General features: G+C 42.4%; 1 protein-coding gene and 1 non-coding gene across 2 annotated transcripts; both read left to right on the plus strand.

Annotated features, from left to right (window-relative positions):
* The first annotated feature begins 42,164 nt into the window (after window positions 1-42,164).
* TRNAS-AGA (transfer RNA serine (anticodon AGA)) lies at window positions 42,165-42,246 on the plus strand. Its single transcript has one exon. It is a non-coding gene; the product is annotated as a tRNA-Ser (tRNA).
* Window positions 42,247-42,349: 103 nt separating this feature from the next.
* CFAP418 (cilia and flagella associated protein 418) lies at window positions 42,350-54,078 on the plus strand. Its single transcript, XM_055705784.1, has 6 exons — window positions 42,350-42,584; window positions 44,150-44,249; window positions 46,375-46,445; window positions 46,936-47,001; window positions 47,816-47,911; window positions 49,848-54,078. The coding sequence occupies exons 1-6, from the start codon at window positions 42,451-42,453 to the stop codon at window positions 50,005-50,007; spliced, it is 627 nt and encodes a 208-aa protein (XP_055561759.1). The 5' UTR covers window positions 42,350-42,450; the 3' UTR covers window positions 50,008-54,078.
* Window positions 54,079-60,948: the final 6,870 nt, after the last annotated feature.

Below are 60,948 nucleotides of genomic sequence, written 5' to 3' on the forward strand. Positions count from 1 at the left end.
CCTTGCCACAGATAGCATCAAAATGTTTTCTTCTCCTATGTAGTGTAGATACCTTCTTATTTTGCTTCAGCCTCTCCAATACTAAATGCGTGCAGGAATTCAAAACAGCTTAGCATCCTACAAAATCTCAACAATCACTCGCATGGATGGGAAACTAAGAAAGTTCTGGAAAGAGATGATGTGTCAATTATTTTTGACTACATCAGTTTGTCTTTTTGTTCCTAGGTTATTAACAGCCTCGTAACTGATGATTAAGTCACTAAACACTGCAATAACAGAAATATCTTGCAGTGGAATCAGGTTTTCTTCCAAGAAAAGGAAGGAGCACTGTTGCCTGACTGGCAATGCCAAACAACAGAAAGTGCCCATCAGCTGTTCCCAAAAAGAAGAGCTGGGACCCTTTGCTGCGTTGTCTTCTCCTTGTGCATTCTTTGCAGGCCTCAGGCTGACACGGGCACTGCTAGACTGTCCTGTCTTTGGATCCCATCGTGATGGTCAGTTATCTTCTCACTAGAGAGCCTTCTCAGAACCCTGCAGGTTGCACAGAAGTCCTGAAGGTGACCCAAGCTCAAACAGAGACAACATTGCTTCTGATGAAGCAGTACTTTTTTTTTTTTTTTTTTTCTTTACCTAAGTGGCTGAATCCTGACCACCTCATTACATAAAATAAAATGTCACATTGAAAGCTGGCACCCTGCGGGTCATCTATTCCTAGAAAACCACAACTGAAGAAAAAAAAAACCCAACAAAAGAGTCCTAAAGAAGAAAATAAAAATAGAGAAAGCTATCAAGATATCCTACACAACATTCTGAATATTTACATAACAGATTGATAAGAAAGGCAATATACAATGAACTCCCACAGGTCTCTGAAGAGCTGAACTCTCAGTGATGATGAGAAGGAGCCAGAAAGATGTTGAGATGGCTCCAATCTTTATATCCCTGGTTGGGAGAACAAGGACGTCATGAGAATGTGCCCCAACAGGGACAGCAACCCAGGAGTTGCTAGAGCAGGGGAACTGTGTGTGGCTTTGTCACTAATCAGGTAAAAAATAGTGTTCAACCAGAATAAATAAAAACATTGGGTTTCTGTTTAGCAATAGCAATTTTTCAAGCTAGGTGACTGGACAAAGATTTTTACCTCCAGTGCTGCTGTGTAGACAAGGGTCTGCTGTTCCGTGGGGCTGTGTACCAGGCAGGTCGTTCCTGGCAGCAGTAAACAGCAAGTGCCTTGGACCCATGGGTAGTTGCAACCTGCAGTGATGGCACTGGTGATACCTTTAACTGTGCAAGATGTAGGTGACAGAAACTGAGGTTGTGGTTAATGCTGTGGGATCCAAGAGACATGTCCAGCTCTCAGCATTGCCACTTAATGTGGTTTGATCTCTGCATTGCATGTTGCAACCTTTTTCCTATTCACCCACCTCGCCTATTTAGTCTATGGCAGGAACTGCTGTTGCTAGTGCCATGCCCAGTGCTATTCCACTGTTGCCTAGGGCCTCTAATAACAGAAAATAATACCAATCATAATCTTAGAAACCAGAGTTTGGAAAACAAATGGATTTCCAGAGGTGCTTTGGTCAGCTTTTTACTTTCTCTGCGCATGCAGCTCCCTCAGTGCTGGCACCAATTCCATATTTGCCCTGGTTGGTAAGAGACAGAACTTTGTGTATAAAAAAGGACTTTTTTGCGTAACTTTTTTTTTTTTCTATAAGTGAAGTTTAAAAGACTTTAAAAACCATCAGAGGGGAAAAAAATGAAAGAAAGAAGAAGAACTTAGTCACCAGGATATGAAAAACTGCTTTTTCTAGACATCCTGGTTGACTTCCAAGCTGCATCTGACAGCTGGAGAAGTGCAGACCATCATGGCTCTTTTTCCATTTCCAATCCTTTTCCTGAAGCCCTTCATTTCTGTAAAACATTCCCTCTCAGCGTCCCCCACACTTCATCCCACTCATGACTGGCTTAAGTGATGCATCCAAAAGATGTGAGCTGTGTGAAACACAGCTTTGTACAAGTCTGACGCCAGGGACAGATGGAGGGACTCAGACAGCCCTTTTTTTTCTGCAGGTGTGGTAATTTGGGAAACTCACAGATGCTGAATCTGTCACACCAGATCCATTAGTCTCTGCAAAAAGTACTGAGTATGCTCATGTGTGCACATGGTCATATAGAAACATATGCACATACAGGAGAAAAATCAGGAAAAACTGTAGAGCTTTCCTTTCCGTTAACCTGATCTTTCAGCTATACCTTAATAACCCGAGAGAAGTGGATACACTACAGCTTATAGAAAAACTAGCTTTGAGTGAGGGATTTATTTTCCTTTTCAAACCAACAAGCATATTTTTTATTAACTCATCCTGTATGTTCTAGCTTAAGCAGTAGCCTGTACCATGTCAGGCTTTACTGGAGACCTCCTCTTGGTGTAAGAATTGCTATACTCCATCAAGCCACAGTCTGCTTAGTCTAATAACTTGCTTTCGAGGCTTGCCTAGGTGTTTCAAAGGAAATTCCTGAAAATCCCAGTGGTATTCAAATTATGGAATAATCTGTTTCTAAGATGCCACTATCTTTTTAGCAGTTGGCTTATGTCCTTATTCTTTCTGTTTTCTGTTTTCAAAATTTGTGTCAGTAAACACGGTCAAATCCTCATTAGTTATCTAAAGAGAGCATTGCTCCACCAATTCAAGTTGAGATGCATCATTTCATACCACATGAAGATGTGTTTCCCTCTCCTTATTGTGCCCATCATTGCTGTGGTATCAAAGCATTCTCTTTTGGAACATTTTTTTTTTTGTTAGTTTTTGACACTGCTAGTTTAGTAAAGGACTTCATAGATCTGTCTGCTAGGGTCTAATTTATGAATTATCAAAGTTAATTTTAAAAGCATTGAAAGTCCTGTAAGTGGATCATGTACCCCTTCCCAAGAGCTGCCTTGCATGGCGCCTGGTAGGCAGCGTGACCCTGCTCACATTCGAGACCTCCCCTCACTGTTCACCTCTTTCTGCAGGATCCTCAGTGATGATATTCTACAGCATGGGTCGCACCCGTTTCTCTTTCAGCTGTCTAAAAGCAGTCATTTTTCCCGTTTTCTTCCATTTCTTTCTCTTGGCCCGTTTCTAATAATTGACAGCGCTTTTCTTCTTGTCCTGTCACTGCTTCTTTAATAGCCTCTTGTAAGGGATTTTGTAACAGACTTTTTGAAAGCTTTGGTGATCTTATGAACAGAGGGTATGACATAATTTCAGAGTCCCTGTCTCCCTGCAAAATGTGCAGAGGTAAGAAGGGTGGAGGGGACTGAACAGCCATTGTGTGCATGCTGGCTGGCATGTCCTTCTCCATCTGATGGTGCTTTCCATGGAAATTGTGGCTGCATTCACTTTGGCTAAGTTTTGAGGGCTGTTTTTGGAAGGTTTAAAAACCTCCTGGGAATGACTTTTTATTCACGTAAAAGGTCTTGACTTTAATTTATTAAAGAAATAAAAATATGTCCCCTCTGCTCAACTTTAGTGGGCTTACATAGAGTATAAAGAAGAGGAGTGGCTGGAGCGGAAGCCAGATGGGTATGCATCCTTGGTTTGGTGGCGTGAGAACAAGGACAGGATCAAACAGCCTGAGAGGAGATAAGACCTGATCCTACCTATGGCCAAAGGTTTGTCAGCCAGTGATGACAGCTTGGTGCAGTGAATAAAAGTCCTTTGGCTGTTCCATAGTACTTCCCTCCAGGTTAGGGAAGATTAGGGAAGAGGTCAGGAAAAGAGAAGGTTTGGGGGAGAGGTGGGCAGAGAACCAAAGAGGGGAGTTGTGGAGTGTTTCCAAGCACACAAATACAGTGAAGGCAAGTCTTGGGGACCTTTAGACAGTAGAGTGACTATAATCTGTCAACACTCTGTAGTACAGAACATAGACTATTCTGCTGCTACTGTGTAACTCAGGGTGGATGGGTTGTCCAGTGTTTTAAGTCTCCTCTATCCAGCCATACTAGGTTATGTGGATCCATGAACAGAGAGAGAACTAAAGGCATAATTTTGGAGAAAATCAAGCCTTGTTGGCTTTTTGCAAGTGAGCAACCTGTACATTCAAAAAGCAGGCGTTTGAGATCATGTCAAATTTTGTTTTGATTCATTGTGGGGTAAACTTGCCGCTGTTTGGGTTAGATGAAATTGATTCTAGGGGTTGCATAAATTGGAAGCTTTTAAAATTTGGGACAGATGGGCTTCCCAGAAACTAACAAATGGCTATAGAATTTGCAATATTGTTATATTTAAATGGTCTTTAGTGAACAGGCTCCAAACCCGGGCACATCTTCTCCAAACCATCCTTTCCTTTTCTTGTCTTGGAATTCACCCTCACTTGAAGGTATCTTCTGTGGACATCCAGGGACTTTCACTTACTGCTCTAGCTTCTTGCAGCAGAAGCCTTTGGTCACGGATGTTGCCATATCTTTTTCAGTACACTCAATTGTTGGCATGTAGGAACTGATGCTGCCTTAGGGGGCTTGGGAAACTTTTGAGGAATTAGAAGCCCTTTGGCCGCAGGTCAGAAGGCAGAGTGCAGTAGCTAGACAAAGTGGGATTATCTGGGTCTTATCCAAAAGGTGCGTGTCTGAGTACAGTATTAACAAGACAGTCAAGAAATGCTATTGCCACTGTTTTCCAATTTAACAGATTAGGTGGAGAAAAAACAGGATCAATGGAACTGAAGGATTCAACTGCTAAGACACATTAGCAGCAAAGTCTTTTTTCACTTACTATTTGAACAGCAGACTTCTGTCCCCAGCACTGTCAATCTGGTACTTTTCATGAATCATAAAATCCTTTTTTTTTAAAAAAAAAAAAAAACTGTACAAGAAAAAGAAATTGACATTACACTAACAACTACTCCAATAATGTCCCATAAAATGGATAGGCACCTCCTGTAATAAACCTTAATTCAGAAGTTGTTACCAAAATAGATGCAGTAAGTCATATTTGATACAAAAAAACGTGCTCTCCTTTCTATCTAAACGGCCTTTTTCTGTGTTGTGGTATTTCCTGACGACTGCACCATTTGGCTGATTGCGAGAGCAGAACAATTCAGTGTAGCTGTGAGAGCTCAGAAGTGGGCTCTCTCTTCTGTCAACAGGCCACTTGAAGGGTTTGCCAGAGAGATAAGCTGCAGGCTGCACTTTTGCCTGAGGATACCAGCACATATGCCAGCTGAGCCAACAGCAAACTTCAGGATTAAGCTAGGGAAAAAACTGAAATATAAATAGATGGGGATTTTGAACCAAATGATACATTTGTTGAATGCAACCTTTCTTTTTCCTCTTGACAGTTGCTAATTTATAGCACTCCACTAATTGGTTCCTCTTTCAGATTCCTCGTTTTCCTCCTGTTTCCCTTTCTGTCCAGCAAGTGTTGCTATCCCCAAAATTTCCAACACTGCCTTTATGGCAGTAACTCCCACCACAGGTGCAGATCTCACCTCTACCAGTGGCAGGTAGTGCAGACCTGAAAGGTATTGGTGCTGGTAGGGCAGGAAGGTATTATGAAATTATAGCTATACTAGTAACTTAAGCATGCCTAGGTTTAAATACCTAGACTGATGCACCAACTGGAACAGCACTCCCTGGCTCATGAAACCTCTTGACCAAGTCCAGGAGCTGTCTGGGACAATAGTTAAAATCATGCCTGAATTCATATAACTGTATAGGCGATCATAGTCATTGTCCAGAAGTGTTCCCACCATTTGATTTTCTAGTGCAGACTTAGCCCAGATGGCCTTTGTACTGCACAGCAGATACCAAAAGCGAATGAATTGGTGGTGCACCAGTCGTGTTGACATTGTCTGCTCTAATACTACCAGGATGATCACAGGCATATTTGAATTCTTGATGCTTTGGGGACATGGTACCAAAGTCTGTTAGCCAGAGCTCAGGTGAGCTGGATCCTACCAGCTCTTCTCCAAGGCAGGAGTGCAGCTGAGCTCTCTGAACCAGCATCACAGAAAAGAGATTAGATCGCTTTCTCCAGCTATGGAAATGGTCTCTCTTTTCCCATTATGAAAGTTATTGCCAAATCATCAGGGAGGTTATGTGACAACACCGGAACCAGAACAGTAGCTGTAGATAACTATGCCATGTTCTCATGAGGCTGAGGAAAGATGTATGGATTTTTCCAGCAAAAATGCGTTCAGGTGTACTGACCCAGAGGTTTGTGGCAGTTTTGGGAATGACACCAACTGAGCACTTTTGCAGGGCAGTGCCATTTCCTTGGATACAGGCAGCACCAGCTGCAGACAAGGCCAGTGCACAGCAAAGCAAGGCAGGGCTGTGAGGAATCAGCAGGGAGGAAAAGAGGGGAAAAAGGCAGATAAAAAATGTATCAATATTAATTTATATTTAGAGATATATAAGAGCAGCTGTTAGACATACATAGGCTGTGCAGCAGACAAGATGATTAAAAGATAACAAAAGAATGAATTGGTGTAAAATTAGCCATGAATACACAAATTAGGGTAATGACAAGGTTTTAACTGTCAGATGGCAGTGAGGTTCTGGCATGCACTTCTAAAGAGCGCAAACTGCTTTAAAATGGAGCTGATTCAGACCGAGAAAGTGATTGCCTGATAGGACTGTGAGAGCAGGAATGCTGCTGCATTCCCTTGAGGCTGCAGGCCCTGGAATGGCTCTGTTTAAACACCAGGATATATGCAGTGATGTAGCTGAGCAAGACTACCTGAAGTCTCTCAGCTGAAGAAGTTGACAGTCAACTGCTTTGCAGAGACATCCTTTTCTCACAGGCCAGTTTCTGCTGGCTCAGGACATAAGCAAACATCGTTCATCAGATTCACCTTCTAATGGACTTATCATACATTATTCCCTACATCTATATGTAAGATACTTTGCTTAAACTGAAAAAAATTAAATGTGGTAAATTAATGGTTGAAGACACCATTATAATTTTATTTGATCAGTTCTTAAGCTGAAGGCAACTGACTGCCACGCTCTATTGGCACGTGGATACTATTCCCATGTGTACAACCATGACCAGCTTAGAGCCAGCCAGCTTCATTAAGCCACTCCTTAGTAACTCTAATCCTGGTGTTATATATTCCCTCTGGGACCAGCAGACAGAACCTGTCCTTTTCCCAGAAGGCCAGTATTTTCTCTCAACTGTTTTCATTTGCATTTTTTAAAGCTCGCATGGGGAAAGGTGAGATTAATGTGGACTAATTCTGTGGCACGCAACCATAAGCAGTCTTTGCTAAAGCTAATGGAAGTTGCTTGGGGTTGCAGATGCAGCAGTGCACAAGCAAGCCTGAACGTGGGCTGAAAAACAAGTATCCTAAGCGTTCTGCACTTGCCTGATCACAGAAATTCCCTCTGATCTTAAGGCCTTACCTAAGATCGGAAATGGTCACAAGTTTGTAGAAGCAATTTTTAAAAATATCTAAAAAGCTGCATTAGTACAATTCTGCCATTCATGCAATTGATTATTTTTTCCACCTGTTACGCACCTGTTTAACCTCAGCCGTGTCGTACTGCAGGTCTGTGTGTGTAATGTGGATGTAGAGCTGGCAGAATGCATTCTGGAGCTTCTAATGACTGGAGGCCCTCAGTCTCCTGAGACAACAGAGGATGGACCAAGAGACCTTTGGTGTAACCAAAGCATGCACCAATATTCCCACCCATGTGCTCAGGACACATCCCCTCTTTCAGAAACTGCTGCTGGATCACCCACTGTCTGGATCCGAGGAAGCCACTCTACCTTAGTGAAATCTCTGTTAGTCTTCCAGAAACAAATCACACCACAAACAGTAACATCTTTTAATGATTTGGAAGTTCTCATACCCTTACAAAAAGACCTGGTGAGTTGGTGTAATGCTCTCTGGAGTGAAGGAAAGGTGTGCTTTGTGAACTGTAATAAGCTGCAAACCCATTAAGAAAATTCAACTTCAGGAATGCAATTTATTAATCTCTTTCCATATGTTTGTCTTGAAAACATTGAAATGAGACCTCAGTTGACCTAGATTTAGGCCAACAGGGAGATAACGGCTTCAAAAAATACAGGGTTGCTAGTCTTGTGGGCACAAGAGTATTTCTGAGCAGGCTGTCAACAACTGGAGAACCTTACTAGAAAGCCAAGCCTGAGTGCGTGCTGTGAACAGCAGTGCTGCAGTAAAAACATGGAGTATTTTTTTGTGCATGCAGTGAATAATGTAAATTTATGCCACACCAAAACTCCAAATTAGACTTCGCATTGTCTGCAAAAACGCCTGTGAGTATAAGTGCTGTAAGCGAAACCTGGAGAGGAGGAAGCACTGCACAAACATGCAGCAGGAGTATGGATGCCTCACAATCACCTTTCCAGGCTGGTCCACAAGTCATCCCTTGGGTGTACTGCCCTCTTCCAGCATCCCCCACCCGGCCGTGGGAAGGATGCGAACAGGTCCCAGAAAAATATAGCACAGGGATGACTTCCCAGATGACTAACAAAATTTGGAAAGGAGAAGGAGGAATTGCAGTGTTCTGCATATTTTTCTTTCAAAACATTGTAAAATTAATACAAGTCCACATGACATACATGTCTTGGTATGTGTTTGTTTTCTTAACAACATGCTCCAGATAGCTGTGGCACTCCGTGCACATGTGGGGTAGTATTGTCATGGTAAATGCTGGGGTTTGAGGGTTGAAAAACAGGGTAAATCAGTGGCAAAAGTGCCCTTCACGCTCTCTGTAGCAGTGCTACACTGCACTCCCATCTCTGAGCCAGTTTCAAAGGGCTTACGTCTCTTTGGCACAATATGCCATTACTAAGGCAAGAGTGAGCACGTGGCATTTTTAATCTTTTCTGACTGGAAGTTATACTGTGGTTTGTGACAACATAGTGCAGTTTATCTTATTAAATAAATTTACCTTTCAGCAGAGATTCCTGGGACGGAGGCTTCCTACAGGTGCTTTATTTGCTGCAAATGCCGCGCAATGTTTCATTTCCTCTGAATTTTCTGCAGTGTTTTTTTGTCTCTTTAATAACATTCTCCATAGCAGATGGGTGGGGGTCTTTTTCTTTCTTGCTGCTTTTAACCAGCAATTTCATTCTGGTTGAAACTAGTTTGAGCAGGCAGGCAGAAATCTGGATTTCGGCAGACTGGTATTTGTGTGCAAAACCCAACAGTGTTGTCTGACCCATTCTGCATCACACCTGCAGAGGATCTGGCACATTTTTTCTGCAAGAAACGTTGAATTTGCATTAGGAGAGACTAAACCATTTCACATAAGGCCCAGCATCACACACTCCATTTTACTGACAAGGAAATGGAGCACAAAAAAGAAAAAAGAAGTGATTTGTCCCCGTACAGGAAGAGAGACTCAGAAGGAAATTTTTTAAACATTTTTTTTTTATTTTTCACAAGGTGTTGTTTTATCAGCTTGACCCTCACCTAGTAATGGCAGCAAGGAAGCCATGATTTCAGGGGGATGGAAGATGGAGGATGGAGGTGAAAGCTTTGAGGACTTATCTCCTCCAAAAATGCCAAGATGGACATCCCCTGTTAGCGCAGGCCTATGTTTCCCTTTACTTGCATCTGACTGTGGTTGCTCATAAATCTCCTGATAAAATTTCAGAATTTTTGCAGAGAAATGTACAGTATTTTCCAGAGATTTAAATGACCCTCCTCATGTCTAGTGGAGTTAACTGAAACATGTAATGATGGTATTTTTTTCCCAGAAAATTCCGATTTTCCAGAAGTAGAACATTATACAGGAAAAGCTGCATTCAGAGAGATTTTTTTCAATGTTTTCAAGAGCATTTTATGAAATTTTGAAATTATTAAAATTAAAAGTCTCAGGAGTTTTGATGTTCAAAATTCTGGTTCTTGAGCTCAGTGCTGCTTTGTTTCAAATCCAAAGCCTTTACTCAGGGTGGAAAAAATACTGCCACATCTGATAACCTGTTCCACACAATTTTCATGAGCATGAATTACACCATAAAGCACAGAAAAGGCAGAGCCTGCAAGCAAAATTCATCACTTCTCTGTGTCTTGGGTAGTCAGTTAAAGTGGTGCAAAGTGGGTCTCAAGCATTATTATTTGTTTATGAGCACCATTGTTCAGCAGAACACCATTATTTAAGTAAAAGTATGTTTTAAGGAACAGCCATACAGAGCTGGTTTTCTGGCATCTGGAAAAAATAAAGGAGCCTGATTCTAAGACATGTTTGTGACATTTGTAATGTAGATATGATGCTGTATGCATGCAGAGAACGTGCAGGTAATGATTTTTCCTTGTGAGCAGCTAAGGCATTTTTTTGTGATTTATGGCATTGCTTTTCTGCAAAGGTAAGGCAAAAAAAAATTATGAGGGTCTAAGCAGAGGAGTAAATCTCCCAAAGGTGCTCTCTGCCTCTCAGTGCAGCCCAGCCTGAGTCCCACCGAGGCGGCTTTTCGGCCCGGAGCACAGTCAGATGCTGTTAATCCCCTACTCGTGGCAGTCCCGCTGCGCTGGCCACCCCGCTCCACCACCCCGAGCGGGACGGGGTTGGGGCCGCAGGAAGGGGCTGCAAGGAAAGCAGACCCATTTTCCAGCCGTGCTGTTGTCAGTCAGAGCAGGCAATTGTTAAAAACCAAAAATAAGCATTACAAGGGGCATGGAGGGTCACTGCACATGACAAGCTGAGGTAAGAACTGGACAAGTCTGGGAAGTACCCGTTTTTTTCCTGAATAACCCCACAATCATCTTGTCCACCCTGCTGGTATCTTTGCTTGCTGGGCAGCTTTAGTAGGCATTTACTGTTTCTGCCCTGAAGGCTGCTGACTAAAGTGGTGGTCCTGCTCTCCCTTCCTGCCCCACTCTCATCTCGCCTTGGCTTCTGCAACGAAACTCCTGGCTGCAAGAAGAGGCACCTGGGTGTGCATGTGTGCCTGTGTGCACACAAGTGCATGCTTTGCAGACAATGCAGCTCACATTGTTTTCCAGCACCTCCATCCAGCGCAAGCACAGCCGCAAGAACAGGCAGCCTGGGATAGAGACTGTGTCCCAAACTGACCAAATCTTGCTTTCCCTCTGGCTCTAGTCAGAACAAAGACCCAAGGAGGAAGCTCTCTCTCCTTTTCCCTCCCGCAGGCTGAGCCTGAACCAGAGCAGAGAGGAAAACCCAGGTGCAGTGCTCACCAGAGCGAGCATGCACCCAAAGGTAAAGCAGGAGTGCTGGGAAGGGGGCTTGCTGTGACTTTCACCATTGCCTCTGCCCACCCACCTCCCCACCTGCAGCACCTGTCTGAGCTCTGCCAGGCTGCCGGAGCTGCAGCCTCCCTAAAGCACCATGCTGGGCATGTGGTACCTGGCTGCTGCTGGTTGTAGGCACCCTTGGCCAAATGCACTACCTGACTTGTTCAGCACATTTAGTATAAAAACTCATTTCTGTTCCTAACTGGTAGCAAATTTGACCAACAGCATGCTCAAGTCAAGGGTCTGTCCCCTGCTGTAAGCGATGAGCATGGGCTTCATCATGCCTACACATCTGTGAACATATTTTCAAGTGCTTACACATGTAGGTGCAATACGGCATCATAAAATGAAAGGAAAACACTCACGCGTTTTGTGAGAGTAGACAGACATAGGCATTATCAAATAATCTGGTTGCAGTTATAAATATATAATAATATTTAAATTCACAAATCTGACTGCTTATATTTAAAAGCCATTATTTACTTTGTACATGAAAGTGCTTTATGTCATACACACATAATAAAGAAATGGAAAGTCTGAATTGCTTTACAAACGTGGGACCTCATCACCTTCTAAGATTTAAGAAAGAACAAGTTCACATAGAAAATTTAAACTTGGGCTACCAGGGTGGATTAACAAGAAGACCTAGTGATTTGTACAAGAAAACTGAACTCTTTTTTTTTTTTAGCAGTACTCTTGTATAATGTGCTTTAATTCAACAGAATTAAATTGTGCTTATCACTGGATTCTTTCAAGTGCAATTCAGAAGCATCTTGCAGTGGTAATTCTCAGTGTGAAAAGTTATCCTCAAGTTTACTAAAGATTCATGTTTCAAGGATACAATATACAAATGATACAAGTCAAAACATGATGCACCTAATCCATTGCTACTCCTACTGATTAATACTTTCGAGCTTCAAGCATCATCAGTTATTTTTGAAGTCAATTACTTTTAACTTTTAGTATTTGCCTTAATACTCATCTCAGCCCCAAGGTGAATTTTACTGAGATAAATTTTGTAAATGAGCAGCTATTAACGTGTAAGTATCAGCATACCCTCATGTCACAGTAACAAGTGTAGTGACACCATGAGCAAAAGAAAGGTCAGAGAAAGAAGTATTTCTGTAGAAAATGCATCCATTGATGCTTTGGCTACGTGTGGATTTCTTCCTCTTGGCCACCTCTGCTTGTGAAATGTACAGGGATGTCCAGTGCTTGAAACCTTCACCTCTGTCAGATTTGGTTGCTCTACGTTCATGAGGGCTTGCAGCTAAAGGACTATATTCCCCTCAGTACCTAAAGAAACTAGACTAAAACTGGGATGAATGGGGGAAAAAAGAAAACAAGCAAATCCTGCTTTATAGCTCTAGCTTATCACTGCTTCTGCACATAACCTCTCCTGTGTTTACTAATGACCTCTCCTTCTCCCCAGGAAAGGGTGGTCTTTTAGTTGAAGTATGTGAGCAGCAAATCAGGACAGTCATCTTCTGGTTTCATCTTTGGCATGTTTGTTCCTTGGCTTTGAGAAAATTATGTCATTCCTACCTACCATGAACTTCTCAAATGCCAAAAAGGTTAATAACCTTGGGAGGGAGTGTGAGTATTCACCTCCCCTCACCAGGTGAGCAGCCCAGGTCCTCTGCAGCCGGTCAGTCAGAGGGATGCTCCATCCTCCTTACAAGCAAACTGGGAGCAGGAGCCCATCTTCACAGCCACTAATTGCCCTCACCTCTCTCTCCCCTGTGACCACAGAGAAACTGCAATCCCTTACAAAGGGCAGCTGGCTTTGGGTGCCCAAGGAGAACAGCATGCCCATCCTTCGTGTTCACAAGCAAAGCAAGATGTTTTCGTGTGTCATTGGAAAGAGATATATGCCTTGGGATTAATCATAGAGACTCGTTTTGACTTTTTTCAGATCAATACGCTAATGCAAAGTACTGTTTATATTCTAGCAGTCAGTTGTAATCACTCTCATATTAACAATTTTTTCCCTCATGAATAAATCCGTTTTACATATTTATGGGCCTTAGCACAAAGATGTGAATAACTGAAGTGTATATTGAAATGGTTTTGTAAGAAAAGGCTTTGATTTTGATACTACATATTTTTGCATATATTTGTTGTCCATTAGTTTGCAAATTGGATGCAATTTTGTAATTGGGTGTAATCATTGTATACATGCCCAGCCCCTTTATAGAACCTCCACTCAGTACTTAGAAAATCTACTGAAGCCTTGGGGTTTTACTTCTAAAGTTGACTTTAAACTTATCCCTTGCTCAGAAAGTCCTGAATGTTTCAGCAGCACCCAGTCTTTTTGTATTTCAAATATGAAGTGAAAGATCAGCTGCGTGGCACACTGTTAGCCAAGGAAAGAGGAATGAGATATCAGCTCTTTGGACTTGATGAGGAATATTGGTCTAGTTATTTCCATTTTGCAAACTTGCATGCTCCTTGGTTGCTGATCAACAAAATATACATGCAATTTTGAAACAGTTGTAAAGGGTAAGGCATGAAAAATTGTGGGGACAAGTGAGATACTATGGATTTCAACTTGTAATTGCTTTGTTTAACCTTTTGCAGTCCTGTAACTTGTCCCCCATATTCAAAAACATGATGTATTTCCTCCTATTTATTATTTGCACTGGGCTACTGAAGAAAAAAAAACAGTGAAGTACACCTCTGAGTCAAAATGGTCTCTGCCAGAAATAACAGCAAAGCTCTTTCACCAGTGCCTCATTAGTTTATGGAAAACAGGTCCCTAAGGAAATGGTGGGGTGTAAATAAATTTAAAAGAGTTTAGCCTTGCAAGTAAGGGGGATGTCAGATTTTTAAAACAGTGGTGGCTCAATGATGTCTTAACACTGTATTGCACATATCATAAATTTCAGCTAGGTTCTCCAGGATGTTTATAAGCACCATAGAATGATACTATTACAGATGCATATATTTAACCTGTAAAGTGCGTGTGTGCTGTTTGTCATCTCTAAGTGGTATTTTTACTAGAGGCAGCAATCCCTGTTAGATATATTTGATAGAGGTGCAAAGGGATCTCTCTGCTCCTTGACACATCACCCCCACTCTGTTCTGCCAAACAAACTGGCTTGCTTTGTGTTTGTGTGACATCCGCAAAGACCACAGGGTCAGTGCAGAGTGCGCTGAATAAACATCTCTCTAGATGAGCAATGAAGTTCAAACTTCTGGACAAAGTCCTTCTGCTGGTAGAGACTCATGTGTAGGTAACTCATCGAGGTTTCTGAAGATGCCATACCTGGAATTAGGCTAGAAATAACATCCAGTTCCTCCACACCAGTTCCATGGATCTTGACTGCTGATCTAGCTCATGATGTGTTTTCCTACTTGGAAAGCTCCCCAACTTGGTTGCATCGCTTGGAAAGGGTACCAAGACGTCCTGTAGTGTCTCAGAAGGAAAGCTGCCAGCTCCAGCCTAAGCAGTGAGACTTAGTCTCATTTATCCAGGGGTCCTTACACAATTGGAGCGTGTCAACTTTCAGTCAACAGATGTCTGAAGATAGAGCAGTCTTTAACTGTCAGTCAGTCTTTAACCTGGAGCTACATAAAATATCATCTAAAATCAGGTCAGGATTGTATGAAATGTTTATATTTGTTTAGCAAAGTAATTTAACAAAAGATAAGCAGAATTAGTGCCTGGAGGTTTAGATGAGAAAATGTCCAACAGCACAAAAAGACTAAATTTATCAGCAGCACCAGATCCTTCGATGCTTTTATGTCCAGTGGCAGATAAATGTCTTCTGTGGCAAACCTCAGCCAGGTCAGAGGCAGTAAGGGGAAATACACCTTTGCTGTGTTTCAGATCACTGGAAAAAGGTGTCATGCAGCATCGCTTAAATGAGCTACCTAAGGCCAAGCCAAGCCTGTGATAAGCAAACCTCACAGGCCACGGCTGCAGTAACTGCTCCCATGTATTCTGGTGAAGCAATAACCCTGTCTTGTGTTACACAATATAGACAGGAGGCAGTACCTTATTCAAAGGTGATATTCAAGCACATTTTAAATTCTAAGCCTCAGAATACATGGCAACTGTATTTCTCTGTCCATTAATAAGATATCCCTTATTGCTTAAGGCTTTGGTGTAGCGGTCTGACAGCAATAGGCCCTGTTTCTACTTAACACGTAGGAGCAAGATTGCCTCCATCCTGAGCAGCCAAAAATTTATGAAGCAAAAATTCTCCAGGGAAAGCCATAGCTTTACGTAACATTACTGGATATTTACATTTACGGTGGGACATGAGACTCCTCCATTAGCAGATATGTGTGAGAAAATATGTGAATCCAGCCGTCCTCCTCGTGCCTGTACATCTGGGAAAGCTACTGCGTATCAGTTATTTTATCTGAAGGCTGCAATAACTGTTTTTACTAGCTCTGGTCTTAATCTAAGCCAATATCAGCATTGAAAAAAGTTGTATCTGCTCAGCTGAACCAGCCAAGCTAGAAGGAAAATCCTCCCAGGTATGTGAGTGTCCTTGTAATCCAGTTGTATCTTCTCTGCCCAGCCCCATATACAAGTCTGAGAAGCATCAACACATCCTGGGCTAAATATTTCACTAGTGCAAATGCAGTTCCCCAGAGACTGAATATTGTGTCCATTCTCTCTTATTTACTGGTTCTGGTGGCAAACTGGTTGCTACGGGCATAACAAGCATTGCCCTGGTATGCCAGAGGCCCAGAGCCTTGCTTCAGGCAGGAGAACATCCCTGCAGAGCCAGCCCAAAGATGTGAGCAGCACCAAGCACCCCTCGCACGCAGTGCCTTCAGGCTGGCTAGCCACTGCAGACATCTCCAGCACCCCAGCTAACATCTCTGAGGTCTTCACAGCTCCTCGTGGAGTGTGGGTACAACTGCAAAGCCCTCTTGGCTCGTCTGGGGCTGTTTGAGGGGACAGCAAGGCAGGGGCTGCCTGCCCTGCTTCTGGCAAGGCAGCAGCGGCAGAGCTGGGCTGTGTGGGTCAGCAGGGTGTCAGACACGTTGCACCGCTTCGCTTCCATCACTCCATCTCTCAGGTCTCGTGAAAAAGGTGCACAGTCTTGGGGGAGATAGATCTACCACACGCACGCAGAGGAATGAGCCTGCTGCTACATTCCCAGCAGGATGGCAGGAGCCTGCTTCACCCCGACCAGCAGCTTGTGCCCTAACTGATCCCTCTGACTGATCTCGCTGACTGATCCCACTGACTGATCCCACTGACTGATCCCGCTGATGGTGCCATGGCATCTCCTGTTACAGCTGAGTGTAGGCACAAAAGGACACACCACAACAGCAAGCCGTCCATCCTTTCCAGCATCCCCAGGTCTTCAGACAGACTTAAACTGGATAATTCATGTTTGAAAGGTAAGAAAACGCCTTTTTGTGGATTGATGTAACTACAGGCCCAATACAGTGCCTGGCACAGCATTATCTAGACATTAAGACTAGAAAATTGCTGGAAAACACTCCAAAGCAGGCCAGGATCCTTTTAGTGAACTCCAGGGTGGTTTTCAGCTTGCTTTGTGGACAACACTACCTTCCACCAACACAGTAAAGGATACAAGTGTGACAGTCTCTGAAGAGGCGGCGTTACTGCCATACTAGAATAAAAGTAGAACTAGGTGAAGGTTGTCCATCCGTTTTCCTTGAAACTTTTTTGCCTGTAGCTCGAGTCCCTGTTACAGTCAGTGGGAAGGTTACCATGCCTTCCTTCTGGAAATCAGCAAGCAGCCACACCTTGCCAGAGACTGAAAACCTTCCAGAGGCTGCTGGAAAGGAGTGGGCTGCTAACAACATAGCAGAAAGCAGCTGAAGGGCTAGGAAGGGCATTGCTGATGAAGAGGAGGTTCCTTAATGAGGGAAATTATATACTGCGGGTATCTTAAATAGGGTTTGTTTCCTCCACAGTAAAATGAGATTTATTTCTGACTCTGCTGAAAGACAACAGCCAAGTCTGATTCCAAACCCCAGACCCAAGAGCCTGAGATCACAGGTGATCCTTAAAATTGTAAGGAAGACTTAATTCAACTCCACGACTAAACAATAATTTGAACCTTCACTTAACAGGACTAGAATAGCCTAATGTATTCCAAGCCTCAGTGGGTTTCCAGTGACTAAACTGTACAATAACACTGAAGAGTGTTAAAGAGGTAGAACTCATGCTGTATTTGCTCCTCTACATTTGCTTTTGTGCATAACTTGGATTTAGCTGTAACAACACTACATAAAATACTGGTGCATGTTCAGCAATGCCTCTGGAACAAAGAAGGACGATGATAGGAGATCTCGCTACAGCTTCTGCTATTAAGTCTTTGGGAGAGCTGAGAAGAGATTGTTCATTAAATAACTGTTATAAAGCATTCAGCACTGAGAGACTAGTTCAGAAGTAGAAAGTGAGAGGTCAATTGTTCCCACTAGAAAAGTATCCATCGCAGCCAAGCAGTTATTATTGCCTATTGTCACAGCGCCCTTCCCAGAAATGTGGGAGAGGTCTTGGAGAAGTTACAGAAACTAAAATAGCAGTCATTAAGCAGGACAGCAGTACATCAAGGAGTCGAGATGACAAGGCAATCCAGAGAGCAGTCCTGTGCCACAGAGGGGAAAGTATCTGGAAGCTGCTTCCACTGTATCCCTATGGCATTCACTAGGGAGCATGCGTATGTGGGCTGAGGAAGAAAATGGGCTCTGGATCTGTCAGCTGATGAAATAGTTCACAGAAAAATGAGAGTAATTTTTTAATTACTTCTTGAAGGTAACAAAAACCAAGCACTTTTCCTACATTTTCGTCCATACCTAAAGAATCTAATGTGCTTTACATCAGAGCACACTGTAAATATTACTGAAAAGCAGAATCTAACTCATAAATTATTGGCATTCTGTGCCAGACAAGCTTGTACTAATGTTTAGAGAAGCAGATCACCTGGGAGAAATGTGCTTTACAAGTTGCAGGAGAAACTGAAGAGACAATTAATGGGCATTGGCTGTGCTGCACATACTGTTCCCATGTTGTACAGGCCAAAGTTGACTGCCTGCCAATAGATATAGAAGTAATTGTCAACAAGATTTACAGTTACTTTTTCATTTGTACAGTTAAAGTAGAAAGGTTGAAAGAGTTATGTGATTTGTTGAAGGTCTGTGCTAACAACTGATAGACCATAGCATCCTGCACCAGTGATCGGTAAAGAACACAGAACACAGTCTTCACATTTTTCTTGATTCTGGAAGCTATTCTTCATGGCAGAAAGCTGAACTGCCTTGCTATCGTCAGCAACTGTTTTTTATTTTACACATCCGTCAAAAAAACCTTCCTTCCTGCTGCCAATGTAGGCACTAGGCAAGTTCTAATCCTACCAGTGGTGTAAAAAAAAAACCAACACAAAACCCCAGTATTTTTTAGCAAGTTGCACTTTAATGTAATGAAATGAAGGATGTGCTGTTTCAGCTTGTGGCAGAACTGCTAGCAGCTCCTGAATTGGCTGCTCTTGTATGTGAAAGTGGATGGCGTTATTTAATTAGCTGCATTAGACTGCAGCCTGGTGATATGCATCTCCACTCTGTAAAAATTTAAAATGGGAAAGTAAACACCCTCTGAATGTCCAGGAAATTGGTAAAAATCATAAAATAATGGCATAAGTTTAGAAGGATCTCTGCCGTTTTTAGGAAGCCCTGGTGCTGATAATGTTACATGGGTATGACTGTGTTTATCACTCTGACATGCAAAATAGAAGATACAAATTATTTTGAAGGAATAGCCTGGTCCAGAAAGTCTGTGACTTTCTTCCAGGCTGCAAAAGGGATTGGCAACAATTCAGGATCAATCTGGAGATCCAGGCAGTTGGTCTGCAGATGTATCCAGGAGGTGCTGGATTGAACAAGGATTCATGTCTTCTCTTTGATGGCTTTCTGGAATATCTCTAGACCCCTGAGTAAATTCCCTCCTGTGTTAGTATATGGAAGGCAATGAAATGTGATCATCCCATCAAGGTCAAAGGACGTCCACTGCTAGACTACCTTTTGCAAAAATGACTGTACCTCTCTACTGGCTCCTTCACAGCTCGGTCCCCCCAGTCAGCCCCACAGGCTTCCCCTTTCGGCAAATCCTCCCACCGAGACTCACAGTCAGGGCAGAAGCAGTGCCTGTGCTTTCCTTATTCCCAGCTAACACAGCATCCGACAGGTTTTGGCTGGTTTGTAGCTGCACCCCGCTGGCTAGTGTTTGCCTTGTGCTCTGGCAGTGTAAACTATGACATAAGTGGCTCTTTCAGCCTTTTCTGAACTGGGTCTCCAGTCCCTGGAGGAGAATGCAGTTTGTAAATGTGGTTCTGACACAGTTTGGTGCTATCCACACAGGTTTGTGAAAACATTTCATAAGCCATCGCAGCTGGAAGTAGGCTTAACTCTGTCCTCTAGCAGAGGTAAAGTCCTTTGTCATGGCCAGTGTAAACAGGACTCGAGGTCAGCAAAAATTAATTGGGCTAATTAAGAGGTAAGCCTAGATTTGTAGGATGAATCTATAAGGATTTGTATTCCCATCAGCATTTAAGACTATGGCAAATGTTAATTATTAGAGTAATTGCTGTGTGATTGTCACAGAAATATCGCAAGCCAGAATCAATAGACTGCAGCCACTCAGCAGTGCCAGACTCAGAAAGGATGGAAAGTGTGATGTATCGAATTAGGGGCAATAAGTGATGATGATGCTGAATAAACATGATAACGGATTTGGAGATATTTGAAGACACTTTTCAGTCTTCCACCTCCATTGGAATGAAATGTGATAATGCTAATATAACCTCCCACATTATTTTGACTAGCCATGGGTCTAAGGGATCCTGGACTTAAGGAGACTTTTCATCATCCTTGCATTCTCTGGTGTGTTTCATTAAAATGAGTAACAGAGAAAAGAGGGGTTCAAGCTTCAGGTACAAAAATCAGTAGAATATAGAACTCTTGCATGTTCAGGCTAGAGGAGAGTCAAGATAACTCTGGACTCCTGGGTCAAGCTTGACCAGTTCTTCCTCCAGAAATACTACTGGAATGAGGTCAGAGGGGAAAAAAAGCCAGAGGGAGAAAATACATTTCTGGAAAGCTTTCCCTCTAGCAACACAAACATAAATTCTTAGTTTAGATCATCAGCGCCAATGCTCCATGACTCCATTGGGTCCATCCTCTCGGGTCTCCCGAGAAGGGTACCACCTAACTTCCCTCTTTAAGGAGGGATTCCTAGAGATGGGCTTCTTTGAAACATGAAATGTGTGGACTTCTCAGTCAATCTGTCATCTGTATGCTAGATCTGTACAACTTAGCACACATTAGCACACTTTACCAGTACTCACTAATACCTCCTCACCCTTCTACTTTCAGACACCACACAGAGGTCGCAGACACTGACAATACATAACATGAGACCTTGAGGTTAGCATCAACTCAAGAGTGGGTAACACTCTCTAGGAAGGAAGAAACCATCTCACAGCAGGGACCTACTATGGCCAAATGCTGGGGAAATAATTTTCCCAGAACAACTATCTTCCCTCTTACACAGGAAAAAAACCCAAAAACCAACCACCTAAGAATGTTAAGAGGTTTAGAAAACATGAGCTGTGAGGGAAAAGCTGAAGGAACTGGGTTTGTTTAGTCTAGAAAAGGGGAGACTGAAGGCCATATGATAACAGTCTTCCAATATGAAAAAGGCTAATAGCGACATAGATGATGAACTGTTTTCTGTGGCCACAGAGGAAAGGATGAAAAATTGATTTGCAGTTAAGATTTCAGAGTGATGCAGGGTAAGAGGGAAAGAGTTATCAGTCTGTGAGGTGATCAGAGTGAGCAGTGGAACAGAGTTTCAACCTACCAGGGAAGACAGTGCAGATCTTTTAAGAACAACCTAGACCCATGTGTCTGTCATGGAAACCTGATGTGGTACAGGGGGTGGAACACTTTGTGATCCTTTCCAGCCCATAGCTTTGTGACTGAGCTCTGATACACATAAGCCTCTTGTTGAAGCCAATGAGTTTGTCAAATGACTGAGCTAGAATGTCAGGCATTAGCCTAAAACTTCAAAATCAAAATAGAAGGTTGCAAAGCACAATCAGATGCCAATTAGAACCAAATTTTTGTTCCTAACCCTGACTAAATAAGGAATGTTCCTTAAAGGAAGCAGGAATTGGACATGCTGTATCTTGGTGCTTCATCTTCAGAAGACAGACGATTTGCTGGGTGACAATGCAGAGAGAGGTCTCCTGAGTGTGCCTTGGTAAGAAAATACAATTCCTTGGCAGCAGCAGACGCAAAAAGACTGTGAGGCTTGTTACAATGCTCTAAATCCAAGGTAACACAGAAGAAATCAGTAGATTTATAACAGCATAATTATGATCAGCATAGAAGCCATTGTATTTTTGCTTGGGAAATAGTAGCAAAGCATCCAGCGAAGTTTCTTTCTTTCTCCCCTCAAGCCTCTCCCATGATTGTGTTACACATTGCTGGCCACTTCCATGCTCAGGCATCACTTCTTTTTTACTCAGAGATTTCAGTCAAGCTTTAGGATGTCAGGGAAAACTCTACCAGAGTAAACCATGCATCTGGTTGTTCAAGCGTTTTCAGACTCTTGTTGCAGTATGTCCTTCCGCAAGCCCACTTGCAAAAATTATGGCTTGCCAAAAATCCTGGCAGTGCCACCATATCTAGAGCAAGGCTGGAGGACTCGGAAAGGAGTCAAAAATGCTGACCACTTGCTCATCTGTGTTATTCTGCATGTATTCTTAAGTTATGGCTGCCTCCAGATCTGTTTTAATCTCTCTGCTGAATTAGTTCTATAGAGCATGTCTAATTGGCTGTTATTTGAACACTGCATGGACCTCTTTTTTGAAAAGATCCATTTCAACTCATCTGTTAGTGTGTACCATGAAGTATTGCTGTTCCCTTGAACATGCCTGCAACGTGAATAAATGGAAGAGGCAGAAAAACAAGATGCGAGTTTAAACAAAAAGGATTCTGATTTCTTGACTCCTAACATGTCTTTACCCTCCCCTGCCCTCAGCTGTTCTCCAAAGGCAGAGTCAATGAGAGTAGGACAAGGCTTGTGAAAAGGCTGTTGAACGAAGGGCTCCAAACCCCAAAGAAATCTGCAGTTGGAGGAACCCTAGGTCATATTTCCTCAGTTAGACTAACAACAGCTACCCCAAGTTGTGTTGTTACCAGGTCTAAGCAAATCTGGACATGATTCCATCCTGCCTTTCCCTTTGCCCTATTCAGAGAGCTCAACTGAATGAGTTATCAGTTTTATGGATTAGAAGCCAGCTTTTTTGGTCAACTATGATCTTGCTGCTCTTGCAGGAATAATTGCATTTATTTTTGAGATTTTTTTTCTCCTTTTGGAAGCTAAAAAGAATGTGCTCCAACTTTGTGCACATGGCCAGTGTAAATTGAACATATAACCTTAAAAACAAAAGGTGAGATTTCCAGCCATACTTAGAGCTCACTTTATTGTGTTCCCACTGAAGTCATGGGAGATGTTATCATTTAAACAGGCTAGAGGTAACAGCAGTTACGATAAGAGTTTTGGAAAATACCATAGAATGGTAGCTTGATTGCTTGGAAAGAAATTTCCTTTACCTGCTCAATAGGGATTCAATACCTGCCTTTTTTTTCCCCTCCCAGCCCTCTCCTACTGCTATTACTCTGTCTCTCTTTTACATCTCTGCTCCCTTCCCAGTCATTTTCCTGTTGCACCTACCCACAGGAGAGTCCCAAATTCCTCCCATCATCCCTAAGGAATTCAGATACCAGAGCAAAACAAGGAAAGTGTAACTTGCACAGAGATGCCAATAGCATTTTTCATCACATCAATATAAGAATGCTGAAACTGTGTTCGGGAGGAGACTTGGTAATATATTAACTGTACTGGCAGGCCATGCATCAGGTTTTTAATCATACTGTAATCTTACATTTATTATTTTAATCACACTAAATCAGAAAGATTTAATCTTCTTTCAGTTTTGAAGGAGACCTTCAGTAATTCAAAAGTATTGCTAATCTTTCATACACAGAAATAAGCAAGTATGACTTACCACCACTTAGCTTCTTAATCATCAAGAAATGTACTTCATGTATCACCGCTGATCCATCACATGATGGCAGCTGTGGTGAAAAAATAACCAGAGGAAAGGAAGAGATTATAAAATTTGGATGTCCTGGATATACAGTGGTGGATGGTAGACTTGAGAGCTGGCTAATTTATTTTCAGATTCATTATATTCAGATCCAATTAGTCTGCAAAGTGCATGGCTTTTGAAAAGAGACAGAGTTCTGCAGAGCTGTTATATGTGCAAAGGGCTGAGGTAATGTGTGGACCAGCACATGAAGTTTCACACATTTTTAGGAAAGACAGAGTAAAAACATGGGATTTCCAGTCATAGAGGCTATGATCATTCCCAGATGGTGTCAGACAATGCCTGTGCAGTGATACCAAACAAGGAACTGATCGCTCTTCCATATATTGAAGAAAGAAATAATGTGTGCTCAGAATTAATATCAAATCAAACTCGAACTTCTCCATGTGTTTGTGCAGCCAGATACATACCCTTTATGTACACATGGAAGCATATGTGGGGAAAAGATAGGCAGCAGGGAATTTCTTCCAGTTATGAAGCTTCCCATTAAACATATCACACCCAATCCTGTGAATATGTTAACAAACAAGTGGGCATGCTCCAAGGAAATGAAAATTTGAACATATACTCAACATGGTCTGGAAGGGCCAACAAGAGAAAAATACTTTTTAGTTACTGAAAATACTTCAGGTGTTTGTGTCAGGAAAACACTCTTGTGCCACTCAGCCTTGCTGATATGAAGGCATCATATAGCAAACTTAGTGCAGCTTGGAAAATTTTTAGACAAACAATAAATGTATCAACTGAACTTTGGAAGGAGCACAAATAAATGAGTTTTAGTCACGATGGGGAGAATAATTTTGGCTGGGATTAAAAAATGGATGAATTCTTTTTTATGTTGAAACTTTTCATTTAGCAAAAGAAATATTTGGTTTGGGGGATGTTGAAACATCATTTTTTAATATTCCCAAAAAGAAGCTGATCAGCTCTTGGTTTTGAACTGGTGTTTTTCTTTTTAAAAATTATTTGTAAGCCTGCGTGGGTGACCAAAGGGAGTGGAAGTAAAGACCACTTGACTCACATACACCAGGAAAAGATTGTGGTGTGAAGATACCGGCTAGGGAGCCATAAGTTGAGCTCTGCCCCATAAAGGAGAAAATGTGCTCATTTTGGCCAGATTGCTCTACAAAACCCTTCTTTTGGTACGCACACAGGTCCTGAGCTCCAGCCTGGATTCCAAAGGCTCCTTAGTTTTTGAATAGTCTCAGAAGTGTATTAAAAGCTTAACAAAGATGACAAATGTTGCCTTTAAGGTTTTACAGGCCTTAATCACACAATCTGTTATGCAGAAATGGGCCATTCTATGCTCGTCAGAAGTAGTGCACATTTACATAGTAGTGAGTATAAAAGTAGCCTCAATAATTTCATACCTGTTGGTGGATGTGGATTAAATTCTTTATCTCTAGGAATGCAGGAGTTCATATCAGTTTATCATAACTGGCTTTCTGACATCTGTGAATTTCTGATATTTTCCCAGCTAGTCCATTTCTGAGTTACAGGGTTTTGCCAAATTGTTCTTCATACCCCTTTCATTGTGCAAAGAAGCAGGTAAGAGTGGTCCTGGAGAATGCCACAAAGGTGCTCAAAAGGATCACATTAGTAGGTTAGGTCCCAATCCTGAGGCCTCCTTGTACCCCCAGGAGAGCTCTGTGGATTTTAGTGGCATTTCTCATGTCTGCCAATGTCCTCCTGTGTTACTCAAACTTCATGATCATGGTCCTGGTCAAAGGAGAGGGTCACGGGTTTTTAAGAGATCTGCACTAAAATTTTTGCCATACTTTTTATGTCTCAAATGCAAGCGCAGTTAAATAACCCATGGACTACAGCCACTGAACATTTCACTTAGCTATCCAGGGGTGAATATTACCATTTATTTGGGGACTTGTCAAAGTATTATTTTCATTACACTAATAAATACTGTAAAAGTCAAAATAAAAAATGTTATAAGTTCTGGAACATGTCTTATCTAAATCTATATGATCTGGAAATATTTAGCAAGGGAGTTCAGTAATACAAAACAGAAACAGAAAGGGTCCTGGGTAAAGCCTTAGGGAAATGCCAAACTATTAATTACACATTAAGTGGATGGTTTTTATTTTTCTGTTGAAACAGCAACTATTCAAACTCCATGCTACAGTGCAACAAAAATTATTCTCTGGTATAACTTAGCGTAGAAGTCCAAGCTATTTTGATCCCTAGAGTCAAAGTGCTTTAAAAGATGAAATAAAATTGTGTTGGGATTTTTTTAAATTAGGAAATAGGAGAGACAAATTCTGACCCATTAGCACAGAACTTGGCAAACACTAATGATAAATCAAAGCTACGCTCTGCAAATATTCTTGCAAGTTTAACTGTATACTTGCAAATTCTTTTTCTCACCTAAATTATTTTCCCAACTTGAATTTAATATTGGTAAATGCTGCTAACAGTTCTGATGAAGTCAAAAGGACTGCCCTTGTGTAAAATGAGAACATCTGCACAATCAAGCCCAACAGCCGTTACTTGTTGCTTGCACTGCTGGCCACCCCTTCATATTAATTATAAATAATGAAGACTATCTAAAAATGGATCCCAAAATACTACACAAAGCATGGCCATAAGCCTGTTAATGCTCTGTACAAACATGGGAATCTTGCTTTCCTGTGCAAAGCCCCCTGTAATAACCAAGACCTTCTGTATACACACGTGTGTGTTTACCCAGAGGCAAAAGCTGCATCATCAAAATGCAGACATTTCCAGGATGGAGAAGAGCCTCTAATCAGAGTATGGTATGTTCCTTTGCTCTGTGGAAAAGCTTACATTTTGGTCAGGACACAGGGGTATATCCTCCCCTAGTACGTAAAGCACCGTGGGATCTTTAATGTCTAGGCTGAGCAGACATGACCTCAGTTTTCTAAGGTTTCCTTAATTCCTCAGCTCCCACCTGTGAAAGGTCACAGACCAGTTCCAGTGTTCTTGAATTTGTGCTTTGCTTTGGGTTTTTGGGAGAACCGTTTTGGGGTTTAGGTTGTTGTTTTGTTGTTGTTTTGTTGTGGTTTTTTTTCATTTGACCAACCTGTTTCCTCCCCAGATTTGTCTGGTCCTCAGAAGCATGAAGTCAGTTCCTGTGAGTGCCTTGGATGCGGAGTTGGGGGACAAGAGGTAATCTGGAATCTGAAACCAGACAGGACAATCATTCCATGAATCTGTGTTCATCTGTGTCCTTTTCAGCCTTTAATGGAAGCAGCCTGGAAGCTGCAATAAGTGAAATAATGTAAGGACAGATCAATTTGGACAGTGTGGAGGGGAACTGGAGAAGTCAGTGCTCAAGCTACCCACAAAATCAAGTGAAATGAAGAAAGAAGACATAAAGATTTCCTCCACCACCTGTAGTCCTCAGGTATCCTGCTGTGGATGAAAACCTGCGTGTCGTTCAGCCATCCAGCACTAAAGGGAACTCAGGAGCCCCTGAATGACCAATAAAGTGGAAGAGAACTAGAGAAATTTATAAAAGAAATCCTCAAATATTCCTGTTCAGTGAAGACCCTTCTTCTGAGGGTTCCCACATAGGAAAGAGGTACCTGTCTTTTTGTTCATACTGATTTCTGCCAGCTGTTGCAAGTGAGTACCTGCTTTCCTCCAGGTACGATTAGTAACCTACCTAAGCACCTGGGACTCTTAGCACTCTCCAAATACTGCTGCACACAATATGTGTCTAAGATTTGCAAAGGTGCATGAAAATTTTATGACGACTAATTAATAAAGCTCCCATTTCAAAGGACTGCAATTTTCAGGAGAAACCTATGATCCCTTCCCAGTTATATACTGAAATCTGTAAAATCACTGTGTGTGAAAGAATTGAAAAGCATGAAGTCCTGCTCAGCAGAGAATGTGCTGTAATTCATTGACTTGACTTTGGATGCAAGCTACAGTGACTCTTAATGCCCTGCAAGTCTTCCATCAGAAAGTAACATGCTGGTGATGAACACTCCTTCCAAATGCACATTCTTACTTTTTTTTGTGTGTGAGCATTCTTCTTTGTGGCCTCTCAGGGAACCTGAAAGAGGATTTTCGTTATCCACCCTTCACAAAGTCCTCCCTTCCCACCAGGATAATATCCACTTGACTCACTAGTTAAGGTCAACATAACCTTGAAGAAGTTATCACAGTAAAGCCACATCCATTTGCCTACAGCAGGAGGAGTAGCCCAGCACTGTGCAGAAGCAGGAGTTTGCTTTGAGAAACTCCCAGACCTGAATCAGGTGAGGTCTCATAAAGTACCAGCGCCAGTTTAAACCAAGGGAAAATGGTGTGGAAGTAATTGCATAATGGTGGAAGGGGAGGACTGCCCATAAGAGTTCACCCTTCCTGCTTAAAAAGTCAAAATAAGCTTGCCAAAAGATGTTTTATCTTTTTGCTCTCTGTCTTATGTTGACCTTCCTCTCTGCCTGCCTCCTCCCCTGAGTTCCACTGGTTACATCCTTTCCTTATTACACTAAAGTCATAAAATTGTAAAAATTTCACCTACTGACCACTCTTAGATCTCATAGTCCATAACTCCTTCAATGAAGTCCTCAGGCAGCATTTCCCTGTATCCTTATCTGAGTTTGGTGATAAAGCATATTTTAAGCCAACCTCCTTTTACAATATATGAACTAAAGCTGGGCAAGCTTTTCACAGCAAATGTTTTATTTAGTGGATTAAGCCTTTTGTTCTCTTCATGAATTATTGTGGACAAACTTTGACTTTAATTCATCTGGTTGTTATTCACAATTGTTCAAATAACTGTGTCAGTGAACATATTTCAGCTGTTCAGATTGTTCTCAAGTGATTCACTTCAGTTCTTTCTTTTGCTATTTGTTATATGCTATTTGCTGTTCAAGGGCTGTATTTGGTTTTACACACCCCACCTGGTGACAATATTACCTGATCCTTACACCACTGGAAGGTCCATGTAGAGAATCAAAATCAGAGATTTCATAATGCCCGCTCTGTTTACAACACACATTTCTTACAAAATTTTGTACAAATATATGATAACTATCTGTGATGAGGCCTATTTTCTGTGAACAGCCTGTCAGTAAAAGTAGTTAGGTAACCCCATGTTAACAGAAACCATTAACAGCTCTGAGAATACCCTCTATTTGGACTGATGGCTTCAGTCAAATATCTAAGTTTTCACCTGAGAGTAACAAGGCAATGAGATACCAGACTTCATTAGTTCTGTACCTCTCTGAATTCCTTCTTTTGTTGAAACAAGCATTTCTAAATATTTCTATACAATATTCTAAATATTTCTATACAATATTCTAGTATAACTGCAGAATACATAGTATGTTCCTTCAAGAATAAATCCAGAGAGAAAATACATCTCACTAAATCTATTTAAAATTATTTTTATTTTCATACTTCATATAATAATAGATCATGCATAGAATACTAGGTTATGCGTCTTTTTTTTTTTTTTTTCAGTTAAAGAGATTGCCAGAAACTGTAAAACTTTTATCTAAACCTAGATTTGACATGCAGCAAAATTAGAGTGTACCAGTCCAGGATTTAGTTCTGGTCCATATCATCTGTATTATGTGCCTCAGGGCTCTGAAAATACAGTTTCTGCAATGTTTTTCTCCACACGTGCACAAACAAACAGAAGCATTACAAATTTGTCAACAAGAAAACAGGCTAAAAGAACTGCAATGGTCCAAATTCTATCCTGAAGTAAACACTGGAGCTGCAGGCACTTTTTTGTAGGGAGACTTTAGCCTCTTAGTTCTCACATTTGAACAGAATATTTGGTAAACTTTTTCTAGGATTCAGAGCTTTTATTTTCAACGCTAATGAACTGTGATTCAGTGAACACAGTAAAAATACTTTGCCAACATCTCTTCAGGTGCAGCATATATTTGAACCCATCTCCTCTATCAGAAGCTTTCACTTACTGACTGTCTTATGTGTTCGTGTGTCTTACCGTCAATCTGTTAAAGTTATCAGCCATGAGAGTAAGTTCTTCAGATTTCTGCTGAAAAAAGTAACTGTAGCATTTACTGCATTTTTGCAATTTGTCACTCTTTCTACCCTCTAGCATGAGCTCTTCAATTTGCTTAAGTAAATATTGGCAGCAAATCAAAGAAAGTACTGTAAGTCCATGGAACACAATATTAAACTAACTATGGAAAGCATGCCAGGGATAGCCACGATGTTAAATGTGTTAGGCTCGCTAATTTTCCTATGTGGTATATTCTTCCCTGACTATATGCACACAAAGGGGAAAACAGCCTATGAAATGTTACATTGTCTAGTTCCTACAATGTCTTCAGAAATACTCTATTCATCTTCTTTCAAGGGTCATTACAGCACTATTTAGACAGAGCTGGCAACCTGACTAATGCATTTGTTAAAGTTAGTATCACATTTCTGTAATATTTTCATTAGTTACATTTTTCTATTAGGACTATATTTTCTAGAGTTGTACTATAGCTTTGTATTATGCTTCTTTGGTTACCAGGGACTCCAGCAGGGCACCAGAAAGTAGTGCTATAAAAGACAAGTGGGATCCTGCCTGTGAACTTGTCTGGACTTGCGTACATCCACCAAAGGGTATTTCCACTGAAGGGTGGCTTGCAACACGCTGAGCACTAGCTGAGTTTAATTCAGCAGCAGTGTGGTCAGGGCCCTGTTAAGCTCCCTGTGGAGTTACTCTGGATTTATATCAGTATGTTTGTGATTAAGATTTAACTGAGAGATGTAGCTGTAAAATTTTCTCTCCCTCCAGTTTTCCAGTGGCTATAGAGTTCAGTCTTCTCACTTATCTTCTTTTCCATAAATTGCATGTATACTACATGTAAGTACCCCAGAGCATATGAACACATTTAATACTCAAGACTCCAGTGTTGTCCTAAAGGAATTGTAATAAATAATGGAAAACCCATGACTTACAAATAAAAAACACCACCACCACACTGTAATAATCCATGATTCACATTTTCCATCAGAACTATACAGAAAATACAGCCTTGCTGCAGGTGCAGTTTTGCAGATTTTGTCATTTCTGGAAAACAATCACAGTTTATCATAATGATTATAAAATGCATGATTATATAAAATATTTTACATTCATAGGACAGCTTTGCTTTTGCAGCTAAGCTTTCATTGGCTAGTCTTGGTTTTCCCATGATGGATATAGCATGGGCATTTGTAAAAACAAATAATAGATGCAAATTTAAAATTATACTCAAACTAATAACCTGCGTTCAGAATCATACAGGAGCTTGGTGCTGGGTGCTGGGCAAAGACAACTGGTCACATGTTGGTCTCCAACAAAGACCATATCCTCCCAGTTTTTCTCCTGGAGGAAACATTTTTTTTCTCCCCCTTAGTTTTTGAATAAATGTAGCCTGTGATAAAGTCAGCAAACACCAGCCAAGCCCCTATCTTGCTCTGCTTCTTTGTGAAAGTGTTCTCCTCATTGAGATGTCCACCCATCTCAGCCACACTCGTTCCTCTCCCGTTCTTGCCTGCAAGCACAGCAGCTTCTCCTCCCCCTTATCTGCCCCTCATCCTCCACTAGCTATGTCTTACGTCTAGGAAAAAGTCTTTGCCTCTCTTTCTCCCACATGAACCTCAAAATAATGCCAGGTCTCCAGGCTGGGAGGTTACACACCTAGGATATGAGGTGGATATAGTGGGTGCCCTGAGCGGGTGGGTGCCAGGGTAGGTGAAGATGATGGCCAGGTGAATAGCCAGTGTGTGCGGGAAGGGGACAGGAGCTCAGCAGTGCCAGGGACCAATGGGTTAGGGAGGTACAGAGCCTTCAGCAGTGGGGTCCTGAGCCCAAAGGGTGCAAGGTGGGAACAAGGCAGGCTACGGGCAGAGCCCCGAATTCAGGCCACTGTTCGGCTGGCGGGATTGCAGGGGACACAAAAAGAAGGAGTAATTCAGTACCTATGGCCAGGAAGGTACTTAGGAAAAGGAAGAAAAGGAAAGGAGACAGAAATTGGTAGGGAAGAAAAAAGACAAGGAGTCAAGACCACAGGTACACAGATCTCCTAGGAGTATTTTAGCTGCCTGGAAACCACTTGCAAACAAAAAACACGGCCCTTGAACCTGGTCGATGCCCAACACAGAACTTTTTACCTCTGTGAAGTTAGTATCTCTTGAGGGAAGTTACTTTCTTTCCCAGACAGCTGTTCAGCTCACTACCTTCTGCTTCAGTGGCTCTGCCCAGCATTTGTCAAAGCACCGGGTGAAAGATCATTGCACATCATGTGATCCACACAGAGGAGCTGTAGCTAAAAATATTAAGTTAACAATCCAATGCCATTCTTTTTTGTCAGTCTTGGACTACGTTGCATTTATTTATCCTTTTGCCAACTCCAGTCTAGATTCCTACCCCACACTGTGCCAGGGCCAACTAGAGAGGCCTCACAGAAGCCTGGGTGAAAATGACAGATGCCTGTTTCAGGGTAGACTTGAGCAGTACCCACAGAATGAGTAGGTGGTTATGCCTTGCAGGTAGCCAGTAGTTACAACTTGGATTGTCTACAAATAAAAACATTATGGAGCTGGACCTTCTCTCAGATATATTCCCCAGATAAATGACAGAAACAAAAGAGATTCATTAAAGCCAGCCCACTGATACAGACATGAACAGCTGCATATCTGAACTCTAGTCTTGGGCAAACAAGATACACTAATCCAGGCAACTTTGTGGTTCTGCCAATGCAAGAAGCAAGGACTGAATGCCAAAAGCTGCAGTGCCTGAATTGTAGGTGCTGAAATAGAAACCAGCCCCTCCACAATTAGGCTTCCTATGTGTGCAGTTTGAGTCAGAAATCCCAGGAAGGGTTCCCAACAACCCCAGCACCAAGGGGACATATATCTAGAGCTAGCTAACATGAAATGTGGCAGCAACAGGGTGCCAGCAGCCTCCTTTCACCCAACAGCTGAAGCTCCTTCATGCTGCAGAGTACCCTTCTTCAGATCAAGAGCTCTAGAGTCATTCTTGTAGCCCTTCTTTCAGAAACTAGCAACAGATCATTATGGTCCTTAAAAAGCTGGTGTACGGAGATCCTATCATCAGTGTTTTATGCAGTAGCCTACTGGATAGAGCACTTCAGCAGTTCTTTCCTCTGCCTGAAAGGTTCAAGCTCCCTGCCCTAACCACAAGACATCCCTCCAGGCTCCCAGGTGAAAATCATGCAAGCATGGCTGCATATCCTGCTGGGACACTCACCTGGAAAAAGTGGGACTCATGTTCCAGTCTGTGCTCCAAGGCCTACAAAGATGTTTTCCTATCCATTAATTATGCAATGTGGAAAAAAAAATCCAACACTGTTGGAGAAGTACATCCCTAAAAACACCTCAAAGAGAGTTCCATTAATGTAACAAGCATGAAATGGTAGCCACTGAGTCTTGGTTTCTTTTTTGAACCACAAGAGGAGCTGAGAACACCTCTCCAAACGAGAGAGGCTAAATCCTTTTCCCAAAATTGGTGGGAAAATAGTTCTGGATTTTTTTGAGCAGGTGATGGAACCAAACCTGGATTTTCCACATCCTTGTTAAGGGCATTAATCTCTAGGCTTTGTGGGTAGGGGGTCAGAAAAGAAGATACAGCCGTAACCTATGAAAGAAAGGAGGCTCTGTGTCTTCCTTTTCAGAATTTATTGATGTTGTCCCTGAGGGCTCTGAGAACACCTAGAAGATCTTTCCCATTTGGAGACCTAGTTCTAGATCCCCACTTGGTTTAGATGCTAGGACTCAGATGGCTGTGAGCCTGCCTGGCAGCAGAACTGCAGGCAACTGAGGAAATATGAAATTAGAAGAACTAAGCACCATTTGCAAAATCTCCCAAAACTCCAGCTCTGATGCTGCTCCCTGCCTGAGGTGCTTAAAACCCATCTAAATTTTAGGTACCTAAATCTTGCTGGAGTGTGACCTTCAACTGCAGACATCCTGATTTGTTTATGTTATTAAGAAATGCTGACATTTATTTGAGTGAAGGTGATGAGCTCTGTCATGCTCACAGTGAGATAATTAATGTCAGTGCTCACAGGCAGCTATTATGTAAAGACTGGGTGGGTGACTTTACCCAACAACAGGAAAATACATACTACCTCATCCTAGCTACCAGCAAGTGTTTGGGAGACCTGTCTAGTTTCCATGTTTCATGGAATTATCATTGGGATTACTACTAAAGAGACCTGTATTATGTTTGCAATTCCCCTTAATCAGAAGAGAGAAAATCAGATTAGTTCCATAAGGGTTATTACTATTTATTTCTTTTCATGCAGCTTTTCTGGGTCATGATTTAGATGAAATTTCAGTAAATTTGTGTTATTTTTGTTCTGTAGACTTTTTCAGACTACTGGTAAACCCACAGTAGTCAAGAAGAAAAAGGAAGACCCATAAAAATATGTATGTTCTAGAGAAAACAGAACTATCATCAATAAACAACCAAATAGAGGAAAATATGAATCCATTTGGAATCACAATATTAATGTAAATAGTTTCAAAAAACCAGCCTGGTCTGTCCTGGACACAAGCAATTTACAAAATGGAAAACAGGTTTGGAAGGTGTCGTTCACTTTTGGTGGCATTAGACACAAACAGCAAAGAGCAGTGGGGTAAAATCAAAATTGACATAGATCAGGAGCACTTAGAACTTGCTATCTATAGAAATGTGTGCTTTATTTCCATCACAGATTAATGAAACACCTCGCAAATGTTGTGCATTTGTGGAGAGCACACGGGTCTGTAGACAGCATACATATTACATAGTGTGCACTACTCCTGTGCATTGCTTTCGAGCATCATCACCAGAGGCTTTTTAAGACTCTGCAGCCGTGGAATTAGCTGTGGTATTGCCAGCCAGCTGTGTATCCTCCATGGGCTTTGGAACAAGCTATAAAAGTAAAAAGAAAAACATACTTTGCCAGCTCCTCACAAAACAGAGCCAGCACTTTAAAACCAAGTGGGTCCTTTTCCGCCCAGCAAATCGTGAGGTCGGCCTCACAGGTCACCATTCGGGATTACGTCAGGGACCAACCGGTTGGGTTCAGGCAGGCTCGGGCTGGTCTGGCAGGCTGCGTGAAGCGAACAAAAGCCAGACCAAGACAAAAAGTTGAGGGAGTGGGATAGGAGGAAATGAAGAAGACTGTTCCAAAGGCTTTTAAATTACGATGGCCATGTTGTTGCAATACTATTGGAAAACTAAATTAATTGCTCCCTTCCTTAGCCCCCTCCTGCTGTGACTGTATTTCTTTTAGTTAAGGGCCTGAGTCAGTAAAGATGCATCCAATTTCCATGCTGTCCAAATGCTTGAAATCACTGCAGAAGTCAGATGGAGAGAGATTTCAGTAAACTGAGCTTTTGTGACAGACAAGACTCTTCATTAGGTGGCTCTTGGCCTTCGAAGTTTTCAAGACAACAGAACTACTGGGAGAAGATCACAAACGTACCCTAGAAAGGGCTGATTTCCACAAAATTCTACTATTCTGTTTTCTTGAAAGAGAGGACTGTGTAGAGTTTCTGTTCAGGAACCCAAAAACTGAGGCACCTTGACTCTACAGTCACTACTGAAAAAGGAGCAGACTATCTATTATGTTCTAGTTCACAGTTACATTACTGGAAAGCCAAAGGTTTTCTAGGCACTGTAAAACCACGTAATAAAAGCAGTGCACATTTTCTGTAAAAGCCAGGGGCTCTGTAACTTCACAATCCATAATACGATTTGCAAGGATGCAGCTACATGGAAACTGATTTTTTTAGTACTCTACAGTAAAAATCATCTAAATTTTGCACAATGGTTGAGCTTCACCTGGCACAGATTTCCAGAATCTCATTGGTAGCATTCCAAGAAAACGCTATTCATTATATAGGACATCTATTACCCTTTTTTGGGTTGTTCTGTAGCCATTAAACACCCCATGAGTGCAATGACAGCCATGTAAGCTAGCAAGTTCCCTGTACAGCAAAAGACCTATGTTAAAAGAAACTGAAATTGCAGAGCACGAGAAGTTGTGAATTTCACGGCGGATTCCCCTTCCCTTTGTTTGCCCTTCTTCTCCCCTTAAACACCCAATGTGTCTGTTTAAAGAGTGAGGGTTGTTTTCTGTTTTGCGTTTTGTTCCTCTTACTTCTGTAATTCGTTGCAGACTTCAGGACAGTAACCTCTGTAGAATTTGCTAGTGGCCCACAGAGCTAGCATAAAATAAAAAGTTACAAGTCCACATAACCTTAATTTTATGGTTATAAGCTATATTTACTGCTATATCATAAGTTTGAAAAGACTGCTAAGTGTTCAGTGTGGGAATGCAGGGAATTTCTCTTAAGTTAGTTTTATGGAGAAATGTGTTGTTAAACTGTAGGAAAGGTTACGGTCCTTTCAAGTCCTCCAGAGCAGAATGCCTATTAGGCGTTTTTAAGGTATTTATAAAATACCCCAACCACTCCTTCAATATCGTTCACTGAAATTCAAATTCAGGACCTTTGCTCTGTTCAAGTCCCTTTGGTTTTAACACTGTAAACTAACCTGAGTGAGAACGCTATCAAAAACCAAGGTGGGAAAATTTGCTTTTTAACTCTTGCCCACCTGCATCTTTTTTTAACTTTGCAAGCGTTTCTCACTGCAGCACATAAGTATGGTGTGGCCCAGTGAGCATACAATGTACTAAGCTGAGACTTCATCAACAGGAGAGATGAGAGTGCTCTTACTAATTATGTCCTGATTTTACCTGAGGAGCCCAGGCAGAATACAACCTCCTGTGTGCCTCAGTTTCCCCATCTGTAAAACTATAATGATAGTACTGAATTCCAAACGTGCTGAATCTTTGTGTGACCTGCAAAAGAACAGATGTTAAACAAGAGAAAGTACTGCTGCTCCACACACCTCAGTTCCCCTTTCTTCCCTCAGTCCCTCACTTTTCCAAGGCATGTGCTCACTCAGTTTGCTGCGTGGCCACACAATAAGCTGGACTAAACACTGCCTGCAGTCAGAGACCTAACGGGATGCCTGTGTAATGGAGTCAATCTGATCACTTACACATACAGTAAATCCACTGCCTCCAGAAAGTGGATTGGCACTACTGTTATGGGACAGGACTGTTCAGGATGAGGGGACAGGGTTAGAGGACACTTCACCTGCCCTGCATGATAGCTACATCCCTGTCTGTCTGTCCCCTGGATGTGCTCCTGATGTGTAATGTGGGGGGCTGCCGGGCTCAGGGCAGAGATGGTGGGAAAGACAGAAACCTGGCAGCGTGTAGCTTCTTGGTTTGATACACAGCACACTCCTGCCTTTTTAAAAATCTCCTTTCTTATGTCTACTTTTTGAATTTGCTTGTCATTCACATCTGCTGAAAATGATGCGTTTTCTCTCTTCTCCTTGTTGCTCACGTCATTTTTACTTTAATTCTGCATTTCATTTTTATAGGGAACGTTTTATTTTTTACAGAATGTCAAGAGGATCCCAGCCTGAAAGAACCCTTTGCAATTCAGCCTACAGTGTCATTTAAAACAGGAAAATAAATTGTGTGATAGAGACACTGAAGAACAAATGCTTTCTGGCATTCGTTTTCTCTTCAGGCATTAGGGATTTTTAAGACTGCAAGGAAAAATTCCTTTTATCTTCCAACTACAGAGTTTTCTAGCAGCATCTTTTGGTTTTAAATGACTGATAATCTACTCTCCCAGTGGAGGTCATTAAAATAAATTTTAGACCGGCCAAACAACCCTTGAAGTTCAGTTTACCTTCTGCCAAATTGTCCTAGAAAACAGTAATGTCACCCTGCAATGCCCTCTGCTGGGGGACGCAACTTGGAGCTGGAAATAGAGCTACCAGTTCATGTCCTCAAGCAAGGAACATACGCGCAATGAGATGGACTGAATTTTCGCCTTCTATGTGAAATCCTGACCCCACTGAAATCAGTGGGGTTCTAGCTTTAATTTTAACTTTGGCCTTAATCATTTCCCCTTTTGAAAACTGCACCGTTGTTAACTGTACTGGAAAAAAACTGTTTATTTCAAGTTCAAATGAAAACCTCTTTACTGACTTACAGACACGAAGATCTCCTTTTAGCATTTATTGAGCTCCTACAGAGAGGTTTTATAAGGAAGCTTTCAGCTGAAAAAGATATTGCTCCTCTTGACATTCTTCCAAGTCATTTTAACTGTAAAAGCCTGTACGAAATCACACATGCAAATAGCATTCATGTTGCACAGGTGTGATTCTGCATAACATATTTTCACTGAACAGGTTTCTTGTACTGAGAAAAGGAAGCCAGGCAAATGCTATGCAGCAGAACAAAGCAGTGTTTCTGGAACCTGATGTGTAGAGAGCATCAAGCCTGTCAGCTGTCACCTCCAGCTCCCTCTGGGATGCAGCATCCTGGGGCCTGAGGAAGAAAAAGCTGACTTGGCCCTGCCAAGGAGCGGGATACTAGTGTGGAAATCACACAAACAGCAGTCTTCCCCCTCACAAGCATATTGATGTCACAACCCCGTGGCTTATGGGCTAGTTATTCCCAGCTCACAACTCAACAAGAGAATCATCCTTAAAAAATATTTTCCAGCCTTGGCAAGGGTGATGTAACACTATCGCTGCTTTGGTTTCAGTTCCTGTATCCCTCAGCTGGGATGATCTTGTCTGTTGTTTGTCTCTCACCACAGCTGTGCAATGGGCAGCAAGTAGGAAGGATTTTTCCACAATAGTCCCTGGTCCTCTCTGCTGGACGCTTGCTTCTTACTACTCACATTCCACAGCTCAGATCCCACCTGGCGAGACAATTATTTTATGGTTACTACTAATTATTATTTTTATATCTTAAATAGAAACATTTTTTCCTTGCGATGAGATGTTTCCTCTGCATTAACCTGCTTTATCACCGTGTGCCTCCCTCTGCCCTGCTTTACAGGGACAGACACCCTTGGTGCCAGGGAATGCAGGTGCAGTAAAGCCATACAGTGCCTGGCAACACCATTTTTATTTGAAGGTACTATAATTATCATTGATTTGGAAGTGTGACCTCCTTGATACACAGCCTTAGAAGTTAATATTTTTTTTTCCAGAAACGACTGTACAACGTTTGTTATGCCGTCATGGAGTTCAAAATGTCATGGTTATAAGCAGTTTTCAGGACTACACCAGGTTCATTAAAGGCCCCAGACAAGTATTTTTTTGCTTTGTATACTGTCCTGAAAACCTTCCGCTTCCTTTGGTAAGCACCGCAAAATCACACCTGTTTGAAAATGAGCACGTGTGGCTACAAATATCAAAAAGTATGTTTATTCCTGATAGCAAGGGCTCAGATAGTCACTCTGGACACTTACTCGCTCTTCTCAGGAATATATTCTTTTTCAAGAGAACTGTGTAGCCCAGGGACCAGGTGTTGGGTGCTCACATACCCTAATCCTGAAATGATTAATTCGAGGGAAGGCTGGAAGTAACTGAGAGATGTTCCAGTCCTGATGCCAGTCTGGTCCCTCATAGGTGAGGCAACTGTGCCAGAAAACCAAACTGAAAATCCACCCTCTGAGTTGGCACCTTTGATGGAAGGATTGGCAGTGAAGTCCAAGACTGAACTGGCTTCCAGTTTAAACTGTCCTCTGATCCAAGGCTGTCTCTCAGCATCACAAATGAATAACGTTATATAAGGAGTCTTGCGCACACTGCTATTTTTGCTGCCAAGCAGTCTTTCAAGAAGTTGTCTCCCAATCTGGTATCTTTATACAGAATAATTTCATCCACAGAAATTCTTGCTAGTGGTTAAATTATGGCCAAGAATCTACATTCAGCCTGAATTTGTTCATGTTGGTGCACTGTACTGCTGTTGGAAAACGTGTGGTGCCACTCAGAATGATATTATACTGGAGTGTGACCAACAACAGGATTAGAGCAATATCCTGTGAATAGGAGCATGGAGTTGAACTGGTTCTATGTTTGCTGGAGGCAGCAGAACACCTGGTAAGAGGCAGTCACTGTGCTACTTCCATCCAGTTTCTGGGAAAAGACATGGGAAGGCAGAAAGGGCTGCAGCATGCCATCACCACATCAAAAAAAAGAGTGCCTCCCTGCAATCATTTCCTTCCGGCTGGCAGCAGGTAGCACTAGGAAATGACAGCTTTGGCATTCCCTGGCTCTGCTGACCTCTATCATCACCCAAGCCCTGGAGAGTTCATCATTCAGAGAAGAGGGCTGAGGAAAGTTCTGCTCAACCTCAATTAAGTCTCTCTGGTTTCCAGAGAAAACAGAAGAGGCAAATTAACATCCTGCCCTAGGAAGTTGGTTTTTTTTTGTCCTCATCACTGTGGTGGCAAAATCCAGTTTTAGCAGCACTACTGAGAAAGCTTGCAGTAGCTTGAGAATTAGAGAACATGACAGCTTCCACCCAGGACAGACTTTCAGCTTTTGTCCTCTCTTCCTAAGGATACACTAAGAAAGTATCAAAAAAGGGGAAAAAAAAGCATCATCATCAAACAAAATGACCATTCTGAACTTTTCCAGCCCTCAGCGGTCAGTAACCTTTCTGTTTGCACCAATATAAGCCCACAAGCAGTCAGTAGGAGACATGATTTGCAGAAGCAAATTCACTCATTTCCTAAGAGAGGACAAAATTTGGGGCATGACCTCAACTCCTTTCTCCTGGCCACAGCTTAGCTGAAAGCCCAGTATGTCAGATTCACCTCATCGTGATTCCAGGGACTGGTCTGGAATCAATTTGACCTAGTAAGTCTCTTTGATTGCATCAGGCCTTGCAGAAGTTTTGAACAACAAGGATCTAAACAGCAGGCAGCAATCTGCACAAAAACAATCTTTGCAGTTTAAGGATTTTTAAAGGTCTGTGCCTTTCTTTTTTTCTTTTCTTTTTTTTTTTTTTTTTTTTTTTTTTTTGGTTTGGGTTTTTTTAATTTATTTCAAGTGCTTTCCAACTGAGCAAAGCTGCAGCAGGTTCATGGGAGAAGGCCTTGAGGCACCCCTGACTTTGGCACCATTATGCCATAGACACTCCATACATTTTTGGCACCTTGCAACAGACACACTGACAGCCACAGGATTGATGTAAAAGGAAAGAAGTTGTTCTGCAGTCAGAAGAGAATGTACTCAGATTTCTGAGGCCATTTGAGAGAATGCCAGAATGATACTGGATTTCGGCATTCTTAAGCTCCTTTAAGATGATGCAGCAAGTGGTCTTTTCCACATGTGATGATGTATTTCAGGACAAGAGTTTCTTCAAGATTTTCCAAGCCTGTGGGCTTCTGATCCTTTTTCAAATTACAGAGATGATAGCATACCAGGGAGAATTATGATTAGTTTAAACTCTCCACAGCTGCAAGAGATGAATGTAAAAATTCCACCCAAAAATCCACTTCTTCTGGATTGAATTTACCTACACGATACCAAGTCCTGACCAAGGGACCACTTAAAAGAGTTGGAGCAGCATCAACACTATTTAGTTTCTTCCATCACATCAACCCAGGGAAGGCTCAAAATTCTTTTACCCAACACGTCTCCCCCTGCAGCACTGCCATGATATGGGCTGGGGTATTAGCAGAGCACTGAGATGTGTGGGGAGGAAAATGGAATGATGAAATAAAAGCTTAAGTACGAGGGAATTCAAACAGGGCTTGCAACTCATTACTTGGAATACCAAGAGAATTGTAAAACACCTTGTAACCGAGAGGCTTTGCTTGGAGCTGTTAAGGACTGCAGCCCCCACTTCATCCCAGGCTGACAAATTTTGAAGTCTTGGCGATGGTGGGGGTGCAAGCACTGAGCTTCGTCTCAGCTGGCCTGAGGAGACGGCGATGCTTTGTTTTGCTTAAGAGGACCTCTCTCTCTCCCTCTAAATTGCTTCCTCAGGTTTCTAATCAAATATAATAATACACAGACGAATGCTGTATCGTTTGTATTGAAGCGTCGGCATAGACAACGCTGGCGGTGTGCCCACCTAGAGACACTCGACCTTCCATTTGACGGAGGAGGCCAGAGCATGCCTTGGAAGCCAGTGACTGACACCTCCTACGTTTGCCTGAATTTATTAACACAGTGATAGGCGAGACTCTGTTTTGTGGGGCCTTCCTCCAAAACGCTAAATGAAATGGCGAAAAAAACCAAATTGCAGTTGCTTAAGCTGTCTCTCTGTCACGGACGAAGCGCCAGGCACCTCAGGGCCAGGCAGGCGGCGGCACCGGGCCTGGCCGCTGCCCTCGGTGCCCCGGCTGACAGCGGCCAGGCCCGGCAGGCGGCGGCCAGGAGCCGGGCCGCCGCCGGCACAGTGCTGTCGGTCTCTCCGGTGCTGCCAGCCTCCCCGGGACCGCCAGCCTCCCCGGGACCACCAGCCCCCGGCCCGGTGCTGCCAGCCTCTCCGGTGCTGCCAGTCTCTCTGGCCCTGCCCCTGGCGCCGCAGGGACATGAGCTTGGGAGCCTGCCCGGCTTTAAGCAGACCAGGCCCATTCTCTCAAGCAGGTGTTTCTAATCGATGCCAAAAGACCAGGCTTCTCCCGGGGGATGTAAGAAAGCATTAGGTTTTGCACTAAACAGACCCATACACAGCATAATGAACTGTATTTCAAATACAGAAGCATAACCCTATTTTATGCCTTTCGCGCCACCCTGTGAGGAGACATGCTCTAAATACCAACCATAACCCTCACAGTTGTATCAGGTAACGTTTCCCTGAACGTTCCTGACGGCGTCCGGGCCCTGCCCTGCTGTCCGTCCCGCGGTAGCCGGGTGAGGCAGAGCGGCCCGGCCCGGCGGCAGCGCGGGTTTTTAGTCCTAGGATGGCGGGGAAGCGTTTTTCCCCATGCGTAGTCGTGGCCGAGTGGTTAAGGCGATGGACTAGAAATCCATTGGGGTCTCCCCGCGCAGGTTCGAATCCTGCCGACTACGGCCGAAGCAAAGCGTGATTGCTTCGAATTTTTTTTTCTTTCTTTCGTTTGCTCCCGTCTCCGAGGGGTGGCGGTGCTGCAGGCGGAGCGGCCCGGTGGCCCGGCCGCGGACGCGCTTCACAGTCCGCCCCCGATACGGCGGCAGGCGCGGAGACTCCGCCCCGGCAGCCGCGGGGCCGCCTTGGCAACCGCTGGCGGCGGCAAGATGGCGGACGACTTGGATCGGTTACTGGATGAGGTGGAGAGGCGGCTGTGTCGCCTGCCGGGCGGGCGGGGGGCGGCGGGCAGCCACCGGCACGGCGACGGCGAGGAGGAGGCGGCAGCGGCGGAGCAGGGCAGGTTAGCGGTGCCGCGGCGTCCCGGCGGGCGGGCCCTCACGGTCTCCCCGCCGAGCGGGCGGCCGCTGTCGGGGCGAGGGGCCCGGCCCTCCGCCGCCCTGTGCGCCGGGGGGGAGCGGCGCCCGGCCGGGCTCCTCAGGCACCGGGAACACCGGGGCTGGGGGGCCGCAGCGCAGGCCGGCGGGCAGCGAGCACCCCCGTGGTAACTTACCGGTAACACCCAAGCCGTGAGCCTGCCAGCCGAGATACTTCAGGGAGTCTTTGTCTCTTGGGGGTATCCCAACCTCGGCTTAAATATGGCGGTAAAAGCTGCACTAATGTGCTTGCGAGTTAGCGTGAGGGACTACTTGGCTCTATAGCCGACCTGGTGATATAAATATGTATACATATAAAACATCTATAAATCTTGTGATTTAGAAGGCAGTACTTTAGCAGTGGTATTATCAAACGTTTCCTTCTGTTGATACTTCAGTCATTTATGTATTCTGTTCATACTCTTTCCGTTAACCATCTCTTCTATAGTAAGTGCTTACACGCTACGCTTTCATGTATCCACCTCACATCACAGTTTTCACAAAACCGTGGCCTGGTCATGACAGGGCCACTGCTGACAGCACTGCCGGGTGTCCCGCCACCCCTCTGCTGCCACCGGCTCATCCTCGTGGATGAGGCTTCCACCCCGGCCCTCACACCTGCCCCTGCTCATCCTCGTATTTTCATCCCGGCCCGCACCAGCACCTCAGGCTCCGGCTGGAAGGTCTGTGGACCGTGGGGGCTTGGCCAGATGTCTCCACAGGTGGGCTGCTGAGAGCTTACCCGACAGACATTTCAGAGTCCCAGGCAAGGATCCTGAAGAGCCAAATGACTTAATGCAAGACCAACAAGCCGACTGGACTGGACTGCCCTGTTGTTTGCATAATGGTTAGATGAGCACTTGAATTTAGTCAATCTAATTACAATATTTCAAAAAATCAGAGTTTTCTTCTTTCTCGGGAGTAGATTTGCTCTTGACTGGTTGACGCAGCAGTACTGTAGGCCTCCCTTTCTTTGACAAAGAGCTAGCAAAGAGCAGATTTGAGTGACAAGACTCCTCACTTGAGTGAAAGAGAAGTGCTGGTGATCTCTCTAAATGCATACAGTTTGGCAGCAATTCCTTCAGAACCCCTGCAGTTGTATAGCACGAGGAGAGAACTCCCTCTGGCCTTTTCATATTCCTGCTGCTGAAGATTAATGTGAAAAAACAGGGCTGTCCAATTTGTTGCTCAGTGAGTACAGCATGGGTTATATTGTCTTAGTTTTATTCAGGGTTGGAAGTGGCTCGAAATTAAAGAAGCAAGTAAAAGTAACACCTGTGATGGGAGAGTTCAACAGGGACTGAAAGGCGTCATGCTGCAGTTTACATCTGCCCAGACATGATTTGGGTGGCCTACCTTAAATACTACAGAAATATTAGAGGAAAAAGGCTAATTTTTCCTAAATTTTAACTAAATTTTATGTTTTACCTTACAATTCTTAGAACTGCTCTGGTCATGCTACTAAATGAAGGCTGATTTCTTTGTTTTTCAGATCAGCTAAACTGTTAATGAGTGCTGGCAGCAGTGAAGAAGATATAGACGACATTATTGATGAAATCTGTAATGACAGCAGCTTTACCAAAACACCTCTGGTGAGTGGGAGTTTGGAGAAATGCACAACAGATGAGGTTCAGCAATGGAAAGAAAAGCATCGTAAACTAAAACTGTTTTAAAACAAAAAATTAACTAAAAGAAGCTGTAGGATGAACTAGGAAAATAAAGCAGAAAGGGAAAATGTGACAGTCCTGTAGTGAGGAATAGGAGGGGTGCAAAGAGATGGTCTTACTCAGGCAGTAACAGGCAATTGAAAGAAGTGCTAGTTCAAGATACAGCATAGTGTCAAATGTCACAGAATGGCTGAGGTTGGAAGAGGGACCTCTTGGAGGTCATCTGGTCCAACCACCTGCTCAAGCAGGGCCACCTGGAGCCAATTGCCCAGGACCATGTCCATAAGGCTTTTGGGTATCTCCAAGGATGGATACTCTACAGCCTAAGTAACCTGTTCCAGTGTTCAACCATGCTCACAAGAAGTAAAAATTTTTCATATGTTTAACTGGAATTTCTTGTATTTCAGTTTGTGCCCATTGTCTCTCCCCACTGAGAAGAGTCTGGCTACGTCTTTATTCTTAGCCATCATCTATTTTCGTACATTGCCAAGATTCTCCTGACCCTTGTCATTTCCAGGCTAAACAATTCCAGCTGTCTTAGCTTGTACCTGTACGTCAGATGGTCTAAGTCCTTAATCACCTTCATGGTCCTTTCCTGGACCCACTCCATTATGTTCATGTCTCTTTTTGTACTGAGCACAGCACTCCAGACGTGTCTATGAGGCCATGTCTGGAATATTGTGTCCAGTTCTGGGTTCCCCAGCATAAGAGAGAGATGGAGCTACTGGAAAGCCTCGAGCAAAGGGCCATGGCGATGATTAAGAAACTGGACTATCTTTCATATGAGGAGAGGCTGATAGACCTAGGACTATTCAGCCTGGAGAAGAGAAGGCTCCGGGGGGATCTTATCAATGTGTGTAAATACCTGATGGGTGGCATAAAGAAGGGTCCAGATTCTCTTCTGTAGTGCCCAGTGACAGGACAAGAGGCAATGGACACAAAGGGAAATACATTAAATTCCATCTGTACGCAAGAAAACACTTTTTTACTGTGAGGGTGGTCAAACACTGGGACAGCCTGCCCAGAGAGGCTGGGGATTCTGTCTGTGGAGATTTTCAAAACCCAACTGGACACAGTCCTGGCCAAGCTTCTGAAGGTGACCCTGCCGGGAGGTGGCCTTGACAATCTCAAGAGGCCCTTCCAACCAAAATGATGCTGTGATTCTGTCTCACCAGTGGTGAGTAGAGAGGAAGGATCACCTCCCTCAACCTGCTGGCAATGTCCCTCCTGATGTAGTCCAGGATGCTGTTAGCCTTCTGTGCCACTACTTGCTGATTGTCAACTTACCGTTGACCAGATTTCCCACGGCCTTCTCTGCAAAGCTGCTTTCCAACTGGTCAACCCTCGGTGTGTTCTGGTGCATAAGTGTTATTCCTCCCCAGGGGCAGGAGTTTGCATTGCCCCTGGACTGAACTTCCGGAGATTCCTCTCAGCCCATTTCTGCAGTCTGTTGAGGTCTCTCTGAATGGCAGCACAGTCACCTGGCATACAAACCACTGCTTCCTGTTTTGTATCATGTGCAAATGACTTCTCTTGTTTGACAGCAGGAGATGGAGATGAAGCCACAAATGTACATTGTCAAGACAGAGTGATAGAAGACATTGGAAATAGATATTCATTTAGGTATCATCAGTAGAAAATGATGATATTTATACTTTGTAACCCCTTGTACAGATTCTCTTATTTTCATGAGTAGCGTTGGTTTTGCTTTGTTTGGCTTTGATCTCTTACAGAGTGACTAAACCTGAACCAACAAAAACCCACTTGTATGTCACAATATATATGTCTGAGTGAGAGAGAATTGTCAGTAAATTTGTACAATTTTATCATCTTGTATGCCTAGGACTTCCCATTTAGGATCTAGAATTCCAGTATTCTAGAATTCAAAGAAATGACAGAAACTTCTCAAAACTTTATCTATTTGAATAATCCCAAATTCTTAGTCCCCTTTTTCTGTGACCAAGATTTTCTGGCTCCTGCTTATTAAGTAAAACAGAATAATGTTACCTTGCTGTAATGCTGCTTTATTCTTTGGCTGCTTTTTAAATAGAAATTGAAGTCTAACTCTGCAAGTCTTACACCTGAAACAAACAGTGCTGTTGTACAGTCTCATAGGAAAAGGTAAGTGAAAAATGTTTTGGCTAGCTGAACATAGCTTGATTATAGCTTGTTGTCAGCCTAATAATATTGCTATTGTTTAATCTGTGTTGACATTAAATAGGAAAGAAACTGAATATTTAGAGAAGCATTCTTTAAAAAAAACCCCAAAGACAGACAATTTTGAAGAATTACTAATGTGCTTTCATGTGGTCAAAATTGTGTATTATATATTTATTAATTATTTAAGTTACTGAACAGCAGCTTCCTTTGCCTTATGGACATACACATTTATCAAATGCTGCAATATATATTCCCATGTATATTTGGTATAGAGAGTGGCTGTCATATAATTTTTCTTGGAACACCTTGGTAATGGAAGTTCTAAAATTCTGTAGTTTGTAAGCATTTGGATGCTTTGCCTGTATTTAATAAACACTATTTCAGAAATACCATGCTGTTAAACTAGGAGGAGCATTGCTGTAATTTAATATTTTAAACAAAATCCATATAGATGCTGTCCAGTGTACCTGGGTGGAAGCTCTTCACCATATGGCATAGGAACAAATATTTCAAAAAGGTAGGAAACATGAAAAAAAAATGTTCTAATTGTTTTGTCATTATTTTTATTCACAGCCATGTTTTGTGGTGGTACAGAGTTCTGCGTTTGGACTGGATAGGACAGCCTTATATTCACCTAAACACGTGGCTACCTGTAACTGCAGTTGGAGTCAGCTGGTCCCTTGCAGTCCTGTGTTGTTGACCACTAGAATTTTTGTTTGCTTGAGGAGTTGAAAAATGTGTGCAAGTGAGCCATGAGACTCCAAAAATCACTAACAAGTAGTTAAGGAAGTTACTGCTGTATTGTCACTTTTCCCTGCCTCTCTTCAGCCTTCCTATGTGATGCTGAGTATGTGACTTAAATCAGTGGGCTGCTTTAAATCATCCCAGAGCATGAACTGAAAATAGCCAGAGTGCTTTGCAACTGCAGCTGAACTTTGTAGGAGAGGTACTTTAAAGATTTATCGCCAACATCCTATAGAACGTTATTGCATTTCCATGTGCCATTTTTTGTAGTAAGTACTTGATGTATGTACTTTGATGGATGCTGGTCAGGTGCCATAGCAGTGAGTAGGACCAGAGAGAATATATCAAGGCAATATCACTTTATTTTAGGGGTTCGGTGAGGCTAGGGACCTGCGAAAATAATCCATGGTCATATAGTTAAAACACATACCATAGTGAATGTGCCAGAGATGTGAAAAAAGTTAAAATTACAGGGTAACCTTGCTTCTAGTATTTCTGAGTGAGCACTGTACTTCAAAAGAGTTATGATCTGTGTAGCTTCTCTGATTGTAATAAGCTCATGGAGCTTTCTGTTCTTTTTTGACCAGGACATGTGATCAGCTACGTTGTACTGCTTGTGACTTCCGTGTGTCACTTTTCAATGACTACATCTGGGATCAGTCCTGTGATTATCTTTTTTTCAGGTATGTCTGAGGTGGGTTTGGTATTAGTATTGTGTCGCAGTGCTTTGGGGCTTGATAGGAATGGGAAAGATGAAAAGTCCTGAGCACTCCAGTGCTAAAAAGGAGCATGTGTGCAACCTGTTTGGGGATAGGTGGGAAAGTCTGCAGGGTAAGGGATGCAACATCTCCCTTAATCTGTTTTCATGCCTTTCCCTTTCTTCCCCCATCACTCTCTCTCTCTGCTTTTAAAAAGAATTCAAGTTTCATGGATCAAAAGGCAACTTTACTGCTGAAATAAGCAGAAAATCCGTGTGGTGGGTTGGCCTCTGGTGTGCCATAGCAGGATGCCTGCAAAATGAATGCAGACTGTTCAGCATGTGCTTCTCACCATACCTTCAGTCATATAGACTGTGATTGTTTCAGATTTTCTTTTTTCTAGTATCAAGTATTATGCTGTCATGTTCAGAGAAGATCAAATAGTTTGATTTCTTAACAGACTTCTTTTTGAAGCAAAGTTTGATTAAATGGAGGGGTGGGATTTTTGTTTTCTTCTTATGTTGTGGTATCTTTGACTTTAATTATTTCAGAGTTTTTTGAAGACTTAAAATTAAGGAATTCTTATTTCCAGTTTCTCTAAAACTGTATCTAATGCCAAGACTTAGTGAAGGATAGTGTAGTAGGCATGCTGCTAATACAGACATCAAATTTGGATTCCTCTTATTTTAGTGAAGTCTCTGTATGTGCCCATTAACTGATGGAGGTAGTGGATGTGTTCAGAGTATGTGCTTGGCCACCAGGGATGTGACAACTGGAGCATATAATGAATACATGATCTCCTTTTCCATTCTTTTTCTTGTATTACATGTTAGGTTTTTCCTGTATTTTCCTTCCAGTTTTGAAATTTGTATCTCTCTTTGAATGCAAATCTTATTTTCCCATTATTTAAAGCAGCATTAAAAACACCATGCTGCCCTGGCCTCCTGAGATGAGTTTGGTAGCTGAAAGGTTAAATAGAAATAAGATTATTTTATTTACTTGAAGTGTAAACTATTCTGCTTCTAAGGTCTTGAAATCATTTAAAAGACATGAAAAGCGTTAGTATGAGATACTTGTAACATTGATTAAAATCTTTAATCTTTAGCAAGATATTTAGCTATTTATTTTGTCTAACCTGAATTTTAAAAAGCAAACTTGAAGATTAAACATTTGCCTTCCATTAATAGGTGTATGATCTCTTTTTCTAAAAATTCTTCCTTTAGTGTTTGTTTTGGGTTTTCTTTATTTAGCTGGACTTGCTAATGTTGTTTTTGAGCAATCCAGTGGCCAGAAATTAATGGCCAGCAGGAGGTCATGAGAGCAGGGATAGTTAAAATGATAAATTTTCACTTGGTTTTGGAAACAACTTGGTTTTGTAATAGCCTTGCTGGTTTTTAATTTGTTGTGGTGATGCCTGCACAGGAATTATTTGTGGTTTGGTGTACATTGTTACCTCTTATGGCCATTTCATTTCAGTCACTTTAACAACCATCCTGATTAACAGTTCCTGATGAAAAGTTTAACTTTGTAGTTGTACCCATTCTGCATAGGGAGTTGTACAGTAAGTTTGATAGAATAAATACATTTTGTACTAGTTTCTTAACACAAGAATTAACACTACCTGATTTTGTTCCCAACTCTTTCTCTGGAGGCTGACACAGGGTTACTGAACGTGACAGAGAACATTGCTTACAAAAACATCAATTAATCTCCAGTTGATCTGAGAATACAGGAAACTCTGCACAGAGGCTGCTCTCAGGAAAGGATTGTGTCCAAAACAGAATTTAAACATATCCCTAAATTCATTCATGACAGTGGTACTGGAAGTGTTCTTAAGAGCATTTCTGAATTGAAATGGCCCCATGAATATTTTTTCTTAAAAAAAAAGCATGATCCTAAACTGAATTCACTTGGTTGGCAGGAATAACATGCCTGAGCTCAGAAAACTAAGAGCGAAGATGATAAAGAAGAAAGGAGCACGAGCATATGCTTGTCAGTGCAGTTGGAGGTCCATTGATGAATTAACTGACCTCCGAACAGACCAGCAGCTTCGGTGGGTTTGTGGTAAACATGCAGAATGAAGTCACTTTGTGTATGGTACCTGCTTGTGTAGGAACAGGTCACAAATTCAATTTGTTTCCCACACAGTTTTCTGAGAACCTGAATACTTACATCTAGAAATAGATTATAACACCCAGATTTCAACCTGAAATTTTTTTTTCAATTTAACTGTCTTGCAAGCAATGTGGGAGTTGAATTATTAGAAGTTTGGAGGCTTTGTGGAAGCTAAATGAGGTTAAATGAGGCTAAAGCTCATACTCAACAGTGTTAAAGAAAGGAAGAGGAATAGGCATGGGGCAAAGCCCGCTGAGACTGTTCTCATATCTAGCAGAGAGCTTTATTTCCCTTGTCTGCAGAATCTTGGATTCAAAATGGTGAATTGGGATGCAGCCATGACACAAAAGCGTATGAATTTCTGCACAGAAATTAATACTGCTGTTCTGCTTTTCTCATAGTTGTTAATGAGCAAGTGGTTGTAGATGTCTTAAAAAATTACTGCAAGATCAGCTCTCACCTTGAAGGTTTCAGCACACCCCAAAACTTTACTTTCTTTTACCCACCAGTAGCCAAAAACTGGAAAACTGGTGCTGGAAATTTCCTTCCAGTTCCTACTGCTTTCTTCAAAGCACCTTCTGCTGACTAAGGACTTCTATACCACAGTGAATTTCTTGGACTTCTTTTCAGCCTTCGCTGCAAGAGGTGAACAAGTTCTGCAATTGTTAAATACTGTGCAATTTTAAAGAGATTCTGAAGAGTATATGACCCTTCTATCAATATGTTCAAGGGAAAAAAGGCTCAGGCTTTTAAGAGTGAGAAAATATCTATCCCCATTGACATTCAAGTTTGGATTTTTTTCAGTTTCACTTAGTTTTCACTTCAGCTTCACTTTCAAAGTGCTACATATTCAGAAAGTATAACTGCCTGTTTCAGCATACTCCCTTCCCCCAGTAACGTCGCGAAACTACTTCCCGTATCATGTTACTTGGTGAATTGTCTTGATTACAGTTAATGTCACTATAGTTTATGAGCTCATTCTTTTCATTATGTATAAATAACACAGGAGATTGATTTGGGTTTGGGGTGAGCAGAGAGGAAGGAAAGGATTACCAGTCCTGGCAATTACTAGATTGAAAAGTGTCTCAAGATGGGAAGTCTGTCAGTATCTTTGCTATGCAGTATGTGATACTGTCCAGATAAATTCAAAATTAATTACTTAGTGCAATTCTAGCTATACAGAGCTATTTAATTTTTATCTTTTTTTAAAAAAGTTTTGCTCATGGCCCTAATCTGTACATTTGCCCTTTATCTGAGCTTTTCCAAAACAATTGCATGGTCTTTCCCATAGAGGTCATCCCTCAAATCTGTTGCTTTGTCTGTACTCTGAAAGATACCAGTAGTGACCGGAGGCATAATGTACTCTGCATCTTGCTCACCTTCTCCCTACGTGAGTTGGTTTGGGGGAGTTTTTTTGAACCTGTAGAGGACCAGCAGTGTTCCTGAAGGCCTGGCAGTGTCTACGTTGTACAGTGCTTCTTCGGTGCTCTAGAGTGCATGTTCCAGTGCCACATGGAGCCTTGCTAGTAGGTTCAGAGGTGAGCTGGCTTCGGAGAGGTACTGCTTGGCATAAGGTTGTAGACGTATTTAGGGTCACGTATTGGTTTCAATGCAATTGGTGTATCAGGCTGAAGTTGCAACTGCTAGAGTCTAAAACTGCAGATTCAGAAGATAGAGAGACCCAGAGACCAGTTGATTAATGCTCCATTAGCTCCTTGAAGAGGTCTGCTTGCCTTTCTGTCCTTTGTGAAGAGAAGGCCCCTGTGTGGACTGTAAGCAGTAAGTGTTCTTGGGTTTTCTTCAGGTGGGCCTGAGCAATTTCCATTCCCAGAGATCCATGCTAATGGTAAGAGAAGAACCCAGCAGTAGTATAATTTATTAACAAGCTCTAGAGAAGAAGAAACCTACTTTCCATTCCTCTTCCTGAAGAAGAATGGGTTTCAAAAAGTGCTGAGTTGCCTTGGCCTGCCTATTCCAAGGCCATTTGAAACTGGTGACCAAGTAGCCCCACAGGACCCTCTTTTGGCCTGGATTTGCGCTGGACCTTGTCCCACAGTGAGCTTGCAAGAATGAGTTGGGTTTGCAACTTGTGAGCAGCAGATGAAGAGAATCCTAACACCCATCTCAGTTCACGAGACCAAGTCTTACATGACTCGGAAAAGGAGCATGTCTCCTGTACCCTGTTTTAAACAAACCAACAGAAATAGTCACGCTCTCTGAACAGTTTGCGCTACCAAGTGTGTGGAGCAAATGGTGCAGAAACAAAAGTTCAAGACATCCATTCTAGTGATTCTTATGACAAGAAGACAGCCTGCAGCACTTGAAAAGTAGAGGCTAGGAAGGAATGGAGACACAAGGACTTAGAGTATAGGAGGAGTAAAAAGGTTTAACACCAGTATCTATTGACAACATTAGTCAGCATTTCTCCTAGGTCAGCTTGTCCCTCAGTCTTCTGTTAGCCTGAAGAGTTGTAGAAAGAGAGTTCCCTTTCTGGGCAGAGATTGTTGTGAGGTGATTGTATCACTAACACCATTAAGACTGCACCCTAAGCTCTAAAAGTGTTAGAAGATAATCTTTATTGGTAAACCTATGTGGAAACCTGAGCCTTCCCCTGAAATCATTATGTTAATTCAAGTGTCATTACTTGTTTCTGGCCTTGGTCAGAATGGTGGGATGTGGTGGCTCTTTGTCCAAGTGAAATTTTAAACAGGTGCAGAAATAGTGTTTATTGTATTGGTTTTCAGTACAGCGTTTAGCATATTTCTAGATCTGAGAATAATTACTATGTCTTGAAATACAATTATTTTGTTAGAAAAAGGAGTGGTATTAAGTATTTGATTTCTCTTCCTTTGCTTTCTTCAGTTACATGTTAAAAACCCCTCCAGAGTTCTCAAATGAAAAGAATGTAAGGTAAAATTAGAGCTTGAGTGTTCATTTGATGAAGTTATTTTAAGATTGCACAAGGTTTTTAAGATGTAGCCCAGACCCTAAGTGATATTTCCGTGTCAGTTAGACAGCAGGGATTATGTAAAGAATTTTGTTTAAGAATGCCATTCAGCTGTTGTCAAACGGAAGTACTGGAGAACAGTTTTGCTAAGTATAAATGTGACCATTGTTTTCCTCCAGTTTTTTGCCTTGGAAGTAATAATACCATTTCTGTTTGTGAAATGGGCAAGGTGAAAAACCTGAGACTTTGATTTTGCTTAGCTGATACGCTTGCAAATTTTCTAGCCTGCAGCAGATCCCTCAACAAAGACAAAGCAATGAAGGATGACAAAACAAGAATCCACACAAAAGCATTCACTTGGAAATGTAGTCAGTGGTTTAATGTCAAACTTTTCTAAATCTGTGTTCCTGCAATACTTCTGGATAGGAATCCAGTCCAGATCTACATCGTACATTTTTATAGCTTTTCTTTAACAAATCTTAATGTGCTGTTCTGGCTATATCTCACTTTTTTTACCTGCAAGCTATGGAGTGTGTCCAACCCAGATGCTGAATATAGCTCAGAAGAGTAAATATTAAGGATCTTGCCCTGCCATAAAATTGAACTTACAGAAGTGTGATAGCATTACATATTGCAAGCTATGCACTGTATAAAATGGCATAAAGATATTTTTTTCTGAGCACCCATTTCAGTTTTGTACCAAAGGTATTCTGCAAGTGCTAGGAACTGGAAGCTGTCACTTGTTGAAAGACTGCTCACTTCTCTTGTTTCCTGACATGTGAGTCTTCAGGTCATGTAACCAGCACATGTGGTAGTCACACAATAGGAGAGGGCCTGTGTTGGGAGCTGCATAGGCAAATTTTTCTTCCTGCCATGCTCTTTTTACACAAGACCTGACCAGTTTTGTCTGTTGTGTGATACCCAGTAATCACAGACAGCCCAGCCTGTGAGGGATGGAGTCAAGGAGTGTCAGATGCTGCTTATTTGTGAAGGCCACATATGATGCCTGAGACTTGGCATGTGTGCTTCGAGGAAACTATTTTTGAAATGTCAACACTTCAGTAAAATAAAAAGTTGGAACAAATCTGAATTGTGTGTTGTGTAAATTCTATTGTGTTGTTCCTACCAAGGGAAGCTTTATGAAAATGGTGTAGGGCCATGGTTTCTCCATCAGAAGGATTATGAAATGCCCTTAGTACAGAAACATCCTGCTCGTAAGAAGCAATAATTACTGTTGCGTGTGTTTTCTCACATCAATGGGGATGCAGCAAATATCTGAGAATTAAATGAGCTTTAACATTCTTTACCAGATAACATGAGGAGAGCCCGTTAAATTACAGAGAGCTCATAAAGGTGAATGCATTTACCACAGTTCTTGGATGTTTACCTAGGATAAAAGGTGGAACCAGCTGCTGTGGAAGGTGGCATATAGCTCAACTTCTTGCAGAGTCGGATGCTGGTATCTTTGTGTATCAGTGAAGGCAGGTTACCACTAGCATCATACCGGTCACTTAAAAGAGGGAGATAGTCAAGGAATCAAAGCATTTGCTGTCCCCTGGATCTTGCTGTAGAAAACTTCTTCGTACCAGGAAGAAATTGCTCCGTGTATGGGAGTTGGAACAAATCTTTGTTTTCCATAATGAAGAAATGCAGCATGGCATACATCACAGTAACAGACATAAATATTTCCTATACTCCATTTTAAATTTGGACTCTAGGCACTGGCACTATTCAGGCAATAATTACTTCCCAGACTTAGTGGGTGATGTGGACTTGGTGAGAACACACAGGAACCACCCACTGCCTCGAGACTGTTCCTGACTTACCTTATTTACGACTTGCACTGATAGAAGGTAGCACCCGTGTATGTTTATTTCATATTGACAACTTTTATTGTGTTGTGTTTTAAAAGTATGAAATTTGCAGTAAAATGTGATTATACAATCTAGTCTGCAGAGGGCAGAGCAACACCACTGAACGTTACAGTTCAGGTTTCTGCTTCACTGATAGACGCTCATACTTACTTATTTTTCTGGAATAATGAAGGTTGACATTCAACCAACCGAGGCTGCTCGCATTTTTCTCCTCTGAATGTGATTATTAGTGGCTACCAGATCTGTGGCAACTCCAGCTGATTTTTGTGCGACTTCATCCAAATGATCCTCAAGTGGTCCTTGACCAATACTGAAGCAGATCAACTTTTTTGGATGTCAGCTAATGTGCGTTTGTATGTAGGTATATGTATGTATGTATATATACACATCAGTGGGAAAACTACGTTGCCTCAGGATTTACCTTTCACCCTGCCCAAATTAATTGTCCTGAAAATGTTGTTAAGTAATTCTGGCAAGTAGAGGTTGTATACATTAGGATCTTCTAATGTTCGATACAAAATTTATATAGCACATCATCCAATGTGGGAAAAGATGGCAGATCTTAAAAAGGAAATAGTAAAAGGCCAAGATTTAGAAATACCAAAAAATTGTTTCTGTCTATGTAGGAAAGCAACATAGACCAGAGATGCTGCAGAGCAGTCTGAGAAGTGGCAATGAGAAACGTCCAAAGACCTGCATCCTGCAGTTCATCAGCCATGAGCCATGGCTAAGGTTTTGGTGAAGTCTCACTGAACTCTCCTGGTTCTTTTGGAATCTAGTAAATGTGAATATGCAAAGCTGATTTCTAGTGGATGGAAGTAACCGTGATCTCAGGTAACCGGTGAAATTGTGTCTGTTGCTGTAGAAGAGATGAGGTACTTTTACCTAGAAGCACAAACTATCTACATCATGAAACTAGAGTTTGCTTATTTCACTGGTAAAACAGGGAATATCATCTAAATTTAGCCTAGTTATACCATAGGTGAGCAATTTCTGTCACGCTTCATTTTTTCTTACATCCTTCCTTCTAACAGGAGAAATAGTTGAACAAAAAGTTTAGTAGAGAAGACAGGAACAAGCAAGGCTGAGTAGCACACTGTGAAAGGCTGCATATAGAAAAGATTTGTGAAAACACTTTTTCAGGCAAGAAATAAGCTATCGGGGGGGGGGGGGGGGTTTTGCTTCTAAACTAATGAAGAAATACCTAAGTAAAGGAAACAAAACCAGCATGCTGCAGGGAGACATTCAAGTGCCCACGGTTTGCCAAAAGGAAGGACAAAACTTCATGTGGGAGGTGTCCTTGCTCAGAGTCTTTTAGGATTGCAATTCCAGGAGCTGACCCAGAAGATGGGGGTGAATCCACCCCGCCATCCACGGCCTTCAGGGTTTCCTGCAGTATTTTGAAGCCTGTTTCCTGGTGATAGGTTTAAGATACAAGAACTAAGATAGATATTATATTTATATATTAGAGTCAGATATTATATTTGGGTACAAGAGCTAAGATATTCAGGGCTGCTAACATCCTCTTAGCCAGTGGTTTAGAACTGTTATTCAAATACAAGCAAATGATCGAAGTTTTTCATGAGAATGTATTGAAACTGAAACCCTTACAACCTCAGAGCTTATAGTAAAGAACTGGGAGGCAGAGAGGAGGAAGACATTTTCATACTGGTCAAACAAACGCATAATATTCTAGCTCCAAGTACCTTAAATACATCTATTTAAAAATGTGGTTGTCTACTGAGGGGAAAAAAGTATTAACTAGCTCTTGAATGGTGGTAGGATATTCATAAAGCAGAATTTCTCACTCTGTATTTAAAGGCAAGCAATATGGCCTTACTCTAAGCAATGCAATATACGTGGTAGTAACTGCATACAGTAAGTGTGCATCTTCCAGCTAATGCAAAGAAGCTTTGGGATAGCCAGCAATCTGACTGTGCTGGGAAGCCTTCCTGACTCCCCCGATGTAAACAGCATTCACAGGAAGGGGGAAGCAGCTACCAGAGACAGGAAGGTTGAATTTAGCATCAAATTCCTTATCTAGGCAGAGCGGGCTGCTCAGGATGCTGGTAAGAAAAAGTGCATGAATTGCTACAGCAGACTGTGATAATTAACTGTCCCTTCCTGGGAAGACCATTCACATCTATGTTATCAGGCTACAATCTTGCACATGCAGGTGGGTTTACGAAGAGATTATATCCTGGGGCCAGTTATCCAAAATAATGCTTAGCATGGGGTATTATGGTCTCCTTCAGCCACGGCTACCATCACTTGCAGGAAGAGATTGATCCGCATGCTGAAGTAGGAGGATGTGTCTTTTAAAAATAAAAACCTTGCCATAGTGAGTTATTATTAGTCTTATTAGCCCTAAAGTAACATAAGCCTTTCCTTACTTAACACGCAGCAATATCTGGTTTAATTTTTAGATGATAGGTTTTATATCAGAGCTGGCACAGCTCTGACTCCAACACTTCAGAGATAAAAACTGCTGTGACATTGTTTTATGATGTGCTTTGAATCAGTGAGGCATCTTGTTTACAAGTGGAAGGTAAGTGGCTTCAAAACATTCTTTGCAGTGTAATCAGTTGCTCATTAACATGTGACGCCAAGTTTCCTTTTGATTTCTGTGGATATCTTGGGAAATCTATCTGCCCTGATCCTACAGCAAGGCACCATTCAATCAATACGTGATCCTCGGTCGCTGAAGTGAAGAGTTAACACAAAATTGTAGCATCCTCTGCATTGATTTTTCTGTAAACGATGACTCATATTTCTGCCGTCTTCCCCAAAGTACACTGCAAAATTATTTCAGATTTTCTCAAAATTTGATTCAAGCTAGGACTGAGACCTGGAAACACTTTAAAGCAGTCTTCTAGTTGCATCTTCCCACATATGTCTGAAACACCTCTTTTCATGGGTGTTTTTTTCCATGCTATATATATATATTAGTTCAATTCCAGTGAGGAAGGCTGGAAACAATTAAACTATGAAAAAGGAGAGTGGTATAAAAGAGTCTACCCATGTCCTGAAGAGCAATAAAATATATCTGTCCTGGGGAATTGCAAAGTGAATATTCTGGGTTTGAATTCCTAAAACAAGTCAGGCCAAGAAGATACTGGGGTCCATCTGTTCTGCCAGCTGAATGTGAGTACTGCACATCACTGCTCTCCTGAGCACGGGGGATACCGTGACACAGCCGTCAGCAGTCTTAGCACCCAGAGTATCCAGCCAGGTGCTTCACACCAGGGTCGCTAGTGTAAGCTAAAATCCTTTGTCGCTCTGTTTTTGCAAAAGATTTTTTCCCCCCACGGTATATTGGAAATCCCTCCTAAAACCTGGAGAGCATTACTTCTTTATGAAGAATATGTTTGTAAAGTGGATAATTTCCAGATGTCAAATTGTTTTGCAGACCTTGCAATAACACTTCACTGCTCGGGGTTCTCGGCCAGCACTGGGCATGTGGTTACCCTGGGTATTTGCAGGATCCATCCTAAGGCAAATGACACCTTTAAATAGGGGAAAAACAAACAGCCTAATGGGCACCTCATGGCAGAGAGCACCTCATCAGGTTTGTCCCAACACATTCTCACATCATTGCTCGACAGGGTAACAGGCCATAAAAGAACAAAGCAGCTACTTTCCTTTTGTGTCAGATGTTGCAAGTTACTCTTGTTTCCTGTTCTGTTTTTTAAAGGACTAAGGGCTGAAAATGGGAGTTCATTAACTTGTCTGAAATGAAATATTTTCCTGCTTTTCTGCAGCCATGCTCGAATGAATGACACAAACACAGGTCTGGAAGGCATCTCGGAGGAGCGGATAGTGCCTTCTGCCCTAAGACAGGACTATCCCTGCTGGAAGCTCAGGCTGAACCCTGGTGCAGGTTGCCACCAGAAATCCCTCTCCAGTCTGCAGGGGAGCTGGATATAGTATACATCCAAGAAAGAGAGACCATGAGTTTCCACGCTGGCTGTCCGGTGGGTCCCGGGAGGGACAGGAGGAACACCTCTTGCTGCTGCCTGATGGTTTGGGCTGTGTTTTAGCCAAGAAAAGAAGTACGTGGGAGAACTTCACTAAGCTAACACCAGTGGGATTTAAGCACTTAGTGCTATTTTTGACAGTCTTCCCTTAACTAAGCACATTCACACTTCAACCATTTAAAAATAAAACATTGTTTCCCACACTTTTTTTCTTGCCTGTAGGCTGTTGTTTTCTTGACAGACTTGAAACTATGCTTATTCATCCTTCAGAAAAAAGTCTTATCTCAGCCTGGGCGGCCTGGGAAAAAGCTCAGGCCACGCTTGCAATGCAAACTTTGAGCAAGCAAATTTAGTTTCTCAATGAGTCTAACCATTTCAACTATTGCATTTGACAACCATCCTTCTAAACTTCTGATGGAGAAAGAGCTTGCTGCTCCGGGACATGCAGCCTTGTGCTGTGGTCCCTAGTGTAGCTTTGGGCCCCAGGAGGTCACAGGCCACATCTAAGAGGCCCAAGAAGGGTAACTAAGAAAAGCAAGTCTGTTGTCAGCAGCCTTAAATCTGCTGTGCTGGAGGCTGTACTACAGGGAGGGGGGAAAAAAAGTAAGGGTTTGCAGATGGAAAGAAAGGTCTGAGAGCAAGGCTACAAGTGGGGCAGAAGCAGCTGTTGTGTTTTTTGAAACACAGAGGCAAATTCTTCCTGAAATGCAAAGGTGTTTTCAGGAAAACTTCAGAGTTGCTGCCATCTAGGTAGATGTGGGTGAGCACTGAGGAGCCTACTCACTGGAAAAGCACACCTGAGGAGCTCCCCTCACTCTGCTAATTATACCCGAAGTTTTAAGGTACAGCATCAACCCCTCCCGCCGGCTACTGGGCTCCATTTTTCTGACGTGCACCTTAAATGCAAAAAAGGGGCTCTCAGCAGGAGCTCCTTGGTGGCTGCTGCCAAAAGAGTAGCAATGGGTTTGAAAGCAGAAGGAGATGGAGGATGCTGCCTGGGAAATGAAAGCCCTTGAACACCTCCCCCTCCTCCCCTAAATCCCACACAGGTAGCAGGGATCTGGGGCTGCAAGCCATGAGCGTGCTGAGCCTGGGGCAGGCAGGTGTCAGCAGCTGGAGAGTGGGGGAAGAGGAGAGGGAGGGGGCAGGCTGCACTTCTTTAAAAGTTTGGAGAGTTCAGACAATGAGTAGTTACATGCGTTGCCTACCTTTTAAAATATCTCCATAAACTGCTAGCCATTAAAAAAAGTATTAAAGATCACACCTCTGATGAGGAAAGCAAAAAAAAAAAAAAAAAAGAATGTAAGAATTAGAATAATTACAGCCAAAGCTTTGAATCAGTGTAAATAAAATGTGGTGGTGACCCAGAGATTTTTACATCTTATACTCTTGAGCAATTAGCTTCATTTGGTTCATAAAGTAAATCAACATGATGCAAACAGCGTCAGGAACTTAATAGTTTTGAGAGGAGCTGATGCTAAAATAAGGTACGCAGGCACTGAAATGCCTGCCAGCAGGACAGCCTGAGCGTGGTTGTGTAATGGGGATAAGTACTGTGCTGCTTTGGAGCATTAACCTGAATTAAAGGATGAAACGGCCGGTGGCTGGGCAGGGATCAAGCAACACTCCTGGTCACTGATGGAGCCTTGGTATTAGAGAAATTGCAAGACCATCATTTAAATATGGAAACTCACTGAGGAGCGCAGCGGTTTTCTTGGAAGGAATTTCTTCTCCCTGCAGGACCAGACTGGCTCTCAGGGCAGCCGCGGCTGCGGAGGAAGGGGGTAAAGGAGGGGCCCAGTATCTCCACCCCATCACATCTGCACCCAGCGGTGGTGGCACAGCTCCACTCTGGCCCTTCTCACCCCACAGGCTGCAGAGCTGAGCGGTGCTTTCCAGGGGCAGCAGCTGGGCGAAGCATTAGGGGACTGATGCAAACCCAGTTTATTGTGTGTCTCACACAGCTGCGTCAGGAGTTACACACCGAAATCCCTCTGCATCGCGGTGGGGGAATGTTCCGCGCGCAGTGCTGCTTCTTGTCGGTAATCCTCTCAGCTCGCTGCTCAAAATACAGTGTGCGGCACTTGTGCCGCACGCACCATGGAAAAA

This window comes from Falco cherrug, chromosome 3 (genome assembly GCF_023634085.1).
Source record: "Falco cherrug isolate bFalChe1 chromosome 3, bFalChe1.pri, whole genome shotgun sequence".
Taxonomy (NCBI): Eukaryota; Metazoa; Chordata; class Aves; order Falconiformes; family Falconidae; genus Falco; species Falco cherrug.

What these genes read in the sequence shown, in the direction of transcription:
- CFAP418 (XM_055705784.1), top strand. Translation starts at nt 42,451, where the DNA reads ATGGCGGACGACTTGGATCGGTTACTGGATGAGGTGGAGAGGCGGCTG. An exon ending in GTACAGTCTCATAGGAAAAG is followed by an intron (nt 46,446 to 46,935) that starts GTAAGTGAAAAA and finishes AAATCCATATAG; the next exon opens with ATGCTGTCCAGTGTACCTGG. An exon ending in GGAACAAATATTTCAAAAAG is followed by an intron (nt 47,002 to 47,815) that starts GTAGGAAACATG and finishes TTTTTTGACCAG; the next exon opens with GACATGTGATCAGCTACGTT.